This window comes from Aegilops tauschii, chromosome 4, assembly GCF_002575655.3.
Source record: "Aegilops tauschii subsp. strangulata cultivar AL8/78 chromosome 4, Aet v6.0, whole genome shotgun sequence".
In the NCBI taxonomy this organism is placed as follows: domain Eukaryota; kingdom Viridiplantae; phylum Streptophyta; class Magnoliopsida; order Poales; family Poaceae; genus Aegilops; species Aegilops tauschii.
Genome location: NC_053038.3, coordinates 91,595,151 through 91,667,239, shown reverse-complemented (window position 1 = coordinate 91,667,239; position 72,089 = coordinate 91,595,151). Strand labels below are relative to the sequence as shown.

The 72,089-nt window shown below is 47.0% G+C and overlaps 1 long non-coding RNA gene across 3 annotated transcripts; it reads left to right on the top strand.

Annotated features, from left to right (window-relative positions):
• Positions 1-34,055: 34,055 nt before the first annotated feature.
• On the top strand, positions 34,056-37,648 carry LOC120962782 (uncharacterized). Of its 3 annotated transcripts, none has more exons than XR_012181452.1 (4): positions 34,056-34,371; positions 34,555-36,009; positions 36,089-36,303; positions 37,289-37,648. It is a non-coding gene; the product is annotated as an uncharacterized lncRNA (long non-coding RNA). The 3 variants fall into 3 exon arrangements; XR_012181453.1 differs by having other exon boundaries at positions 34,056-34,880; positions 35,636-36,009; XR_012181451.1 differs by having other exon boundaries at positions 34,056-36,009.
• Positions 37,649-72,089: the final 34,441 nt, after the last annotated feature.

The window sequence follows — 72,089 nt, the reverse complement described above, 5'->3', positions numbered from 1 at the left end:
CACACAGTCCTCACCGTATTCTCCTTGAACTAAGGTCACACAGACCTCGTCCAATCACTCGTGGTAAGTCTTCAGGTGACTTCCAAACCTTCACAAACTCGGTCACTCGGCGATCCACAATTTCCTCTTGGATGCTCTAGACCATGACGCCTAACCGTCTGGAAGATGCACAGTCTTCAAAGGTAACAAGCGTTAGACCCACGCAGGATCAATCTCTTCAGTGATGCTCAATCACTTTGGGTTTTTAGGTGTTTAGGTTTGGGTTTTCCTCACTTGATGATTTTCGCTCAAAGTCCTCGGAGGATGGGATGCTTTCAAATGACAAGTGTCAGTTTCTCTCGGAGCAGCCAACCAACTAGTGGTTGTAGGGGGCGGCTATTTATAGCCTAGGGAGTAGCCCGACATGATAAGACATAAATGCCCTTCAATGATATGACCGTTAGTTGGGTAGATATTTTGGGACAGCTGGCGCATAGCACAGCAACGGTCAGAAATTTGACTATCAAGTTCCTCAGGGCTATCATGTTCCTCACTTGTAGGCAATCCGCAGTGGCGAATTCCTAACTCCTCAGTCAGAACAAATTCCTCAGAGACCAGAAGAACTTCGTCTCTGTCACTGAAGGAATTGACTGAACTGTATGAGATTTCCAATGGCTTCACTCGAAGGGATTGGTAGGTGTAGGGTTTTGAGATGAGAATCACTTGGAAATTTTTCCTTAGTATTTCCTCGACCCCCTTTAACAGTATGGTGTTTCCTATGACTCAAGAAAGAGAAAATGAAACTACGAAAACAAAAGTCTTCACGCTTCATGTTCGCATGAAATCCAAGTCTTCATGGTCACACCAATTTCTTCACTTTCAAAGTCTTCAGAAATCCAAAGTCTTCAGTCGAAGACATTCATTTTTAGGGGTCGACTTTCTCTATAAATATCAAACTCCTCATGGACTTATAGACCTGTGTACACTCACAGACGCATTAGTCCCTTAACCTATAAGTCTTCAATACACCAAAATCACTAAGGGGCACTAGATGCACTTACAATCTCCCCCTTTTTGGTGATTGATGACAATATAGGTTATGTTTTCAACGGGGATAAACATATGAAGTGTAAATATTGATATTGAGGAATTTGATTACAAGATATAGAAGAACTCCCCCTAAAGATGTGCATAGTGAGGATTTTGCTTTTGAAGCAATGCACACTTGAAGAATAAAATCATGGAGATCTCCTCCTATATCTTGTAATTCATACATGCATTTAACATATGATATGAAGAATTTGAAATGCATGATGAAATATGGTGACTGATGTAATTCCGCATGCGTGTATTAACATATATGAGGAATAAGCATGCAGAAGAACACAGCAAAAGTATCAGACCACCATCAGGTTTAAGTTTACAACTCGATCAAATAAAGTCTCCGAAGAACGAGAGGTGTAACTTTGCAAAAAAATGCCCATATAGGTAGACCCGCTTGAAGACTAACTCAAATTTCTCCCCCTTTGTCATCGAATGACCAAAAGGATTGAAAAATGAGGACTAACGCCCCTGAAGAATATCATGATGAGGAAGGAGCGCCAGCATTGTTGGGGTCGGTTGTTGTAGTAGGGCCTGCCGCAGTGTCGTCCAAGTCTTCATGCTTTCCCGTGTCGTGTGATGAAGAATATGAGCTGGCCACCAAGGAGGGAACTTTGACCTTCTTGAATTTCTTCGCTGGTGGCTAAGACCAGTCAAAGTCCTGCTTGAGACCCATTTGCTTCAGATCTTCTTCACCATACAGATGTGACAGAACAGCCCAGGTGCGACCAAAAACTTCATGGAGGTAGTAGTGGTTCTTCTTCACTGCATTATGTGTAGCAGTCATGTTCTGAAGAATTGAACCAAACTGGCGCTTAACCCATTTGTGGTTTCGATCCACCTTCTGGTGAATACTGAGGAGAAGCTCACGATCAGTCATAACTCTTGGAGCTGCTTGAGGATTTTGCTTTGAAGCATTGGCGGCAGAATCATGAGTAGCAGAGTCATCATTGGTGGAGTAAGATGCAGCTTTGCGGAACTGACCATCCAATGGACGAATGCCTTCATCAATAACTGCAGTGGCCTTGCCCTTTTCATCAAATGAGGAAAATGTCCGCTTGAGGACTTCAATGGGGCGCAAGTAACTACCATGGTTGAGTGTGTCAGCTTTGTAGTTGAGTGAAGACCTTGTTCTGAGGAATCTCATAATCCAAGGAGCGTAAGGCTTCAGCTCAAACAAAGATAGCGCAACATTTGCCAGAGTCCTCATGAAGAAATCGTGATAGTTGACAGGAATGCCATGCATGATATTGAACATCAGATTCTTCATGATGCCAACGACTTCTTCATCATTCGAGTCGTGGCCTTTGATTGGACTCAATGTCTTCGTCAGAATGCGATAGACAGTTCTAGGCACATAAAGCAATTCCTTCAAGAGGAATTTGGTCCTTGGAGCTTGTCCGGGCTTCAGTGGCTTCATCAACACTTGCATGTAGTGATATGTAAGCTTAGGTTCATGGTATAAGCAACGAGCACCTTCAAGGGGAGGACTGACAGGCAGGGCATGAAGCAATTCAGAGGCCGGTGCTTTGAAGTGAGTATTCTCTGTCATCCAGTCCAAAACCCAAGAGTTCACATCAGATGCATCTCTTGTGATGTGCAGTGTTGCATAGAACTGAAGAATTAGCTCTTCATTCCAATCACCTATGTTAGTGCAAAAGTTGAGCAGTCCTGCATCATAAAGCACACTGAGGACTGAGGCAAAGCAAGGCAGTGATTCCATGTCCACGTGAGGAATATGCTCATGGTCAAAGACTTTGTCTTTGTTGAAGAGCAGTGAAGAATAGAAGTTGGCTTGGCTGGCAGTCCAGAAACGCTTCCTTCTAAGACGAGCAGAGTCATATGGGTTATAATCGGTGAAGAACACATGCTCGCTGAAGAAGTCATCAGCCTTGAATTTTTGCTTCTTCGAGAAGGGATCCTTTGGCTTGGGCTGAGGAGTATCAGTCAATTGCATCACCACCTTAGGAATCACAATCTCAGGTTCCACAGGCTGAGGAATTTCAGTTTCTTCTTCAGTGGCAGCCTGGGTCTTCAATCCTTCAGCAGCAATTTCATCAGCACTAGTGGCTGGAATCTCTTCATGGACAGACGGGGTGGCACGAGGTTCTTCAGATCCCATTAGCACTTCAGTATTCACTGGGGACTGAGGAATTTGTTGCAGAGGTGTGAACAGAGGAGAATTGGGGTGCCGACTTTTCCAAAAGTCATCGTTCATCACTAGAGTAGTGCTTCCAATGTCCACTTCTTCTTCTTCATTTATTTCTTCAACGCCGGCCTCTTCAGCTGTGGACTGAGGCATGGGCGATGAGACAACTGGTGTTGAAGGGATTGCATCCACTTCAATTTCTTCATCCAACTGCTCTAAAGATGCAATAGAAGGAATATCTTCATTAGATCCACTTGGGATCACATATTCTTCATCAAAAGGAACGAGTGCCTTTGATGGCATGCTTGAGACTAGAACAGCATCAATCGGATTTTCAAAAGAGCTGGTCAATGTCTTCATCTTCTTTGGAGCTGAAGAATCTGATGAAGTTGATGCTTTCCTTTTCTTCATAGCTGCGCACTCCACAGCCTTGGTCTTCTTCACATCTGATGCAGAAGGAAGAATTGGACTCGGTGTAGGTGCAGGAGAAGCAGAGGAAATTGGCTCAATTACTTCAGGCACAACTGATGCAGTTGCCCTGGCATTGAGTTTCTTCAGGCACAGCCATTGAAGCTTCAGCTGTCCTGACAGTTTCTTCAGGTGCAATGCTAGTGTATGCCCTGGCAGAGTCATCAGAGGCTGGAATGCAGTCATCAGCCCTGACACTAGCAGTTTCATCAGCGGTGCTGGCATGTTCTTGTGTAGGCTGAGCAGATGCCTCAATCTGAGGAATTTCTTGTTGCGTTGGAGCTGCAACATTGGAGGTGAATTCTTCAGCTAGTTTCACAAAACAGACATTGGCTCCCAGCCAATTAGCGCGGTATGCGTCAAATTCATCACTGAGTTTCTTCATCTCATATTGAATAGTGACAAGTTCTTCAGTTGTCATAGTGACAACATTCTTCTTCAGGAAGTGCTCCTTCTTGTACTGAGCTTTCTTCAGCTGCCTGGCCTTTTCAAATTTCCACTTTTCTTCCTGGATGAAGGCAGTCAACATGTGACTTTAGCCAGGAGTCAGCTTGAAGTCAGGCAAAGAAGTGTTGGGATCCTTGTGCCAGAGATCAATGTAATCTACGATCAGCTTTGGATCAAAAAGAAGAGGTACATTTGTGCATTTGGCTCTAGCGGCCCTGAGCTGCCTGTCCATGATGATTTCAGCAAGTTCTTCATCATCAGCTTCGTCTTCATCAGACGGCACTTGAAAGGCGACCTGCTTCTTGTGAGGACTTAATCGAGAGCCTCGTCCAGCAGTGGCCTTTGTCTTCAGCAGAGTGGGGCCTATTGAGGAATTTGGTGGAGCTGAAGAACTAGCAGAGGCTCCTGAGGCAATAGAGATGCCTGTTGTCCTTTGGCACGAGGCGAGATGCACAGGTTCTGAAGATTTGGACGGAGGAGCTGAGGAATTTGGAAGAGCTGGTGCAGCTTGAGGAATTGGCCGTGAGGGCTTTGCTGAGGAGCTTGGCCTTGAGGGTATAGAAGTAGAAGCACTGGGCTTGTGAGCTGGCTTCTTTGGCATGGCCTTCTTTGCCTTGTTTGCAGAAGCCTCAGCAGTGGTAGCAGCAGCAGCAGACTCTTCATTAAATTTCCTCACTGCATCTTTTGCCACTTTGGCCAGCTTGGCTTCACGCTTAGCCCATTCCTTTGGGAATTCTTCACCTCTTCTGATGCTTGAGGGATCAGCCACTTGGCCAGGTGCCAATGGAGGTCTTGGGCATGGAGGGTGTACAGCGAATTTCTTCATGTACTTTGGAGTCACATATATGTACTCCCTCCACTCTCTGGCCCATCTCCTCTCAATCTTCTGGATGCGCACCTTGCACTCATTCTTGGTTTCCTCAGGGGGTGTACAGTACCCTGCATAGATGTCAGTAGGGATTTCAAACGCAGTGTTGACCTCAGGTCTCTTTCCTCCCTTCTAAGGTTTCTTCCCATCAGCCATTTTCTTCAGCTGAGGAATTTGAACAATAGAATTCTCTGAAGAGGTGTGCAAATTTTCTTCAACGAACGCTGCAAATGAGTTAAGTTGATGAGAACCTAGAGATTCAGCAGCGGACATGTGTACCTATGAACATAATATAGTTGCGAGGAATTTGGAGAGGTCATATGTGTTCTCAGAAGTTTTTGCAAAAAGAACAAGTTGAGGAATTTGACTAGATGAGTCTTGAAGAATTTCACTAAGCGTTATTTGTCTTAGGTTCCAGAGTTGTACAGATTGAAAATCCACACAATTGAGGAATCTTGAAGAAAAATGTTGCTTAGGGAAAGAGATCAAGAACAAATGTTATGTGAGGTGTCTAGTCTGTGAGGATATGAGGAATAAACACATTTTGAAGATTTTGTAGAAAACATCCGAATCAACGAGGGAAGTAAAAGTACCTTTTAATTACCCTTTATGAAGAACACGACGAACTGGGAAGTGTAGATTTGAAGCTCGTCGGTTCAGATCTTCCACGCCCTAACTTGGCTGAGGAAGACAGCTACGGCGGCGGCGGAGTGAAGATATCCACAGCCGGCGCAAGTACGACGGCGACGAGGTCGAGGCAGTGAACCTCTTCCTCACCGGCGACGATGGAAGTAGCGGCGGCGCTAGGGTTTGAGAAGCTCCAGCGAGGGAGTGAGATCTAGCGGAGTAAAAACGGAGTGAGGAAGGGGAGGGGGTATTTATAGCCAAAGTGAAAAACTGTTCGCCCGAAGAAATTGGACGAACGTGCCCCTGACCCTTCTCATTCATGTTACATGTGTCACCCACGTACTGAGAGGTGGCGATCGTGTGCGATCATGGGTGAATAGGATAATATATCGTGGAATGCGGACGGTTTGAGTGGCAAACGCCGAAAATTCAGATAAGATCAGTTTTTAAAGTTTCATTCGCAAATTCTTCAGCTGACAAGGACATAGTGAAGATTTTGAACGAGTTTCAAATAGAACACACATGAAGAATTTGTGAATAGATTGGGTTGAGTTTAGCATAGAGGGGGAAGGGTCCGATCACATTCACTTAGCAGAAAAGGCAACTTGAAGAAATAGCAATAAGTGAATGTTGTAGAGGACATAAACTCATATATATATATATATATATATATATATATATATATATATATATATATATATATATATATGTATATATATAGCCAATGAAGAAAAACGACGGAACAAGTGAAGATAATGCCAAGTTGAGGAAATCGAACAACTGAGGAAATTCAAAAAAAAGAAAAACTCAAATTGAAGATTTTCAACATTTGGTGGTGGCGTGACACACCGTATAAGAATGATGATTTCAGACACCACGTACAATTATCGTAGGGCTCTGAGAATCAAATTATTCGTTAATTTCTTCATACTTAGAGTGTTAGTCTTCATTGATTGAAGAAAAAAATTTCTTCGTGTGTTGCACATCTAAGTCATCAATTTTGCATAACTGTTAGGATGTGTGTCCTTTTCAAAGGACATTCGAAGATTCTAAGATATTTAGCTCACACCGCAACTTGCTAAATCTCATCTCATCCAAGGGCTTTGTGAAGATATCGGCTAGCTGTTCTTCAGTCTTCACATGCTCAATAGAGATGTCGCCCTTCAACACATGATCACGAAGAAAATGATGACGAATCTGAATGTGCTTTGTCTTCGAGTGTTGAACTGGGTTATGAGCAATCTTGATAGCAGTCTCATTGTCACAGTAGAGAGGCACATTCTTCACGTTGACGCCGTAGTCCTTGAGAGTTTGCTTCATCCATAGCAATTGAGCACAACAAGAACCAGTAGCAATGTACTCAGCTTCAGCAGTAGACAGTGATACGCAGTTCTGTTTCTTCGAGGACCAACAGACCAAGGATCGTCCAAGGAAATGGCATGTGCTAGATGTTGACTTGTGGTCCACACGATCACCAGCATAGTCAGAGTCTGAATATCCAATGAGATCAAAAGACGAGCCCTTGGGGTACCATAATCCAAGTGTTGGTGTGTGAGCTAGATATCAAAGAATATGCTTCACAGCCTTATGGTGTGATTCCTTTGGTGTAGCTTGAAATCGAGCACACATGCAAACATTAAGCATAATATCTGGCCTAGATGCACATAAATACAATAAAGAACCAATCATGGAGCGGTATACCTTTTGATTGAAGTCAATACCATTTTCATCAGTGCATAGATAGCCGTTTGTGGGCATAAGGATTTTGACACCTTTGCAATCTTGCATGCCGAATTTCCTCAATACATCCTTGAGGTATTTCTCCTGAGATATGAATATGCCATTGCACTGTTGACGAATTTGAAGACCTAAGAAGAATTTCAATTCTCCCATCATAGACATTTGATATTCTTCACTCATCATATAGGCAAATTCATCACTGTAATGTTGGTCAGTACAACCAAAAATGATATCATCAACATATATTTGGCAAACAAACAATTCACCATCATAAGATTTAGTGAAAAGAGTTGGGTCAAGTGAACCGGATGTGAAGCATTTCTTCATGAGGAATTCCTTCAAAGTATCATACCACGCCCGAGGGGCCTGCTTGAGGCCATAGAGGGTCTTATTGAGTCTGAAGACTTTGTCAGGATGCTTTGGATCTTCAAAATCTGGGGGTTGAGCAACATATACTTCTTCCTCAAGCTTACCATTGAGGAATGCACTTTTCACATCCATTTGATATAAAGTGATATCATGATGGTTAGCATAAGCAAGTAATATGCGAATAGCCTCAAGTCTAGCAACAGGTGCAAAAGTTTCATCAAAATCAATTCCTTCAACCTGTGTGTAGCCTTGAGCTACAAGCCGTGCCTTATTCCTCACCACAAGTCCATTTTCATCTTGCTTGTTGCGGTAGATCCACTTTGTGCCAATGATATTGTGCTTGCGAGGATCTGGACGTTTGGCCAGTTCCCAGACGTTGTTGAGCTTGAACTGATGTAATTCCTCTTGCATAGCTTGAATCCACTCAGGCTCCAGAAATGCTTCATCTGCCTTAGTGGGCTATGTGATAGAGACGAAAGCAAAGTGCCCACAAAAGTTAGACAAATGTGAAGCTTTTGAGCGTGTGAGAGGACCTGGAATGTTGATGTCGCTGATGATTTTCTCAATTTTCACTTCGTTTGCAACACGAGGATGAGCGGGTTGTCGTCGAGGAATTTGATCAGCATTTTCTTCAGCACCATTTTCTTCAGGTGCATCAGCATGATGTTCTTCACGTTCTGGAATGATTTCTTCAGCAGATTCTTCGGTGGGAATGACATCCTCAGTAGCCTTGAACTTGATGGTTTCCTCAGGTGACTGTTCATCTAACACAGAAGGTAGGTGCTCTCTTTGTGAGCCATTAGTTTCATCAAACTGCACATCTACTGTTTCAACAACTTTGCGGTGAACGTTGTTGAAGACTCTGTAGGTGTGCGAGTCCTTTCCGTAACCGAGCATAAAACCTTCATGTGCTTTCGGTGCAAATTTAGAATTGTGATGAGGATCTCTAATCCAACATTTAGCACCGAAGACTTTCAAATAACTCACATTGGGTTTCTTGTCAGTGAGGAGTTCATATGCAGTCTTCTTGAAGAATTTGTGAAGATATACCCTGTTGATGATGTGGCACGCAGTATCAATTGCCTCTGTCCAGAAACAACGAGGTGTCTTGTATTCATCAAGCATAGTGCGAGCCATCTCAACAAGAGTCCTGTTCTTGCGCTCCACGACGCCATTTTTCTGAGGAGTATAGGGAGCAGATAACTCATGAGTAATACCAAGTTCATCAACATAGTCATCAAGACCAGTGTTCTTGAACTCAGTTCCATTGTCACTTCTGATGTGCTTAATCTTCACACCAAAGTTGGTTGAAGCCCTCGAGGAAAATCGTTTGAAGACTTCTTGCACTTCATGTTTGTAAGTGACAATATGCACCCATGTGTAACGAGAGTAATCATCAACAATAACAAAGCCATATAGAGATGCTTCATTAGTGAATGCAGAATAATGGTTAGGACCAAAGAGATCCATGTGAACCAATTCAAATGGTTGAGTGGTAGTCATGATAGTCTTTGCTGGATGCTTGGCCTTGGTCATCTTTCCAGCTTCACAGGCTCCGCACAAGTGATCCTTGAGGAATTTGACATTCTCAATGCCAATGACATGCTTCTTCTTCGCGAGTGTGTGCAAATTCCTCATGCCAGCATGACCAAGTCGTCGATGCCATAGCCAGCCTTCTGAAGCTTTTGCAAGTAGACATATAGCTGGTTGTGGTCCTGTAGAGAAATCAACAATATACAGATCTCCTCTCCTAAAGCCTTCGAAGACTTTGGAATTGTCAGCTTCCATGATCACAACACAACGATACTTGCCAAAGATGACAACCATATTAAGATCACAAAGCATTGAGATAGACATGAGGTTGTATCCTAAGGACTCGACAAGCATGACGTTGTCCATGTGTCTATCCTTTGAGATCGCAGCCTTACCTAGACCCAATACCTTGCTTTTTCCTTTGTCAGCGAAGATGATATGCTTCAGATGCGATGGAGATAAGGGGATATCCATCAATAGATTCTTGTCACCAGTCATGTGATTTGTACATCCACTATCGAGGACCCACTCATTTGCTTTGGGTTGATCATCCTGCAGAGGAATTAGTGCAGCTTACGAACTCATATACTTCATCAGTGAAGAATATGACATCAATTTCATTAGATCAATTTCATCAAGTAATAGAACAGATAAAATAGTATGAGGACGTGAGAAATGAAAATTATTTTCTTCATGATTAGTCTGCGTCCTTTCAGGCATATACAGGTCTCCAGCAAATTCATTAGATGTTTAAGTTCGTCTGGAGACCTGTCCCTGCATAAGAGATTAGTTCCTTTTCTTCACCACCCACATCTGAAGGGGTGGCAAAGAGTTCATCATTCTACGAGCTCCATATGAGAACGGTGGCATAGAAGCCATTCCACTTTGTTTCACATATGAGGAGTTAGGATAAGCATATGAATAAGCAGAGAAAATATTCGAGGACTTATGAACATAATGGTTAGAAGAATAATGCTCATATTCATAGCCCTTAGATCTTCCCTGCGAAATACAAGTGTTAGCACGATGATGTTCATATGAAGATTTTGTTCCTTTTGAGGAATTTGATCCACGTGAGGAATTCGGTCCGTACGAGGACTTGGATCCATATGAAGAAGTTGGCCCATATGAAGAATTTGATCTGGGGTTCCTATTCTTCACAGGTGGTGTCATGATGACATTCACCTGAAGACTTTCAAGGCACCTTTTGGGAACCCAGATTTTCTTCATAGGAGATCCGTTCCTGCAGTTAGTGCCAACATATCTAGCAAATACTTCACCATTCTGATTTTTGAACAGTTTATAGTTTGAGTCAAATTACTCATCAGAAGAGTGAGGAGATTCACATGTAAAGCCATATAGAGTAGATGGATCTACTGGAGGTCCCTTTGCAGCAACCCATGAGGTTTTGGGATACTGCTCAGGTTTCCAGTATGTCCCATCAACATTGAGTTTCCTCTCAAAGGCAATACCCTCTTTCCTAGGGTTCCTGTTGAGGATCTGCTTTTTAAGCACATCACAAAGAGCCCGATGCCCTTTGAGGCTTTTGTACATGCCTGTCATATACAATTCCATCAGCCCTGCATCATCAGTGATACTAGAAATATCCTCAGATGAGGAATTAGTGATAGCAGAGACAGTTGAAGAATTTGTAACATTAGAAGCATTTGAACATTCAGGTGAAGAATTAGCGGATTCACGTTCAATGCACTTCAAACATGGAGGAATGAATTTTTCCTGAGCAGCGCTGATTTGTTGAGCAAGTAATGAATCACGCTCCTTCTGAAGATCTTCATAACTCACCCTTAGCTTCTCAAGATCTTGATTTGTTTGAAGATATTCATAGGAAAGCTTCTCATGATCAGATAAGAGACTGTTATGATGACTTTGAAGGTTGTCAAACTTAGACTGAAGTCTCTGAAGATTTTCAGTCAAGGTTTTAGTGCGATCCATTTCTTCACCCAACATATCATCACTTTTGTCTAGCATGTTTTGAACCTTTTCAAAAGCCTTTTGTTGTTTCACAGCAATCTTAGCAAGTTTAGAGTAGCTAGGCTTGAGGTTTTCATCAGATTCATCCTCACTTGATTCAGAGGAGGGATATTTGAGTACCTTGACACCCTTTGCCATGAAGCAATAGGTGGGAGCGTAGTCATCATCGCCTTCATCACCCTTGTTGGTGAATCCATTTTCTTCAGAGTTGAAGATGGACTTGCTGACGAACGCAGTAGCGAGAGCTAGGTTCGCCACACCAGACTCGGACTCCTCAGATGCCTCCTCTTCCTCGTGTTCCTGAGACTCAGCCTCAGAGTCCATTTCCTTGCCCATGAATCCCCGAGCCTTCTTAGAGCTACTCTTCTTGTGAGATGAAGACTTTGAGGATTTTGATGATGAAGACTTTGAAGATTTCTTCTTCTTCGTTGAGTCATCAGAACTGTAATCCTTGTATTTCTTCTTGTTTGATTCCTTTTCCCATTGAGGACAATCTTGAATGTAGTGACCGAGTTTCTTGCATTTGTGGCATAGCCTCTTCTTGTAGTCACTGGATGAGGAATCATTACTCCTTGAGGATTTTCCAAAACGACCACGTCTTGAGAACTTCTGAAATTTCTTCATGAGCAGTGCTAGCTCCTGGCTCGGTTCTTCAGGATCACCAAGGCTACTACCAGAATCTTCACCTTCAGATTCAGAGACTACCTTGGCCTTCAGGGCACGTGATCTGCCATAGCTCAAACCATAGAGATCTCTCTTCTCAGCAAGCTGGAACTCATGAGTGTTTAGCCTCTTGAGGATATCAGCGGGATCAAGTGACTCGTAATCTCCATGTTCTTGTATCATCAGTGCTAGTGTATCAAATGAGGAGTCAAGCGATCTCAACAATTTCTTCACCAACTCATGGTCGGTGATGTCAGTGGCACCAAGTGCTTGAAGCTCATTTGAGATGTCAGTGAGGCGATCGAAGGTTTGCTAAACATTTTCATTGTCGAGTCTTTTAAAGCGGTTGAAGAGATTGCGAAGAACGTCAACTCGAGAGTCACGTTGTGTTGAGACTCCTTCATTGACCTTGGACAGCCTATCCCAGATAAGCTTAGCAGTTTCCAAAGCACTCACTCTTCCATACTGCCCTTTGCTCAGATGGCCACATATGATGTTCTTCGCTTGGGAATCGAGTTGCTTGAATCTCTTAACAATAGTAGCATTCAGTGAAGGTGAGACCAAGGGAACACCACTTTACACAACATACCAGATATCGTTATCAATTGTCTCAAGATGCATTCGCATCTTATTCTTCCAGTAGGGGTACTCCGTCCTATCGAAGGTAGGACACCCAGCAGAGACCTTGATCATACTTGCGGTCGACATAACTAAAACTCTAGGCGGTTAAACCAAAATCACACAGAACAAGGGAGTGCCTTGCTCTGATACCAATTGAAAGTGTGTTAAGTCGATTAGAGGGGGGCTGAATAGGCAATTTTTATGAATTACTCACTTAGGAATTTCAGGGTGAGGAAATTCCTAAGCGAAGAACTACTTGCAGCGGCATAAGTACTCAGAAGCGACCATAACAGAGCATAAGCATGGTCATCATGATGAAATGAAAACAAGCATAGAGTACATAAAGCGTAAACACAGGATAAAACAGGATGAAGACAAAACAGACTAAAGAAATTGAATTGAGGAAATTGAGAAAGTCTTCAGTCAAAGTCTTCGAACAGATATGAACAAGCACACAACACAGTAATGAGGAAATGGAAGAGTTGAGGAAATAGAACTAGTAGGCTTGGTGAAGTCAATGATTTGGTAGACCAGTTCCAATTGCTGTGACAGTTGTACGTCTGGCTGGAGCGGCTAGGTATTTAAACCCGAGGACACACAGTCCTGGACACACAGTCCTCGCCGTATTCTCCTTGAACTAAGGTCACACAGACCTCGTCCAATCACTCGTGGTAAGTCTTCAGGTGACTTCCAAACCTTCACAAACTCGGTCCCTCGGCGATCCACTATTTCCTCTTGGATGCTCTAGACCATGACGCCTAACCGTCTGGAAGATGCATAGTCTTCAAAGGTAACAAGCGTCGGATCCACGCAGGATCAATCTCTTCAGTGATGCTAAATCACTTTGGGTTTTTAGGTGTTTGGGTTTGGGTTTTCCTCACTTGATGATTTTCGCTCAAAGTCCTCGGAGGATGGGATGCTCTCAAATGACAAGTGTCAGTTTCTCTCGGAGCAGCCAACCAACTAGTGATTAAGACATAAACGCCCTTCAATGATATGACCGTTAGGTGGGTAGATATTTTGGGACTGCTGGCGCATAGCACAGCAACGGTCAGAAATTTGACTATCAAATTCCTCAGGGCTATCATGTTCCTCACTTGTAGGCAATCCGCACTGGCGAATTCCTAACTCCTCAGTCAAAACAAATTCCTCAGAGACCAGAAGAACTTCGTCTCTGTCACTGAAGGAATTGACTGAACTGTATGAGATTTCCAGTGGCTTCACTCGAAGGGATTGGTAGGTGTAGGATTTTGAGATGAGCATCACTTGGAAATTTTTACTTAGTATTTCCTCGATCCCCTTTAATAGTACGGTGTTTCCTATGAATCAAGAAAGAGAAAATGAAACTACGAAAACAAAAGTCTTCACGCTTCATGTTCCTCGCATGAAATCCAAGTCTTCACGGTCACACCAATTTCTTCACTTTCAAAGTTTTCAGAAATCCAAAGTCTTCAGTCGAAGACATTCATTTTTAGGGGTCGACTTTCTCTATAAATATCAAACTCCTCATGGACTTATAGACCTGTGTACACTAACAAACGCATTAGTCCCTTAACCTATAAGTCTTCAATACACCAAAATCACTAAGGGGCACTAGATGCACTTACAGTGGTGTTTAGTTAACTGTTTGGTTCAATTCTGCAATGCGATGTTCAATAGTTGTGGGTGCATTCTGTTATTGTATACCATGTGAGGAATAAATTCAATTTGGCTGTAGTAAATACATGAGAAACAAAAACAATTGCTATATTTCCAAGTTGTTAAGCATTCTTGGTTTAGTTAACTGCTTGGTTCAATTCTGCAATGCGATGTCCAATTGTCATGGGTAGAATTTTGTATTGTTGTGCATGTGAGGAATAAATTGAATTTGGCTGCACTTAATACATGAGAAACATATACAAGTGCTATATTTCCTAGTTCTTAATCATGCTTGGTTTGGATAAATGGGTTTTCCATGTGGCTTGAATTAATATGATGAATCTGCAATGTGCTTATTTTTCATCAACATATTTTACTGATAGCATGGGAACCCTTACTTAACCTGATGAACTACCTTATATGTGTTGTAGGGAAACAATGGGAAGCACTGAGGTTTACAATCGAGGTTAGCACGTGCATGGTCCGTTGTCTAATAGCACATTATTGTGCAATTGCAGGAACCATTCTAATATTTCGGTTTTTAACAATTTGTTCTTGCACATGTAGGTCCTGCTGTCAGAGGTTTTGACCCACTGTTTGACCCTTTTTGCATATGGGGAAATGAGTTGTCCATGAATATCAGTCAAGTCAAGAAACTCAGAAAGATTGTTAGTATAAAGAAATTAGCAACAAAAAACAACAAGATCTTTGTCTGCACAATGAAGAAGACATCAGTTCACTACAGGATGGTACTAACTATTATGCCTTGCCTTTTTTATTCCATTACCCCATTTCCAATATAGAGAAGATATTTATGCACATCCTTGTTTTTAGGCCTTTCCAAAGCAGTTCGCTGATGATTACCTCTCAAACCACCTGTATGGTCAGGAGGCGAGGAAGGTATTCATACAACACCCACTGTTCAATATTGAAGTGTTCCTGAAGAGGACGAAGGATGGACGGTCAATCATCCACAGGCACTGGCCTAAAGTTACAAAGACCTTCAACATCAATGAAGGCTCAATATTCGCCTTCTGCTTCAGCAGTTTTCCAGATGAGATACATCTGTCTATGTATCGTCTATGATGCTAATTTCGAAAGGTTATAGATGTTGCATGTGAAACTTGGTGTTGGTGTAGTTGTGTAATGGGGTAGCTGAGTGCTGAAGCTATATGATGTTGTCTTCTGATGTATTTCAATTATGAAAATGAAATATATTGTGTGCTTAATATGAAATGTTAATTAGATTAATAAATGGATTATTAATAATAGGGCAATTAGCCTGCTAATGGCGAATTAGCCTGCTAATTGGGTTTTGCTATTGCAAACGTTTATTGAAAAAATACCGTGGGCGACGACCTCAGGCAACGCACACAGTTTCTAGGAATAAACTGTGTTGGAACAATGAACAATCACACACGACTTTCTCTTGAAAACTGTTTGCATTAGGCCACCTTTAGCATCAGGATACTCCTTTCCGGCCTCCTTGCGCTCCACCACAATAGCTACGTTAACAGCCCGGGCGTTAGCTGCCACATATAGCAACAATGGCTCCTTATCAACAGGAGTAGCAAGAACCGGCGGATTAGCAAGCTGCCGCTTTAAGTCCTCAAACGCTTCATTGGCGGCGTTACTCCAGACGAAGTTATCCGTTTTCTTCAGCATCTGATATAAGGGAATGACCTTCTCACCAAGACGACTGATAAACCGGCTCAATGCGGCAATCCGGCCTGCCAGGCGTTGAACATCATTGATACACTTCGGTTTAGCCAAAGAAGTTATAGCCTTGATTTTCTCCGGATTAGCTTGGATGCCTCTGTTAGATACCAGAAAGCCCAAGAGCTTGCCTGCCGGTACACCAAAGACACACTTGGCTGGATTAAGCATCATTTTATAAACCCGGAGGTTATCAAAAGTCTCCTTCAAGTCATCAATCAATGTCTCCTCATTTCTGGATTTCACCACAATATCATCCACATAGGCATGAACATTGCGGCCGATCTGATCATGAAGACAATTCTTCACACACCGTTGATAAGTCGCCTGGGCACTCTTGAGCCCAAAGGGCATAGACACATAGCAGAAGGCTCCAAAAGGAGTTATAAATATTGCCTTCTCCTGGTCCTTAACTGCCATTTTGATCTGATGGTAACCAGAGTATGCATCCAAAAAGCTCAAATGCTCACAACCCGCCGTAGCATCAATGATTTGATCAATACGAGGGAGAGCAAAAGGATCTGCCGGGCAAGCCTTGTTCAAATCTGTGTAATCCACACACATACGCCAAGTGCCGTTCTTCTTTAGTACTAGCACCGGATTAGCCAACCATTCAGGATGAAATACTTCGATGATGAACCCAGCCGCCAAGAGTCTGGCCACCTCCTCACCAATCGCCTTGCGCCTTTCTTCATTGAACCGGCGAAGGAACTGCTTGACCGGTTTATACTTGGGATCAACATTAAGAGTGTGCTCAACGAGTTCTCTCGGTACACCTAGCATGTCAGAAGGCGTCCATGCGAAGATGTCCCGATTCTAATGGATGAACTCGATGAGCGCGCTTTCCTATTTCGGATCCAAGTTAGCGCTGATGGTAAACTGCTTGGATGAATCGCCAGGAACAAAATCAACAAGCTTGGTCTCATCAGCCGATTTAAACTTCAACACCGGATCACTCTCCGTAGTTGGCTTCTTCAACGAAGTCATATCTGCCGGGTCAACATTGTCCTGATAGAACTTCAACTCTTCTGTTGCACCAACCGACTCAGCATAAGCCGCACCACCCTCTTCACATCTCAAAGAAATCTTACGGCTTCCGTGTACTGTGATGGTTCCCTTGTGACCCGGCATATTGAGCTGCAGATAAACATAACAGGGCCTTGCCATGAACTTAGCATAAGTCGGTCGTCCAAACAGGGCATGGTATGGGCTCTTGATTTTCACCACCTCAAAGGCCAGTGTTTTTGATCTTGAATCATGCTCAACACCAAAAGCCAGAGCTATCTTACCCACCGGGTATGCCGATTTACCAGGTACCACACCATGGAAGACCGTGTTGGACGGTTTAAGATTTTTATCTGTTAACCCCATGCGACAGAAAGTTTCGTAATAAAGGATATTGATACTACTCCCTCCATCCATGAGCACCTTGGTGAACTTATATCCACCAACCTGAGGCGCCACCACCAACGCCAGATGACCTGGATTATCAACCCGGGGCGGATGATCCTCCCTACTCCATACGATCGGCTGCTCAGACCAGCGTAAGTAACGGGGCAATGCCGGTTCAACAGAATTTACTGCCCTTTTATGAAGTTTCTGATCGTGCTTGTCCAGGCTAGTGGTGAAGACATGATACTTCCTGCTATTCAAATACTTCGGTTGCTCTGGTAACCCGACTGCTGCTGCTGCTGATTTCCTTGGTGATTATAACCACCTTGGTTGCCCTGATTGTTATGTCCGCTCTGATTACTGTGAAAACCTGAACCGGAACTGCCTCCACCATAACCTGGCCCATGAGATCTGGGGCCTGAACCGCCACCCGGTCCATGATCATACCGAAAAAATCGGAATTTTTTAACTCCTGCATGATATAACAATCCTTCCAAAGGTGCTTGGCCGGTTTGTCCTGTGACCCGTGCTTTGGGCAAGGCTGGTTTAACAGATAAGATAGGCGCTCCGGGTTAGGACTTGGGCCTCCACTACGCTGGGGTGGTTTACCCTTACGCCGCTGGCCCTTGTCCTGCACGTTGGTATTAGCCACAAAATCCAAACTGTTATCCGCTTTACGCTTACCGTTATTTCCATGATCCGCCGGGTTATGCTGCTGCCCCTTAGTATTGCCGCTCTTCTTTCCCTTCCCTGTCTTGTCATCGTCAGACTCGGGATCCTTGGTACTATCAGAGTCGGCATACTTCACCAGAGCAGCCATAAGACTCCCCATGTCATTACAGTGACGTTTGAGTCATCCCAATTTCACTATAGAGGGGTAAACCGGCAATTGCCTTCCAACGTCAAAACTGTTGTGTCAGCGTTGATGCGGTCTGATGAATGCAAGATTTGCGACACCCGTCACACCCAATGGGTTGTTGATTCTCCTTCCTCCTGAACACAGGCAGCCAAGTCCACAATTGACATGGGCTGCTTGCACATGTCTTTGAAATTCTGAATAAACCGGGCCCTCAATTCGGCCCATGACCCAATGGAGTTAGCTGGCAACTTTTTTCAACCAAGTGTGAGCCGTTCCTTCCAACATCATGGTAAAGTATTTAGCGCACGCCGCATCATCCACATCCAGCATCTCCATTGCCATCTCATAGCTTTCGACCCATGACTCGGGGGATAAATCGGCGGTGTAATTCGGCACTTTACGTGGGCCTTTGAAATCCTTGGGCAGGCGCACGTTGCGCAGCGCTGGGACGAGACACGGCACTCCCAAAGAGCTAGAAGTAACCCCTGGTTCCACCGACGTGGTTGGACGAACCGGAGTAAGTTGGCGGGCCTCATGCTGCGCCGCTAACCCGGCCTCTCGACGTGCCCTAGCGCGATCCACCACATCTTGAGCATCGCCACCCACCGGGTTATGGCCACGGGGCGGATCACGGTTGCGCGCACTGCTTGACATGGCCGGTTCATCAAAACGCCTGTTGTAGCTTCGGCTTGGGCGGGGAGTAGAATGGATCCTTTCGCGACTATAGTAATAAGCCTGCTGCTGAGTTAAAGCTGTCTGAAGGAGCTCCCTAGGCCGTCGTGTCTCGACCGCTACTGTGGACTTGCCTTCGATCGGGAGAGCCGCCAGTTGTGAAGCGGCAGCGACAATGTTATCCATTGGGTTAGAATAGTGACCCGGCGGTGTTGGGACATGCTGCAACGGAACCTTGTTCTGACGGGGCAGATCTGTTGGTCGTGGCTGAACCGGCGCTCCCGTTTCAGGTGCCTCTGCCCGGTTTACCGCTGGCGGATTACTGGTCCCTGCTCCTGGGGTATTAAAGAGGTTCCTGGCCTCATAAACCGGTGGCAGGTGAGACCGGTATCTTCTCCTCATGACATCTTGATGCACTCTGATCCAACATAAGTCAGTAAGCCTATGCATCCAATGCGGCTCGTTCCGCAGTCGTCCTGGTATCCTCAGCTGCCAAGTCGGCCTTGGCCTGAGTTATCTGATCTTTCACCTTTGCAATTTCCGCATCATGCTCATCCCGACTGGCCGGGTTAACCTCCGCCACCAGGGTTGCCAATGCGTCAAACAAATCAGATAAAACCTGAGCTGGCGGTCGCACGGGGCCTCCTGCCCCGGCCATTGTTGCTGCTACTGATCCGAAAATCATCGCCGCTGCTGTCGAAGAGTGGAGCGCTGGCTGTGTACCGGCCACGAAGATCGCGACCTGGTTTGGCGGATCAAAGGGGTCCAGAATTCTGTCGCCATCGGAACAGCCCCCGATCCGGCCATCTTGCAACTGGTACAATGACTCGGTCTCTCCGATCGATGACTCATCGCCGGAATAAACGACGGTTTCACCACCAGATTCCGATCTATCCTCAGATTCGACTTTGTGGATGACTCCCACGAAGGCACGCTTCATGACAGGCTTAACCCGGGCAGATCTCCCACGCTGAGCCGTTTCGATGATGTCGGTGCAGATGTCCGGCTCAGGGCCCGGTCCGCCGATCTTGCCAATGAAAACGTGTATGCCGCCGAAGGGGACCTGGTACCCGTACTCGATTGAGGCGGCCTCGGGGCCCCAGCCTGCGTCGTCGATGTAGAGCTTGCCGTGACGACTCTTGGTCATCCGGCCCACAGCGTAACCCTTGAGTCCTTCGAAGCTGCCCTCTAAGAACTCGAAACCATCATGCGATAGCCCCACGGTGGGCGCCAACTGTCTTGGTTTTGTCACGGCAGATGTCCAAGAGAAAGGACTTAGTCGTGGAGCCATCGCGACGGGTTAGCTTAAAGGGGTTAAAGCGGACAAGGGATGCAGAGAGTTTATACTTGTTCGGCCCCTTGCGGTGAAGGTAAAGGCCTAATCCAGTTGTTGTGGAATTGCTAGGGTTTCGATGACCAGGGAGCGAATACGCTTTGCCAGGGTCTCGAGTTGTTGTCTGTTGTCCTCAAACCGCCGCCGGGTCGTCCCCTTATATACATGGGTTGACGCCCGTCGGTTTACTGGGTTCCGAGGCCGGCTCATAAACGTGTCCGGCCCGGTCTCTACTTATTTCTGTCTTATAATACAAGCTTACATATCAAGGTCGGTTTATGGCTACACGCCTTAATCCGCCTTTGGGCCCTGGGCCTTCATAAAGCGTCATCATGTTTGTCTTCACTATAGGGATAACCCGGCCTTTCCTGGCCGGTTTACGCCCAGTAGTAATATCCCCAACATTAGGCCCCAGATTGATTTGAACTGGTTCATGTCAATCTCCAACACTTTGAGAAAATTTCTTCTTCGGCATCTTCACATAAGTCTTGTAAACCGTCGTGACGTCACTTTCCAGGACCATGATAACTCGCCATGATGTCATCTATTATTAAAAACTACACATAACCCACCTTTATTAATGAGCCTCCGACAATCGAGGCGACAGCTCCGCCTCATATCTAAATTTTGGGCTCCTTGATTTTCGCGTCTGTCACTTATCCCTTTGCCTTTATAAATAGGGCCAGGGGGTCCTTTCCACCCCCCCCCCTTGCCTCTTCGCATCTTCTTCTTCGTCGCGCCGACTGAACCTTCGAGCTCTGCCGCCGCCGTCGTTCTTCGCATCTGCCTCAACAATGGCCGCTGCATCAACCTGTTGGTACCAGAAAGCCGCGGCGTCTCTCTGCTGTTCCTCTGTCATTGGTAAGCCTTCTCTCCTTCCACCCTAGATCTTTCCATTAGGGTTTGTACTCATCGGAGTTCTTCGAAGTTCTCGGAGCTGTTCTTCCTCGTTCCTCTTCAATAGTACCAATGGCGAGTTAGATCTGATATCTTTCAGCGCCCTTGTAGTTTAAACTCCTTTTTCCTCATTAGGGCATCTGTTTTATACAAAACTCATCTGAACTTGCTGAACTGTTCGAGCACTTGAAATTAGGTATCTCTGGGCCCTATCTGTAATGCACATAATAAGCCTTGCAAACAATGTGATTAATGAGTTAGTTACGGGATGATGCATTACAGAACGAGTAAAGAGACTTGTCAGTAATGAGATTGAACTAGGTATGAAGATACCGATGATCGAATCTCGGGCAAGTAACATACCAATGACAAAGGGAATAACGTATGTTGTCATTACGATACGACCGATAAAGATTTTTTTAGAATATGTGGGAACCAATATGAGCATCCAGGTTCTGTTGTTGGTTATTGACCGAAGAGGTGTCTCGGTCATGTCTACATAGTTCTCGAACCCGTAGGGTCCGCACGCTTAACGTTCGATGACGATTTTCTATTATATGAGTTATGTGATTTGGTGACCGAATGTTGTTCGGAGTCCCGTATGAGATCACGGACATGACGAGGAGTCTCGAAATGGTCGAGAGGTAAAGATTCATATATAGGACGATGATATTCGGACACCGGAAGTGTTCTGGGGGTACCAGGTACATATCGGGTCACCGGAAGGGGTTCCACGCATCCCCCCGGCAACTACATGCGCCTAATGGGCCAAGAAGGGGACAGACCAGCCCCTAGGGGCTGGTGCGCCCCATGTAGGCCGAAATAGGGGGGAAGGAAAGAGGAGAAGAGAGAAAGGAAGGGCAGGGATTCGGCCTCCCCCTTCCTTCTCTCCTCCCTCCTCCTTCCTTCCCCCTCCGGATGAATATGGAAGGGGGGAGGCCGAATTGGGAGGCGCCCAAGTAGGATTCCTCCTACTTGGGGCGCCCCTTTGGCTGCCTCTCCTCCCCTCCAACCTATATATATGAGGGGGGCACCGCTAGAACACAGACCAACAATTGTTAGCCGTGTGCGGCGCCCCCCTCCACAGTTTACGCCTCCGGTCATATTCTTGTAGTGGTTAGGCGAAGCCCTGCGCGGATCACTTTACCATCACCGGCACCACGCCGTCGTGCTGACGGAACTCTCCCTCGACACTTTGCTGGATCAAGAGTTCGAGGGACGTCATCGAGCTGAACATGTGCAGAACTCGGAGGTGCCGTACGTTCGGTGCTTGATCGGTGGGAACAAGAAGAAGTTCGACTACATCAACCACGTTGTCAAAACGCTTCCGCTTTCGGTCTACGAGGGTATGTAGACACACGCTCCCCCTCTGTTGCTATGCATCTCCTATATAGATCTTGCATGAGCGTAGGATTTTTTTTGAAATTTCATGCTATGTTTCCCAACAAAAGGTAGCGCACAAGAGCAGTATATTGGTTTCAGAACATGTACTGTTATGACGCCACTAAGGGTAAGCCTGAGGGCGATCTTAATCCTGCACAGCAGGAAGCTTTTGAGAACATGGATACCCTCTTCAAAGCCGCCCTGCTGAGTGTTCCTTGCGATTCCATTGTGGATTCATATATGTCGTTTGACAGCGGCAAAGACATGTGGGTTGCGCTCGAGGCCACGTTTGGGGCCTTGGGCGCTGGCAACGAGTTATACGTCATGGAGCAATTTTGTGACTACAAGATGACTGATGAACGCTCTGTTATTCAGTAGGCTCAGGAGATATAGTCACTCGCTAAGGAACTTGAGTACTTTAAGTGTGTGTTGCCGGACAAATTTGTTGCTGGGACCATCATTGCCAAGTTCCACCTTCGTGGAACAATTTTGCTACTTCTCTGAAAAACAAGAGACATGAGTTTTCCGTTTTGGATCTCATTAGCACTCTTGATTTTGAAGTGAAGGCGAGAGCAAAAGACACACGTGCTCGAGTCGCTGAGGGAGCTTCTAGTGCCCACATGGTACACGAGAAGAACTTCCAGCCCAACAAGCCCCAAAACAACACGAACAAATCTCAGGGGAAAGGCAAGTTTGATGCAAAGAACAAGCCGCCACATTCTACCAACTTCAAGAAGAATTCTCATAAGAAGAGGAAGGGACACAAACCTCAATTTTGGTAGCACCGCACAAAATTATATGGATGCATCTACCTGCTGTTAGCTAACCTCGTGGTGCTCCAGATATTCCTACATTCGTAACTAGGTACAATGACCACCGCAAGATGAAATAAGCTTATTCGTACGTTGACTTGCTGATTGCAGTGCGGAACAATCCTGTCATGTGTGGAGGAGCAAACAAGCGGTGCAGCTGAAGGTGGAAATCAACTAATGACTTATGAAATTATATATAATCTTCCTCAGGCAGGTCAGTATCCCCTTCGTCCAGATGATCGTGTATTGTCATGCCGAGCTATTGATATGTGCTAGTGTTTTGCAACACCGTTTAAGTATAACTATTGTTTTCCTATCTTTTCAGATTTAGGACAATGAAGATGATTTCAGCGGAACTGCACAATATGGGCTGATGTTGAGTCATCTCTATTTCCTCATGTGCTTGCTGCAAATGTGTCAGCATCAATTACAAGATGAGGCAGCCAACTAGCTGTGGAGTTGCCAACATGCTCAAAGTGCTCGCAACATTGAGAAGAAACAAGCATGCCCAGGAAATTAATGCGTGCGCAAGGAGGCCCTTTGCTCAGAGAAGCATCGACCGATTTTCTTTATTTCCACACCTTCTCACAGCTTTGTATTGGTTATAGTATGGTGAATCATTGAGATGCATAAACATGCTGAACTTTTGTTCTTCTGAATGTTAGTATGCATACCGTATCTTCTGAAGCTTAGTTTAATGTGAATGTTGATTAGCCTGTGAACCTTTACAATCTAGTAAGTATATTGTAGGCCTGTTATTTGACACCTCACTTTCCCGCACTACGCGACCAGTGTGAGTGTCTGCATTCAGTACCGCATCCTCTAATTTGGTGGATGCCAAGTTGAAAAAGGTTACCGATGAGTAGCCATAAGCTGGAGGCGTCTCTTTTTTTCTTTCGAATGGGCAATAAGCCGGAGAGTGTCTCGGGCTGCCTCTAGCACAAGGCCGTCCAGTACGAAACACGAGCATCCGACTAGGTCGATACAAAAGCCTATCCATCTTAAAGCCCATTTGTTTTTGTTTTTTGCGAGGAAAAGCCCATATTTCTTGTCGAGTATTGCAGCTCGCTGGACTCTCCCGCTTCCGTCTCCCCCCAATTACCCCCGCTCCCCATCTTCCTCACTCGTCCAGAAAACCCCTGCTGACCTTCTTCCTCACTCGTACAGAAAACGCCTGCTCCTCTTCTTCCTCGCTCCTACAGAAAACCCCAGCCATCCTTCTTCCCCACTCGCACTGCCACTAGGCTAGTCTCTCGCTACTCTACTCAAACCCGTGAGCTCGGCATGATGCCCGCAAGGAAAATGGAGTTGGCTGGCCCCAACGCCAAGAAAATGAGGCTCCCGCCAGCGGCGATGCCGGTTGTAGATCCCGCACCCGGTAGCGTGGGGAGAAGCGGCGAACCCCCCCCCCCCCCCCCACCCGGATCTGAGGAACCCGTAGAATCTCCAGGGGATCGCATCAGCGATCTCCCGGATGACATCCTTGGGGAGATCATCTTGCTTCTCCCCACCAAGGATTGCTGCCGCACACAAGTCCTCTCAACTCGGTGACGCCCGCTATGGCGCACCTCGCCCCTCAATCTGGACTGTCGTCAGATTTCTGTCCTTCCTGAATTTGATCTCCTCAGAGCCATCGTCTCCTCTCACCAGCAGGGCCCGTTCAACGCCTCTGCATCCCGACACGCTACCTGCTGTCCATACCCGGCACGATGGACGCTTGGCTGACATCCCCTGAATTCGAAAAACTCCAGCAATTTGAGTTATACCATTACCATGAAAGTTTCATACCACGAACCGAACACCAAGAATTTGTGCCCACACCACCATTGTCCATCTCGTGGTTTTCCTCCTCTCTCCACACCGCCACCTTCGCCTAGTGCCATCTACCAAACAATCTGGTACAAATGCTTCGACTCCCATAATAAAAAACTTTCGCTTGTGCTGGTTTATCTGTCGGAGGCCTCACTGCACAGCATCATCCACTCCAGTTGCCCTGCCCTGGAGCGATTGCTGATTGTTTTGGGAGTAGAAATCCCTATCAGTTGTCTCCAAATAAAGTCGCCTCACCTTAAAAGCATTGGAATTTGTTTTGAAGGACAGCAGCTCATCATCGAAGATGCCCCTTCACTTCAAAGGTTGCTCCTTCATTATTGTTATAAACCTTCGCAAATAATTGTCGGCTCTGTGCCCAAACTGGAGACCTTGGGTGTAATTCATGATTCGTTTAATGATCACAAGAAGTTGGTGTTTGGCTCCTCACTTTTTCAGGTACCGTATATTATCATCTACACATTTGTAATCATAAGCTGCATTTTTCATTTGTGGGCATAAGTTTTATATCATCTTGGAGTACACTTTGGGTACTAATATTATGTTATATGCTCAATGAAGAGTTCGTCCATGGATAGCCTATCAATGTTGCTGGATTCTGTCAAGATCTTATATATTGGAATGTTTAGTTATGATCCGAACATAATTATTGGCTTGCTGCGATGCTTTCGATCTCTGGAGAATTTATATATAAAGGTGATGATTTCATGCACATTGAAAGACCGTATATATTGTACTAGAATTAACCATTCAGCTGTTGCTCTTTCGACATACTCTTTTTTTAGACCTTAACTGCTTTCAATCCTCATGTCTACTTAGGCACTAACACATGGAGAAAAACGTATAACCAATTGGTTGCGTAATAAGCAGCGGGATTTTCTCAGTTCTCATGACATTCGTTTGAGGACAATAACGATGGAAGGATATGCATCCAACCAGGCAAACAGAAGCTTTGTCACATTCTGCCTGTTGAATGCGAGGTTACTATTGTCCATGAAGCATAAGTTTTTCAGCAAGAGATTTCACACGGACGGACATGTTGAACAGCAAAAAAAGAAGTTTCAGGTGGACAAATGGGCCTCTGAACGTGCTCGGCTTCTATTTACAACAACTTGTAGTCATCCTCCAATTATTATTTTTGCACAGGATGTTGATTTTATGGATCAGACCGATCCATTTGTTTGTGACTGCGAAAAAGAGTGGTTGGGTTAGATGTTATTGCCATGTTCAATCTGGTTTTTTTTCTAAATTTGATGAACAAATAATCCTTGGGCTTTTTGTACTATTTGTAAGCTTGAGTTACATGTTGCTGGCCTTGTACTCCCCTCCGCCCGCCACTACACTGCCGCACCTTCCACGGATCCTGTTCGTTCCCGTCTGAGGCCTCGCCGTCATTCTCCGCCTAGGTTCGCTCGCTATGCCCGCTGCCGTCTGGCGTTGTCAACATGGTCAACAACCAAGAGGAATCAGGAGATGACTGTACGTGGAGAGGCTGGCAGTAGGGACCCACCAGGGTCATTGCATTACGCAAGCAGGTGCCTCGTTATTACAAGCCAAAAAATACTTCCCCCTAATTGTTTGACAACTAGATCCCACGCCATTGTCAATGTAGTCAATAAAAGAGAAAATTACACAACGAGCGGATAACACCAGGGACCCAGCAGCTCGCCCAGTTGTTTTTTTGTTTTAGAGACGGAGCTCATATGTGTGTTGTGCGGGGGCTGTGGCCCGTCTAGCCCACGCTTACGCTTTTATTTAAGCACATGACGAGCCTAGCTGATATCCTTTTTCTTTATGAAAATGGCTAGCCCAGTTCTTTTTTTTAAGAATACCCAACCGAGGCCTACTTGCTTTTCCCAGCCCTGGGCTGCAAATCTTTCAAGATGAGGAGGGATGTAAGTAGTAAGAAATGGGCTTCCCCAAATAATGGGCTATAAGTTGTAAGAAATGGGTTGTAAATTTTTAAACCAAAGCCAACCGGCAATTACATTAAAATATCATCTTTTCTCGATTTCTCTACTCTTATAAAAAGCAGAGTTGGTGATGATGGTGTGCCTGCCATCATGCAATATAGGCCGTCCGAGCTATATCTAATGGATAGGAAGGAAACTATGATAATTTACCCGCACTCCTCTCCACATTTGCAGATACGGCCTTCCCTCGTTCATCCTTTTCTCCCACAAGATAAACTACTCATACAAATGCATCTTCATGTTCCATGCAATGCACGGGCATCTTACTAGTTAAGATTTTAAATTTCATTCATTTTTTGTGAAGAATTTGTTTTGAATTTTATTTTGATATGATTTTTCAAAAATTATTTTTAACGTGACTCAAAATTTCATGATTAAAAGAGTTTGGACCCCACCGAAATATGCAAAATTTTGTTGAATTTTTTAGCAGTGCCCAGAATATATGGTCTGTAATGCTAATAAAAAGAATATGGGTTCAAAATATTCTTAAGAATTAGCAAATGGGCTGTAAATTATTGAAAATAATGGCTAATGGGTTGTATGCTATTTTCCACAGATTTGGAGGCTGACTTCTGGGCCTACTAGGTTGATGATGATGTTGTGCTAAAAACAATTTGACGCGTACGCAAGGCTTTGTCAACTTAGTCAACACAGAGCAGTGACTGTTAGATGTCCATCCAACCGCCGACGTGCTTCTTCAATCTCTGATCTTCCTGCTCCGGCCGCCCAAACCAGTGCCGGTAGGACTACCTGCTCCCTCTCCCGTGGCCGGCTGTGCTGGCCATCCCTCTAACCACCCGCACATCCTGTTATTTTCCAGCGACGTCGGCCTCACCCCTCAGCCGACCAATCAGCGCTCGTACTCCCCTCAGCATGGGCATCCGCTGTTGTGGCTTCGCCGGCTCCATGTTGTTCCCTTCCTAGGCCTCGCCGTCGTCGACAGCCCTGGTGCTCTCGGCGCGGCGTGGTCAACGTGGTCAACGAACCACATCCATCGGAAGTGTGGGCTGTACGTGGAGAGACTGACAGCTAGGTCCACGACCGCACACAAGCAAATGCCTCCTTATAACGCGCAAAATAGTGATTCCTCCACCTGACAGCTGGGACCCTCCGGAAGGGCCTCTGTATTTCGCGAAAAAAACGTCGTCCCCCCCCCCCTTTGACAGCTTAGACCCACCAGCTATATCTTCACACACAAGGAAGTACCTCCTTATTACGCACAAAAAATGAATACCCCCCTACTAGCTGGGACCCACCATAGTGGGAGGCTGACTTGTGGGCCTACTAAGTTGACGCGGATGGAGGGCTTTGTCAACTTAGTCAATATGAACGATTCTAGCTCCAGTGACCGTACGATGTCCATCCAACGGCCGTTGTGCTTGTTCAACCTCTGGTCTTCTTGCTCCAGCTTCCCAAACTAGTGCCGGTCGTGCCGCCTGCTCTTGCCTCCCGTGGCCAGCTGTGCTGCCGCGGAGGCCTCACCGCCCCCTACTACTCCCACAGCTGGCCAGACCAGCCCTCTACTCACCCACACCCCCTGTTATTCTGCGGCGACGGCAGCCTCATACCACAACCGAACCAGTGAACCCTCGTACTCCTCTCCGCGTGGGCATCCACTGCCGCATCTTCCCCGGCTCCGCGTCATCCCGTTCCTAGACCTCGCCGTCGTCCACCGCCTTGGTGCTCTCGGCGCGGCGTGATCAATGTAGTCAAGGAACAACTTCCATCGGAAGAGTACTGTACATGGAGAGGCTGACAGCTGGGTCCACGGCCACAGCAAGTGCAACCTTATTACGCGCAAAATAATGATTCCGCCACCTGACAGCAGGCACCCACCGGACGGGCCATCGTATTTCGCAAAAAAATGTTTCCCCCTGATTGCTGGGACCCACCAGGTACATCTTCGCACGCAAGGAAGTGCCTCCTTATCCTCCCTGATAGTCAGGACTCACCAGGTCGAAGCGTACGTAGCGTTGTCATTCTGGTCGTGAACATGTACGTACATACTGGTTGATCAGTCTGTCTGCAGGCTGCAGCAATGAACTGTGGCCGAGTAAGGAAGGGCACGTGTCATAGTAGAGGCACGGACGTAGCATGTACACATACGTACAGCCAGGGTGCAAGAAAGTAAATACGGCCATGTACGTACATACGGGCGGGGTCTTGAACGCCTACTCGCGCATACGTACGGCTAGGGCTCGTGTACATGGAGAGGCAGCGACGGTGTCCTGTTCATCGGCAGCCAACCGGCTGGGTCAGAACGGAGAAACTGCATCGTCGTGTTCATCAAGAGGCAACGGAATGTGTCGTGTTCATCGGGAGCCAACCGGCTTGGATGGAACAACCGAAACGAGGCCTGGCGTACCGCAAAACGGAGGAAACGGCCTTGTGTTTGACCGCCTACGGTCGAAACGGGATCATGTTCACCGGGAGGGGTGTGGCGTACCACAAAACGGAGGAAAGGGACTTCTCTTCGACCTCCTACGATCGAAACGGGGTCCTATTGATCGGGAAGGGTGTGGCATACCGCAAAATGGAGGAAACGGGCTTGTGTTGGAGCGCTAAGGTCGAAACGGGGGTACTGTTCATCGGGAGGGGTGTGGCGTACCGCAAAACGGGACTCCACGGGCTACTGTTCATCCATCATCTACTGTCTCGCTCCAACCTCCACGGGCTACGGTTCATCTCCACCGTCGACCTCCTCCAGCCTCCACCTGCGACTGTTCATCCACGGCGTCTCCCTCCTGCCTCCACCAGCTACTGTTCATCCATGGGCTCCTGTTCATCCAGCCTCCACCGCTCCTCCACCAGCTACTGTTCAACCAGCCCTCTCCACGGGGTCCTGTTCAACCACCCCTCCACGGGCTATTGTTCATCTAGCCACCCACCAGGTACTATTCAACCAGCCCTCCACGGGGTCCTGTTCATCCAGCCCTCCACGGGGTCCTGTTCATCCACCCCCAACCGGCTCGATCGGGGTCATGTTCATCCAGCGTACCATGGGGTCATGTTCATCCAACCCCCACCAGGAACTTTTCATCCACCCACCCCCCAACAACGCTTACTATTCATCAAGATGCAGCAGGTTCGATCGGCTTCAGTTAGCAACAGTAGTGAAGGAATCGCTCGATCGGGTTCAGTTAACAGCCAGATCGATCGATCGCTCGGGTTCAGTGACACGTAGCCTGCAGTGCAATCGCTTGGGTTCTGGGTTCAGTAGGCGAACGCCTCGCTCGGGTTCAGTTAGAGCCCAACGCCTCGCACCCACGCGCGTACGTGTACGAGAGAAATGCGCATCGCTCGGCTCCGACCACCCACCGTAACCGGGAACTCCCCGATATTTTCCTCGCCCTCGCTTCTACCATGGTTTTTCCGTCATGGACGGCCCAAAGAATGTCATGCAACTGCGTCTCCGGCCCGCCCAGGATGAAAAGCCCATTTTCTTTCATAATTTTTTGTCATAGAAGTAGGAGCCCACCACGTCTATGATGATACCGGGTTTTGTCACAATTATCGTCATAGAAGTGTCATAAGCTTCACAGAAAAAAATCGTTCGGCCCAAAATGTCACGGATGTGTATTTTTTTTGTAGTGCTCGTCGGCGGGATCGGCACCATATTCTCGAGCGGCACCGCGGCCGGGACTGGGCGCACGAGCGGCACCGGCACATCGAGCGGGAGCGGTGCAGGTACAGCCAGCGGGAACGGCGCCGGCAATAGAGTGGCTTAACATTGTTCCTACTCCGTAGTATATTTTGGACTTGTTCTCGATAGCTAGTTGGAGTATGAAATGTGTGCAATTGTTTCGAACATCAAGTTTTAGTACTTTAATTCATGTAATATTTGGACTTTGCCTGAAAATATTTGGAGTTTTGCCTGCCGCGGTAGGGTTTTGCCACTCTGTGTGAGTGAAAAAGAGCTGAGTGACTCCCCCTTCCCCTCCCCCGTGTCGCCCCTCCTGTGGCGGCCCGGGGGCTGAAACCCTAGCGGGTCGCCGGCCATCTATGCGACACTCTCGCTGCCGCCGGCCTCGGCCGCTGTGGTGGCGGGCCCCGCTCCCAAAGGGACGGGGGTCCTCTGGCCGTTTCCAGCGCGTATGGCGGAGATTGGGAAGCTGGGTGGCAGCCCTGGTGCGATCTGCGGTAGCGGCGGCCGGCCGTGGCGACAAGGGTGGCACGGCGGTCAGATGTGGTGACGGGAGGCCCTGTATCCCCGCGTCTCCTTCCCATGGCGGCCAGATCTGGAGCCCCGACGACGCTCATCCTCGACGCTCCTGGCGGCACTCCGGCCCCGCGGTCACGCCGATGTGGAGGCTGGTGAGGAAGGGAAGGACGGCGCGTTGCAGCTCGGTGTGGTTATGGCAGTGGTGTTGGTGTGGGCGTTCCCAGGTGGCATGCGGAGGGACGCGGTGTACTGCTGCTGCCGGCGTGGTGCTGGGAGGAGTTGTGGGTGCTGCTCTGGATGCATATCTGCGTGGTGCAGGGCGCGTCGAGGGCGCGTTGGCGGGTTACTGCTGATCCAAATCCTGGTGGCCGGGTGGTGCTGGGTGTGGTGTTGCAGACGGGCCAGCCGAAATCCAGGGTTGGGGAAGGTGAAGCTGCTGGCGAAAGCTTGCTTCGACTTCGGTCTGTGCTGTCAACGGCGACGCCCTCGGGCGCCGCTACCTTGTTGAAGGCGTTGTGAGGTGCAACTTCACCTCCCCTTTCCAGAGGCTCGGGGGAAGCCCTTGATCCGGGTCTTCCCGGATCGGACGATGGCGACACTTTGTGTCGTGTGCCCTCTTAAGGTCATTGTCTTATAGCAGAATCCGGTTGTGGGGAGCAGTGGTTGTGATGGTGGTGCTGGTTGCTTCCTTCTCCTTTGGTGTTCTCCTGTTGTGGGTGTTGTCTTCCGGCGAGGTTGGTGATGTGGTCTCAGTGTATGAGCTTCTAAGGAGGGGTGGAGATCCCTTTCCGAGGCAGGTTAATGGCGAGTATGCGTGCCTACGAAGCTATCCGGTTGTGGACTCGGCTCCATGATGCCCTTCGATATCGCCGGTGGCACCGCTGCTGTGTTGTAGCCTCGGCGGCGTGCGGCTCTTCGTCCGGGTGTGGACTCGGCAACGCGTTGCCCCTCGGCTGCCCTGGTAGCCTTCAGGTGTCATGGTTTGGTCTCGGCGGATTGAAGCTTTTCGTCAACAACGGTGATGCTTCTCGTGCATTGTTCCTCTTGTTGGCTGGTTGACGAAGGAAGCTGAAGGCCCTTCCCAAGGAGATTGTATCATTGAGTCTTAGATTGCTAATCTTTGTCTCTCCTTTTCTGTTGTTTCTTCTGTAATCCTCTTGTCCGTCGTCTCTGTAATCTTTGTAATTTCCTGGCTCTGCCAGTTCCTCTTAATGAATGAAACGTAGCGCTGGCTACTTTTCGTAAAAAAAAAAGGTTTTGCCATTCTATTTGTGTCCGCATGGAAGAGGCAAACGAACGCAACGATGCTGATTAGTTTTCACATCTGCATGCATGTGAAGGAGCCGAGCTTGCCTCGGTTAGTTTTTTTTTAAAATCGCCATGCAGCCCTGTTCAAATCTGTATGTGCGTGAAGGAGCTGAGGGAACGCATATATTTTTAATCGCCATGCAGCCACACAGCCGTGTTCACACATGCATGCGTGTGAAACCAACACTACCTAAGAAAAAGTAAATGTGGCGTCCAGGAGTTAATTCACTTAGGAGAGCGAGGGCAATTAAGAGTTTGTTTGGTACTGCTCTGTTCCTTAAAATCCAGCTCCGCTTCAGAAAACAGAAGCCAAACGGGGTAACTCTACGACATGCCGCTCCAAAAAATTAGAATCTGAGGTACAACTTCCAGTTTTTTATGAAGCTCTTAAGGAGGTGCTTCAGAAAACTCTAGAAGCTAGAGTTGAGAGGAAATTACCCATCACTGTCATCAGTAAATGGATACCTCTTTGTTTCTCCCCCCTCATCCAATCAAATAGATCATTTTCACCACATTTCTCATTCTTGAAGCTAGAGCTACATGGAAGCCAAACATTCTCTTTGGTAGTGCTACAACTTCTGTAAAAACTGCTCCAGAGTGGATTTGGTGGAGTGAAACTGATTTTGATGAAGCGGAGTAGTCCCAAACAAACCCTAAGTAGGCTAATTAATTCTAGCGGGCCTTATTCTTGAGGTGTTTTGGAACAAATAGAAATTGGTAGTGAGCCCTATACACCGGGCCGGAGGGAGTACTACCCACTATGAGGCCTCATTTGGTTGCGAGGGATCCCCCGTCCTTTCCCTGGGCAAGACTCCCGCCTGCAATCTCCACCCCGGTTTTTCAGACGACCAGTTTGGTAACATCGTGGAAAGATTTTTCTCGCCCCGATCCTCCCGAAATCCTTGGGTTGTTCACCCCGACCTCCACACACCAGGAGAATTCGTCCGGGCTCTCTCACGACGCGATGACTCAGCCGCCTCGCCCTCTCTCGCTTTGTTCCTCTTCCTCCGCCCTCCGTCCTCCTCCTTGCCCCCCCTCCCCCTCCCCCCCAATTTCTTTCTTGCAACCTTCTTGGCCCTCAACACCTGCTCCACGTCCCGATCTCCTCGATCTGTCCAAGCGACGACTAACGTATTTCACCAATCCGACTCCCTCTGGCGTCCACCCTCCAAAAGCTATAATGTTGGTTGCTTCTGTTCCAATTTGTGAGAATCCCCTACTCGATTTCATCTATCTCCTGCTCTTCTCCCTCAGTTTTCTTCCCTTCCCATTGGTGCCCAAATGGCAACGGCGGCATTTTCACATAATGGGAGGGGGATCCTATATGATGAGGGAAATCCCCCTCAGGGGGTTTACTGCTCAGCGTTTTCCATCCCAACAACCAAATGAGCGCTGAAGATAGTAATATAGTCTAAGGATACGTGTATATTACTAGTGTATGTTACTCTACATTGTGACTAGTCTAATCTGGTTAACGCTACCGACCCCGACACCTCTAATCCTCCCCATCAGTTCGTCCTAAACAAAACGGCCGCACGAACGCACCACGACCTTCTCTCCTCCTCCTCTGCTACCCACTCCACCCGACGATCCTCCACTCGGCCGCCCCCTGTAGATCCTCCGCTTGGCCGCCCGCCGTAGATCCTTCGCTCGGCCGCCCCCAGCCGATCATCCTCTGCTGCCCCGCGGACTGCCGCCGCCGATGAGCCCATCTGATGGCGGTGCCGACCCATCTTCTGGTGCTGGATGCGGCAACCAGGGCGAAGGAGAAGAAATTAATGTAGACTACCACCATCGCCAGGTTGCACGTGAACAACCGACCGTTGTGGTGGCCTTCAGGTTGGCCACGGAGAAGTCCTGGAGCGGCGGCGTGTCCAAGAGGATGCAGCTCGCCAGCCCGCTGCCCGCTGCCCGCCGCTCCTCCCCTGCCTTCTCCTTCTCTCCCTTTCCTTCTCCTTCCTTCTTTCCTTTCTCCATGTTTTTTCACCTCCGGCTCCCTCTCTGTCGACTGTCTCTATGCAGCTCCGCCTCTATGGAGATCGCCGCCCCGCGTGTGCCGTCACCTGTAAGACTCCGTTCGACGCCCGTCGTCCTCGCCTCCCATGTCTCCTGCCGCTTGCCCCACATCGTGGTGCACCATGGATGCCAGCCAGATCGAGCATGGGCACGAGAGGCGCCGCGCTCCCCTCCTTGCACGGCTGCTTTGCTGTCGTCGTCTCACCCATCGCCGACTAGCAGAGTGGTCCACTTCCGGCACCGCAATCCCAGCCATCACCTGCGCCTCCCTCCGTCGCTGATCCGCGGCCCGGCCCCGCCTCTGCCGTGCGTCGGCGGGATACGCTGCCCAGGTACTGTCCGGCAGCAGCATGCAGATTTCTGAAACAAAATTGAATTTTCAGTGTCACTGGTTCAGAGTACGTTCAACTTCGTGCATGTTGAATACATATGGCCTATGGGTGCTATTTTACTCTCACTTCTAAGCTATCCAATGCAATGGATATTTCCTGATCATCGTTCATAAAAAAGACTCTACTGACATATACTTACAAAGCTTACATCAGCATGTTTTTTTTTCTTACATCAGCAAGTTATTGTTTAAACTGGCGAGCAAACGAATGTAATCGAACACATATTTTTGGGGAATAAATTGTTATACTATATTCAGTAACACACTATTTCGTAGATGAAAATCAATATTCAACTTAAGGTATTCTCGCAGAACCATGCATAGGAGCTACATATATCGGTTTCGGCCAAATAAATTCTGAAGGTGGAATACCAGTGAGAGCAGGCTCGAGACATTGTGCTTTTTCAGTTGCTTTCTTCACCAAATTGGGCAGCCTTTCTGTGTTCCCACATGATTTATCGTTTGTAATTTTAATATTGCAGATGGAGAATAATTATCCATCTAGATATCTATTGTATGCTAGAGAGCGTCCCCGTTTAAAGGTCTAACAAACACAACTATTGACGTATAATGTGCTGCCTAGTCTCTTCCATCAGATCGGTCTTTTGGTTGCATTGGCTAGAACATGCACTTCTATATGGTATCAGAGCCAAGAGTTCTTGAGTTCAAGACCCGGCTGACGCAATTATATTGCAGCCCACTTTCGGTCCACGTTTAGGCCTGAGGGAGCCACATGAGGGGGAGTGTTGACGTATAATATGCTGCCTAGTCTCTTCCATCAGATCGGTTTTTTGGTTGCATTGGCTAGAGCATGCACTTCTATAACAACGATTGAGGGGAATGGAGCTTCCCATCTCCAACAAAAAAAATGCCACTGGTCAGGTGTGGTATGCCCAAATGTCAGTCGAGAAGAAAGCAGAATTTCTCCAGAAGCATCATTTAGCCCCAGGAAAAGAAGGTTGCAGCTCTGGAAAGTGTTGCCACGGACCAAGTAGCAAACACGCCTGCTTCTGCGTCAAGGTCTATGCAATGTACTCATCTGAGTGACAAAACATACAGACGTATAAATGGTTTGTTCATAACCTTTCGGTCCTACTATATTGATTGACCATTTGTCATCGTGACTAATGAGGTTATGTCCTTTTGTAGCCTGTGTAACTACAGACCCGTGACTGCTGATCTTCAACTTGATAAAAAATTAGTCGGACAAAGAAAACAAACATGTCAAGGTTGGTATGCTGAGCTATCAAATGAGAAAGCAGAATACCTAAAGAAGTAACGAACGGCTCGGCTACAAAAGAAAGATGCAGCCGTTGATGTGAATGTCGAAGTACCTCAATTATCTGACCCACATGTTTCACTGGGTAAGAACACTTCATGTCCTATAATACATATAATATACTGATGGATATGTAATAATATTGTAGAGACTTTACTATAGATTATTATAAAGCTATAGATACAACTCAAGAGTTAATTTGTTGAGATAATATTACTGTCAATACAACTTCAAAGTTCTAAAAGGAGCGCATACTTGTTCTATGATATAGTAGACAAAATAGATGTTACAAATTTCTGGTAAAATTGACACAAATGGTCAATAAGGTTCATATTGGCTGTTCTAAGAATGCCAAGTGAATTTTTTGAATCTAACAACTTTCTGTTTTCAAATTTATCTCTCTTGTTATTTCCATCCAAATTAGTTGATATCTATACTTATAGGGAGGTTTACATGCCTGATAGAGCCGGTGCGAAGCCACCATCGAAGGCAGCGACACTGAGACAAAATTCAAAAAATATCCGTTAATGTAACCTTTTGACTGTTACAAATATTTTCTTAGTTATTCAACATTGTCAACCTACATACTAGAGCCGTAGAGCATGTTCTTGGTCCGTTGGAGGTTCAGATTCAGCTGGGCTTCCCTTTGGACCGTGCTTTGTTCAAATTTGAGCAGAACAAGTATATGTTTTCTCATTTCTACTATGTGTAAAGGTCCATTTTCTCTTCAGTACCTTTGGGGCAATTGTGTTACAAAAATAATATGAACATTTCACATTTGCATTAACTTGCAGATTAATGACGTTATATTTTTGGAAGAAAAAATATGTATGAGTGGGAAAATAATACTCCCTCCGATCGGATATAAATGGCTAATTTGAACTAAACCCATGACACTTATTTCCGATCGGACGGAATATTTTTTCATTAGTAAAATGAAGCTAATTTTTGGGTATAGAAAGTTTCAAAGAGCAAGCCAGTGTGTATACGATGTAAAATCCAAACTGAAAGGAAAAAAGAAAATGTATTTCATCACTGAGATAACAACAAAGTGTTTATTTTACTTTCAGGGGATATGCTCCGGTCTGACATGGCGCTTGGCGATATTCCGCCGCTCTATGATGATGACTGTGGCATTGCGGAGTCGAACATGGCATTCCCGATCCACCTTCGATGAGTCGCCAGACAAGAAGTCACAAAGTTGCTGAACTATGACATGTACTATTTTAGAGATGTTCAAGATTCGGCTTTGGGGTTAGGCTTGTTTTCTCAATGGTTTGATCAGAGTAGCTGCTGTTGCGAAAACCTATTTGCTTGATGAGGACAATAAGATTACATCAGGCACTTGGGCATCATTCACCCTAAAGTAATGTGTTCGGTTTGTCTGGAGCTGTTTTTTTTCTGCTCCGCAACGTTCCAACATTCAATCACTGGACTTCCCACAAAATTTCGAACAAAATTTATAATTCAAATTTGAATTCATTTTTTTCGAAATAGATATAGATAGCACTTGAACTTATATCTACTACCCCTATACAAGAAAGAGAGGGGGTGGATCCAAACAATCAGACCCATTTATTAGCAAGACCTAATGACCCTTAGTCTTTCTATGGTTAATGCTACCAACCACGCATCTATCTACGCCCCGCACCACTAATAAGGCATCTATCTACGCCTTGCACCACTAATAAGGCATGTAAGCCTGATCAAGAGGGTAAGCATAGCTATGTTCATTGAGCATGAAGTCCCCAAGTGACCTATAATGTGATAAGCCAATAAGGCAGGATACCCATGTTTGAACTGCGCACTGCAGCAAGTTCTCTTTGGCAACCTTTAATTTTTCTGAGAACTCGAACTTGCGAGAGATGGATTCTTCTTGAACCGGATGTTAAACCGGATATTGAGAGCTCAAAACTTTATGAGAGACGGATTTCCCTTGAGCCGGATTTTGAACCGGAATATTTTCTGATAACCCGGAAACTTTCTTTTGAGTCGGAACTTTCTGATTGCTCGGCAATTTTTTTAAACCGGAAATTTTCTGACGGTCTTTAAATTTGCATCAGTGTGGCAATAACCCCCAAGATTGGGTTATTTCCCTCCAATGACCCGAGGTTCTTGAATAATATTTGTTATATACTTCCGGTATGAGTCATTCAACAACTTAGTGACATAAATGTCCTTTTTGTAGTAGACAACTTGTCATGCAGTAAAGAATTTGCGAGCCAGAGTAATCGCTCTTTTAAAGAAATTAACATGTAATATAAAAGTATACTGCATGGATTTCACATGATATGTTAGGCCGGAAATTAACCGCCGAGAAGTTGATGATCACTATGGTGAAGCTGAAGTTAATCATGGGCGAGTCGGCCACAGGAGCAGACATATGAGTCGGTCGCAGCGTTGTAAGCCGGTGCGGACAGGAGAGTCAGCCGCGGCGTTGTAAGCCGGTGCGGAGGAGAGAGTCGGCCACAGTGTTGGAAACGGCACGGCCGCGGGCGAGACGGCCGCGGGCGCAGACAACAAGTCAGTCGCGTGTGTTGATGTAGCAGGGGCGGCGACTTGCGTACATATCCATCGAGTAGCTTGGCACGGACAAATGTCAGTGCTGTCGCATGTTCTGTGTCCGTGGTATAACGCCATTTTTTAAGTAAATAATTGCTCAGATGCATTTGGACAATAGATAATCTTGTCGTGCCTGCCATGGGCATGGAATAATTGTCTTGTGGATAAAAATATCAAAGACAGTATAGTTGCTCTCAGAGGAAAAAAGTGTATTGATAAAATAAATGGGAAGATAGCAGGCTGGTCATAGTGGGAGTAACTTATCAAATAACATAACACATCCCAAAAAAAGTTTGCTTACATTATATGTATTTAATGAGGAGAAATGGTTGGAGTAATATAATATGTCACTGTAACATAATACATTCCAAGGTAAAATGACTCTACATCTTAATAAAGATAGCTTGCATGATATTATATCCATGTTACTCCCCACTATAAAGATAGTAACATAGACTAGTAATATATACATGTTACTAGTCTAAGTTACTCCCCACTATAACTAGCCTTATCAGATGGTTGCAAACCAAGCAAACAAGCTTCTACCCGCAGATCGAACCATTCTTCGTTTACTCAGTCAAACTCCTTGGTCCTTTGTTCTTGTTGAGTATAAGGATTATTAGAAAGTATAGGATAGACTAGGATTTGATCTTGCCTTGTCTTGTACTTCAAATTGGTCTTTGTATTTTTATTTATATGCCTACGAGGCTCAAGCAATACAACGAACTATTTCACCAAATCTCTCTCTCCCTTCTAACATGGTATCAGTTTAATCACGATCCAAACCCTAGCCGCCGCCGCTTCCGCACCCGCGCGCCGCCCCGGGGCGGTCGGCTTCCATGACAGCCGTCGGGGGCCGTGCCGCCCGTACCTAGGGTTCGTCAGCCGGCCGTGTTGGCCGGCTGCCCTAGAGAGTCTTTTTCCCGAGCCCTTGCTCCGGGTTTTTTTCGCTCTCTCGCTGGTCGTTTTGATCGGCGTTTTTCTTTTTGGTTTTCCTATCTAATCTTGATCGGTTTGCGTCGCCCGCTGCCGTTGTCAACCCCGTGCGCCTCTACTCCAACCCCGGTGCGATCGGCTGGCCTCTCCTCCGACCCGGCGGCCACGCGCGCGGAGGCGGCCCGTCAGGGCCAGCCGCCGTTCGCGTGTCGGTCCACCTGTCGCCCTGCACCGACCGTCACTGCCCTGCTCCGATCGGGACACCTGCATCGCCCCGACCCGGCGGCCTCGCGCCATGCGACGGCCAATTATAGCCGTCGCTCGCGCGCCGGCCCGCCCCATCGATCCACTTCACCCACGTCTGCACGCGGCCCGGCGGTCTACCTCGCCGGCCTCGTCCTCGGCTGTGTCGGGACGGCTGCGTCAGGCTCGTCGGCCTCGCTGCCCGGGCGCCGGAGTTGCTTTGGCAGCCTGGGTGTCGGTGTTGACAAGCTTGTCCGCACGATGTCCCACGCCGTCCGTCGTCGCCGGCTTCATCTCGGACTCCGCCGCCACCATGCCTCCACCGAGCGGCGTCCCCGACATCGCGCGCGATCGGCTTGATCACCCGCTCGCCGCCGCGATGCGCCTCATCTACGCTGTGCGACCGACCTGGCCCGTCAGTTATGCGCGCCTCCGCAGGTCCTGTGAAGATCGTCCCGAGTACCGCGCGCCTCTCCGCCGATCGAGCATCGGGCTGCCGCTGCGTCGCCCCGTCGGGCCGCAGCGCCGCCGCCCCAAGGCCGTCCCCGCGGCTGCACCGACTCGCGAACCGCCGTTGCGTCGCCCCTTCGGGCCGCATCGTCGCGGCCCGCGGTCCCTGCCGTCGCCCCGACCCGCCTGCCGCCCCTGCGTCGCCCCTTCGGGCCGTAGCGCCGCGGCCCGCGGTCTACTCCGCCGTCACCGCGCATCGACTTCTCGTGGTATGCGCCGCGCCGTCTCCCTTGGCGCGGGAACGCCACCGTCCGTGTCGGTCTTTGTCATGCTGTCAGGGTTCTTCGCCTACTTCGAGTACCACCGCACTCCTAACCTAGCCGCCGCCATCAGGCCGCCGCCGCCGCTCTTCTTTGGCCGCCGCTGATGCTACTTTCGTATCCGCCGCCGCCGCCCGTCCACCTCCTTCGTCTTCGTCCAAGCACCAGCCCGTTGCCAGCGTCGCCGTCATCTACCCCGACCACTTCGTCTACTCCGACCACCGTTGGTGACATCGCCCATGCGCTGATGGACGCCGCAATCGTCATCGAGTTCTTCTCTGCTGGCCCCTCCGACTTCTCTGACATGGCGTACAGCTCGTGCAGGTCCCTCGTCTACGCATGCCCGGTGCTGGCAACACTGATGCGTGCCTTCATCCACTACGTGTCCCCGGGCCGGGAAACCTGGTCGGCGCTTTGTCAACTTCGTCTTCGACCGTCTACGCATGCCCGGTGCTGGCAACACTGACGTGTGCCTTCGTCTACGACGTGTCCCCGGGTTTGGCAACCCCGCCACGACGCCTCGTCAACACCGTCTTCTCCCCGGCGCACTACTACTTCGACACCACTGTGCCCATGCTAACTCGGCGCCCCCTTACGCCCGTGGCTCCATGGTGACTTCCTCGACACCGGCAACCCCGACTCGGCATCGACCACGACATTCTTCGCACGGCTACCTCGACCATGGCTCCACCACCCTACGCTCTCGGCTACCTCGACAAACGACACAAAGGGCTACCGCCTTGCTTGAGAAACCTTGTCGGCTTCCACTCCAGCCACGACTTCCGCGATGCATCGACTGTTGCGACTATGGGGGGGGGGGGGTGTCCGTCGGCTTGCCTTCGGATTCTTCTCCAGTCTCAGCGTCTGCGTCGCTACTATTGTGACTACGGGGGGGATGTTGAGTATAAGGATTATTAGGAAGTATAGGATAGACTAGGATTTGGTCCTTCCTTGTCTTGTACTCCAAGTTGGTCTTTGTACTCCTATTTATATGCCCACGAGGCTCAAGCAATACAACAAACTATTCCACCAAATCTCTCTCTCCCTTCTAACAGTTCTCTTCCGGCGTCCATATCCGTATAGTATCTCTGGTGGACATAATAGTTGTACTGACACATTATTACCAATAGCAATTCGACCAAGTGATGCCATCTGGGCAGCATCAAGTGCTACTTTAGACCCGGTAAAATCAGTGGAATTTCTTTGCCGCAATTCGCCAAGCAAGTGCAACTTTCACATCCGATAGCATTGGAGAGCTGGGCATGTCAAAATTTTGTCATATATCTTTTGTCGAAGACCCCCCTGACTCTGAACTCCCCACGATAGCTACTCGAGCTCAAACCCTAGAGATAAGAAGGAAACAACTCCAGTGACGGTTGAAGCAAGTCCGTGGGAACGACGGCTCAACAGCGGCGGGACAACAGGGTGGCAACCCTGTGACAGAGGTAGGGCGGCTCATGGCCAGCGGCGAGTCACGGCGAGTCAACGGAGCAGGGGGCGGCTCACCCGCAGCGGAGGTGGAGTGGCGGCTCAAGGGAGCAACGCGGCAGCTTAGCAAGGACAGCCGTGGGGCGGTGGCTGTAAAGGCCGCGTGTGTAGCAGAAAACGGTGTATCAACTAGATGCGGCTCGGTAGTGCCTCGGTGCGCCTGCAGTTTTGAGGGACACCGGCGAGGGCGGCTCGGATTCGGGCGCAAGACGGGGCAGCGACTCAGGGCCAAACGAGAGGCGGGTCGCGCAGGGCAGTTGAAAGAACATGCGGTGCCCCCATGTTTGGTTTTGGTAATTGATGACAATCTCTATGGACTAATGGTTGCCTTGAGTTATATTTGAAGGATTTGTCCATAGGCTTTTCTTGAAGTCCATGTGTTGGTTTCAAGGAGTTTATGTGGTGACCAAGGTGTTATTAAGGAATTATCCAAAGATTGGTCATGAGTTTATGTGGTGACCAAGGTGTTATTAAGGAATTATCCAAAGATTGGTCATGTGAGAGTAGAACTTATTGCAAGCATGTCTTGAAGAAGAAGATTGTGTGATCATTCATGTTTACCTTCAAGACATCATCCAAATGAAGAGAGTTGGAAAGAGTCAAGGTTGATCAAGACTAAGTCAAGAGTGAATCAAGTTGATCAACACACAAAGCGCACAAGATGTACCGAGAGGGATCAAGCGATCCCATGGTGTGGTAAGCATTGTCGATTACGCTTTGTGTACTAACCCATGATCTTTGTGAGAGTTCTTTGTGGGGTTAGGTTGCGGTGTGCAAGTTCAAGTGAAGCATCATGAAGAGATCAAATGCTTGAAGCTTGCCGTCCATTGTGGCGACAATGGACTTATGAAGATGTTGCGGTGCGCAAGTTCAAGTGAAGCATCATGAAGAGATCAAATGCTTGAAGCTTGCCGTCCATCATGGTGACAATGGACTAGTGAAGATGTGCGGAAGAGTGGCTCACCCATAGTGGAGTATGGGGGAGCAATCAACTAGTCTTCATCGAGCCAACACAACCAAGAAAGGTGGTCCAACTTGAGGGAGTCAAGATCGTCATCATCTAGCTCAAGTGGACCATGTGCAAGGCAAAGGTTTGCTCTTGATAGGTTTTCTATTTTACCGGTCTCATGATGGTAGTTGGGAGACCGGGTTATAGGATCGATTGCCGTACTATCAAGGGGGGCTCTCGATGAGTAGCTTGATCGTATCATTCATAGAGAGCTCAAACCATTGCATCCTTGCATCATCTTTGTTGGTTCTTGTTTGGTTCTTCTCCTTGTGAGTTTTGGAGCTTATGGTCATCTTGATGACAAGCTCGAGTTCATCGAAAACGGAGTTCACTCGCATCTTCTATGATGTTTTCGATGTTGGAAGTTATGCCGGTTCTTCTCGGTTGGAGGTTTCACTCCTCTATTTTTTTGGCATACCTCCCCTGCCTCTTCTTACTACAACCAGTCGCTGTTTTGATGCTACTCGTCTTTCTCAATCCAACAAGCTTGAGTTTGCTCAATTCGGAGCTCATATGCAGAAGTTATGGCAGTATTGGTTTCCTAGCGGTAGTACCGCGGCCAGAGCGGCAGTACCGCTTATCACCCCAAGAGGTAGTACCGCTGTCCAAAGCGGTAGTACCGCCTATGGCCATAAGCGGTAGTACGGCTACGGTTCCGCGCTGGTACCGCCTCGATTTTGGGTCTTGCATTTTTCGTGTCGAGTTTTGCAGTAGTTGCACGGCAGTAAGGCACGGCAGTTCCACCTATAAGCGGTAGTACCGCCCTGATGGGCGGTAGTACCGCCTATAAGCGGTAGTACCGCTCCGGTCGGGCGGTAGTACCGCTGCTGCATTTTTGGTCCCGTGTTCTGCTCCTCCAGCGGTAGTACCGCTGGGGTGCGCGGTAGTACCGCTTATAAGCGGTACTACCGCCCCAGGGTTCATGTTTGGTTGCTCCTTTTCCCTGCTTCTTCCGCCAGAGCGGTAGTACCGCTCGTGGAGCGGTAGTACCACTCGTGTGCGGGCTGAGCACATAACGGTTGGATTTTCCCCCTTCTATAAAAGGGGGTCTTCTTCCCCATTGAACCTTATCCTTTGAGCTCATGTTCTTCCCCCATTGTTGACCTTCTTCGAGCTTGCTAACTCTCAATCCCTCCATGGATTCTTGCTAGTTTTTGAGGGAAAAGAGAGAGGAGATCTAGATCCACATTTCCACCAATCTCTTTCTCCTCTATGTGAGGGGAACCCATTGGATCTAGATCTTGGAGTTCTTGGTGTTCTCCTTCTTGTTCTTCCTCTCATTTTCCTCCCTAGCATTAGTTGCTTCAGTGGGATTTGAGAGAGAAGGACTTGGGCACTCCGTGTGCCCTTGCCATTGCATTTGGTGCATAGGTTTGAGTTCTCCACGGTGATACGTGGAAGTTACAAGTTGAGAAGCTTATTACTCTTGGGTGCTTGGTGCCCTTGAGCTTGTTCCTCTTGGGTGCTTGGGCGCCCTAGACGGTTGGTGGTGTTCGGAGCTCAATCATTGTGGTGTAAAGCTCCGGGCAAGCGTCGGGGTCTCCAATTAGGTTGTGGAGATCGCCTTGAGCAATTTGACGGGTACCGGTGACCGCCCCCAAGGGTTGCCAAAGTGTACGGGTTCGGTGACCGCCCCCAAGGGTTGCCATTTGTACGGGTTCGGTGACCGCCCTCAAGGGTCCCTTAGTGGAATCACGGCATCTTGCATTGTGCGAGGGCGTGAGGAGATTACGGTGGCCCTAGTGGCTTCTTGGGGAGCATTGTGCCTCCACACCGCTCCAAACGGAGATTAGCATCCGCAAGGGTGTGAACTTCGGGATACATCGCCGTCTCCGCGTGCCTCGGTTATCTCTTACCCGAACCCTTTACTTATGCACTTTACTTTGTGATAGCCATATTGTTTCTTGTCATATATCTTGCTATCACTTAGTTGTTTATCTTGCTTAGCATAAGTTGTTGGTGCACATAGGTGAGCCTAGTTGTTGTAGGTTTTGTGCTTGTCAAATTAACCGCTAGGTTTATTCCGCATTTGTTCAAGCCTAAACCGTAATTATTTTAAAGCGCCTATTCACCCCCCCTCTAGGCGACATCCACGATCTTTCAATTGGTATCAGAGCCTCGTCTCTGTTTGTTAGGCTTAACCGCCTAGAGAGTAAGGATGTCGACTAGGGGATTAGGATTCTCTGACACTCTTAGTTTCGATGGCACAAATTTTGATGTTTGGGTAATTCGCACGCTTAATCTCTTTAGGGTCATGGACCCAAATTTAGAGCGAATTGTAGATATGGGTTTTTCTCCTCCAAAGGATCCCCAAAGATTATCTTTAGAGGATGAGAAAAACTCTTATCTCAATGCTCAAGCTTCTAATGTGCTTTTCGATGCTTTGAGCAATGTAGTTATATTTCAACTCATGCCGTTCCGGGATGCTCATGAGTTATGGACAAAGCTTCAAGATAAATATGGTGTGTCCAAGATTTGTGGGGATGATTGTTCTCCCTCCACCTCCGGCCGTATTGCCTTCTCAACTTCTTCTACTTCACCTATATGTGGATTGCCACAAGGTAATGTTAGGGTGAGTAGTGGTGGTCATTGCAATGATGATAGTGTGCTTGTTCTTGGTGATTCTTCATCACTATCTTATTGCAATGGTCCTCCTTTGTACTTTAACACTTCGAGCACTCTAAATGTTTCACATGCTTGTGTTAAAAGTTCTTGCATATCATGTAGAAATTGCTTGCTCAAATCTCATGATGATATGCTTGCTATGTCTTGTTGCCATGATACAAATGTATCTATTTCCTCGAGTTGTTGTGCTAACAATGTAGAGGAAACCCAACACTCCATGGAACAATATGTGGTCTTGAACGGTGCTTCAAGGGATCCTACATCATCATCGATTGCTTTTTGCCTTATGGCCAAGGCTTCAAAGGTATCTCCCACTTTAAATCCCAATATATCTTGTGATAATATTGATGATGGCAAGAGTGATGATGATGTCGATTTTGATGAAGAGAATGATGATGTTGCCTCCTTAAAAGTTAAGGGGGAAATAATTTTTAAAGCTCTTCTTAAGAATAAAATTGCTCGTTCCAACTTCATGGAAATCATGTCTATTGCTATCGAGGGCAAGAAATATATTGATGAGTTGGAATCTCGTCTTGAGGAGCATGAGGTCACCATTGATAAAATGGTAGGTCATGAGCATGATTACGCTAATGAGATTGCGGACCTCTCTCAAGCTCTTGAACTTGAACAAACCACCAAGGAATCTCTTGAGGAGACTTTTGCTCTAGAATTATCTAGAGTGAGGGAATCTCGTGATAGAGCTCTTGAGGTGGCCAATGATTTTGAAACTAAAAATGAGGAGCTTGAAGTTGCGCATGCTAAACTCCTTAAGGACTTTGAGCACCTCGAAAATGGCTCAAGGGTCATTGAGAGTGAGCTCATCAAACTCACCGAGTCTTATGCTCAACTTAAAGCTTCATATTCAAAAGAGCTTGTAAAGTTGCCTTCTCCTCTTGCTATTATTGATGATGCTTGTGCTACTAACTCTATTACTTGTGAAGCATCCATTTTGAAGGAGAACGTTGAGCTACGGGCTCAACTTGAGTTGCTATCTAGCAATTATGGGAAATTGGAAGAAAGCCATGAAAAGCTCTCAAGCTCTCATGATGATCTTCTAGTATCCCATAATGTGCTAAAGATAGCTCATGGGGCCATGATTGCTAAGGTAACATCTAGTGAGCCTCATGTGGATACTAGCACTACTTCTAGTCAAAATGCTATATTGCCATGTGCTAGTCCTTGTAATTCATCTACTCACAATATTGGTACATCTTGTGATGAATTGCTTTCCTTGCCTTGTTGCTCTAACGATGAAGCTTATACTTCCTCTAGTACTTGTGTTGAGACTAACCATGTAGAGGAAATCAAAGAGCTCAAGGCCCAAGTCACTTCTTTGAAGAAAGACTTGGAAAAGAGTCATGAAGGGAAATTTACACTCAACAACATCTTGAGAGTGCAAAAATCCCCCAATGACAAAGGTGGACTTGGATTCAACTCCAACAACAAGAAGAAGTCCAAGATGAACAAAAAGAAGGGCCAAGAACAAGTCAAGAATTCGGCCAAGATTGTTTGCTTCAAGTGCAAAGTAGAAGGGCATCATGTAAAATCTTGCCCATTGAAGAAGAAGGCCATTAGTAATAAGCAACAAGGGAAGCGGCCACAAGTTCACTCTCACTCTCAACCTCAAGTTGAAGAAAGGCCTCTTCCCAAGAAAACTCAAGCTAATGCTTCTCAAGTTGAGAAATCAAGTGAGAAGAAAGTAAAGAGTAGGCGTTGCTACCTATGTCGTGAAAAAGGTCACGTCGCTTCTTCATGCACTAGTGGTAACTTATCCAACCCAATTATTATTGATGATGTCTATTCTCTTGGGAAGGATAAGGTTGGCAATGTGTTTGCCAAATTTGTTGGTACTCAAAGTGGTGTCAAGAAAAGAACCATTTGGGTAGCCAAGCCTATTGTGACTAACCTCTTAGGACCCAACTTGGTTGGGGACCAACTAGCTCATACTTGATCAATAGGCGATGTTGGAGGGCATTGGAGACTTGGCTACATTATGAAGAATTAAGGGGACTTCATCATTCTTATTGTCTCAAGCCAAGTCAATTGAATCATCAAGTTTATATCTTATATCCCATGTGCCTCCTTGCGGTAACTTGTACTTAAATTGCTTACATTGAAAGTTACTTGCCCCCGTTGCATGTTTTGGTTTTGTTCCTTGCATGTGGTTGTATATGATTGTGTCTCCAAATTGCTTATCTTGAGTAATAAAGTATAGGTATGTTGGTTTGCACTTCATGTACATGTGTGTCGCTCGTTGAGCCTTTGTGCATCTTGTTTGTATCTTAGTTGGCTCTTGTGAGAGATTAATGGAATATCCCATTATGGGGGAGTGATGTGCTTTGTGCACCTCACAATCCTATACATGAGTGTACATGAGTAATACCATCTAGTATTGATATTTCAAGATTATCTAGTTGCTATGTGGTATGCCTTCTCATGAGAAATTCAAATTCTAAATAGTCCATTAATTATCTCTTGTTGGATCCGTTTATTTGCCTCTTGTTTATCCTTAATTGGTATCACATTATGGGGGAGTAATATGCTATGTGTATATTACTAGCCTAGAAAATGTGTACATTTGAGATATTGTCACCTAGAGTTGATATTGTAAATTATCTTGTTCCTAGGTGGCATGTTAGCTCTACAAGTTGCAATTTGCTTGTGTTTGGTGTGAAGATGATGTTGGATATCATTGTTATCTACCAACGGAAATTATTTCCAAGTACTTCTTGTCTTTTGACAATTGGTACTCACTTATGTGTGGTAGAGATTATTGATCATCTTCACGTTGGCGTTTGCTTTTGTTTTCCTTATCTCTTGCCAAGTTTGTGTCAACTCCGATTGCCTTCTGTGCCACTTGAGGATCTTGTTGTTTTCTTGATCATGTCTAGTGTTTTCCTTGATATAGTGAACGTGGTGATCCTACCTTGTGCATTTTGTATTCAAATACAAATTCTCTATAATGCACAACTCGTGGGGGAGCTATCCTATTTTCTATAAAACACTAAACTTGTGATCCATTTTAAGTGTGTGTTGGTGGACGGCAAGCCGTTTCTTTTTGGTACTTGTGCCATCATGAAACTTTGTAGAGAGCTTGGTTTGTTTGGAACCATCCTCTCTTTTGGGAGTTTGATATCATTTTGTGGGTTCCAATGGATATCTCATTCCTTGATGTATCTTTTAATGATATCTTTCAAGTGATGATTTCTCCATTTGGTATTCTTTTCACTTGGTATTTCCTTGTATTTTGGTATCGGTTCTTGAAAGTCTTGAGCATGCATATTAACTTCATGTAGTTTCCTTGGCATGCTTTCTCTCTTGACCCAATATATAGGGGAAACTCCACCAAGTCTCAAATTGGATGAGATGTGCATGAATTTCATTTCCATTTCTATATACACATATTTATGTGGAGTTTGTCCTATGTATTGTTGGTGTTTCTAACTCTTTGGTCCCAATGAGTTTGGGTACCATTTTGTTTGTGTTGTTGTTCTAGGAACAATTGGAGATGCATTGGATGCTCGGCTCACTCACAAGGAAGGTGTTGTCACCATGTGATCTTTGGAGTCAAGCTAGGATGATCAATGAACTACTTTGTACCTTCAATTGGTATCTACTACATCCTTCCAATGTCAACTCGGTAACAAGTATCTTCATATACTTCATGCACACATTTCTTGTATCAACCTTGTGTAGGTTGCATCATGGCATGTTATTCATTCTCTCTTGTGATACTTGTTTCCTTTCTCAAAGCATCCCGACAATGATCTCTTGTTGCTAGTTGTGATGTCTTTGATGATTGTGTGGTAGGAATTCATTTATGTACAATAAGACCATATCTAGCCATGTGCTATGCTTCCAAGCATATATCTTATTGGTATATCTATGACTTCCTTTTGGATATCTTGTTCCTTCGTGTTGTAACTATTTCGGGTGTACATCCTTCTTTGTAGATATATATCATCATGATCTCGTCTACCTAGAACCTTATACACTTGAGGGAAATTACATCTCTAGATGATATCCTTTCTTTCACGTCCACCTTGTCTTTCTTGTTATTTCTTTGGTGGCTCCGTGAAAGCTTTTGCCTTGAGTGCATGTCTTATCTCGTTGCATCTTGATGCACTCCTGTGTGGTGAAGATTATTTTCCTCATGCTTATCTCTATGAGGCTTTTGCCATCTTAATTGGTATCCCTCGTCTTGATGAGGCATTCATTTTCTATCTTCACCATGGGTTATCACAAGTGTTGGTTATTCATTTTGCATTTTTAGTATGCTTGTGAACCCTTTTGCTAGTTTGGTGTGTGTGGGGAGGACATGTCATGCACCTTGTATCTCCACTATCCAAGACTATGTTGATACTTAATGTTCATTTGTACATTAGTCTTCTCAAGTGCTTTGCCATGACTCACACACATCATTTTGGTTGAGCCTACTCTTAAGTTGCCTCTTTTATATGTTGCTCAACCATTTGTTTGTTGCAAGTGCTAGGCTTTGTTTCCTACATGCTCACTTGCACTTGTTGTGATTTTCTATTGATTTTCGGGGAGTGATGATCCGATTTTGTGCACTTGGTATCCTAATGCAAATATTGTAAGGAGTGCACAAATCATGGAGAGCTTCACTAGTGTCTTTAGAACACTATGTTGCTATCTTGCACTTGTCGTGAGGTTCTATTGATCTTGGGGGAGCTATGATCCTATTTTGTGCACTTTGTATCCAAATACGAATATTCTTGTGTGCACAAATCATGGGGAGCTTCTCTAGTTTCTTTAGAACACTCTTTTGCTCATATCATAATATCTTTTATTCATGTGGCATGTAGGATCATTGGTCTAGTTGGCTCAATTGATATCCGTTGATTGCTTGCTTCAATTTGCTTGCTTCAATTGGTATCTTTTGATTGGTTGATTGCGTGTTTCTCTCTTTGTTATGTCTTTGTGGCATATCTATCTTGTGCAATCTTTGGGCCTCAATATAGTTTGTCTTCCTCCATGTATTTACCGTTGGACATGTGTATTGCATTCCACTCTCTTGTTGAGAAATACACAATTTATGTAGGAACACCTTTTATATTGGCCTTCTAAGCTTTTCGCCCATTTTGGCAATCGATGCCAATGGGGGAGAAGTTTCAGAGAGTTTTGTGGAGAAGTCTTCAGAGTTTTCTCTTTGCTTTGGTTTTGTTCCTAAGCATTTGCATCTCATACGCATGCATTATTGGTTGTTGCATTACATGGTGATGCATAATTCCTTATATAAACTCTCTTGAAAATGATTGTCATCAATTACCAAAATGGGGGAGATTGAAAGAACATGCGGTGCCCCCATGTTTGGTTTTGGTAATTGATGACAATCTCTATGGACTAATGGTTGCCTTGAGTTATATTTGAAGGATTTGTCCATAGGCTTTTCTTGAAGTCCATGTGTTGGTTTCAAGGAGTTTATGTGGTGACCAAGGTGTTATTAAGGAATTATCCAAAGATTGGTCATGAGTTTATGTGATGACCAAGGTGTTATTAAGGAATTATCCAAAGATTGGTCATGTGAGAGTAGAACTTATTGCAAGCATGTCTTGAAGAAGAAGATTGTGTGATCATTCATGTTTACCTTCAAGACATCATCCAAATGAAGAGAGTTGGAAAGAGTCAAGGTTGATCAAGACTAAGTCAAGAGTGAATCAAGTTGATCAACACACAAAGCGCACAAGATGTACCGAGAGGGATCAAGCGATCCCATGGTGTGGTAAGCATTGTCGATTACGCTTTGTGTACTAACCCATGATCTTTGTGAGAGTTCTTTGTGGGGTTAGGTTGCGGTGTGCAAGTTCAAGTGAAGCATCATGAAGAGATCAAATGCTTGAAGCTTGCCGTCCATTGTGGCGACAATGGACTTATGAAGATGTTGCGGTGCGCAAGTTCAAGTGAAGCATCATGAAGAGATCAAATGCTTGAAGCTTGCCGTCCATCATGGTGACAATGGACTAGTGAAGATGTGCGGAAGAGTGGCTCACCCATAGTGGAGTATGGGGGAGCAATCAACTAGTCTTCATCGAGCCAACACAACCAAGAAAGGTGGTCCAACTTGAGGGAGTCAAGATCGTCATCATCTAGCTCAAGTGGACCATGTGCAAGGCAAAGGTTTGCTCTTGATAGGTTTTCTATTTTACCGGTCTCATGATGGTAGTTGGGAGACCGGGTTATAGGATCGATTGCCGTACTATCAAGGGGGGCTCTCGATGAGTAGCTTGATCGTATCGTTCATAGAGAGCTCAAACCATTGCATCCTTGCATCATCTTTGTTGGTTCTTGTTTGGTTCTTCTCCTTGTGAGTTTTGGAGCTTATGGTCATCTTGATGACAAGCTCGAGTTCATCGAAAACGGAGTTCACTCGCATCTTCTATGATGTTTTCGATGTTGGAAGTTATGCCGGTTCTTCTCGGTTGGAGGTTTCACTCCTCTATTTTTTTGGCATACCTCCCCTGCCTCTTCTTACTACAACCAGTCGCTGTTTTGATGCTACTCGTCTTTCTCAATCCAACAAGCTTGAGTTTGCTCAATTCGGAGCTCATATGCAGAAGTTATGGCAGTATTGGTTTCCTAGCGGTAGTACCGCGGCCAGAGCGGCAGTACCGCTTATCACCCCAAGAGGTAGTACCGCTGTCCAAAGCGGTAGTACCGCCTATGGCCATAAGCGGTAGTACGGCTACGGTTCCGCGCTGGTACCGCCTCGATTTTGGGTCTTGCATTTTTCGTGTCGAGTTTTGCAGTAGTTGCACGGCAGTAAGGCACGGCAGTTCCACCTATAAGCGGTAGTACCGCCCTGATGGGCGGTAGTACCGCCTATAAGCGGTAGTACCGCTCCGGTCGGGCGGTAGTACCGCTGCTGCATTTTTGGTCCCGTGTTCTGCTCCTCCAGCGGTAGTACCGCTGGGGTGCGCGGTAGTACCGCTTATAAGCGGTACTACCGCCCCAGGGTTCATGTTTGGTTGCTCCTTTTCCCTGCTTCTTCCGCCAGAGCGGTAGTACCGCTCGTGGAGCGGTAGTACCACTCGTGTGCGGGCTGAGCACATAACGGTTGGATTTTCCCCCTTCTATAAAAGGGGGTCTTCTTCCCCATTGAACCTTATCCTTTGAGCTCATGTTCTTCCCCCATTGTTGACCTTCTTCGAGCTTGCTAACTCTCAATCCCTCCATGGATTCTTGCTAGTTTTTGAGGGAAAAGAGAGAGGAGATCTAGATCCACATTTCCACCAATCTCTTTCTCCTCTATGTGAGGGGAACCCATTGGATCTAGATCTTGGAGTTCTTGGTGTTCTCCTTCTTGTTCTTCCTCTCATTTTCCTCCCTAGCATTAGTTGCTTCGGTGGGATTTGAGAGAGAAGGACTTGGGCACTCCGTGTGCCCTTGCCATTGCATTTGGTGCATAGGTTTGAGTTCTCCACGGTGATACGTGGAAGTTACAAGTTGAGAAGCTTATTACTCTTGGGTGCTTGGTGCCCTTGAGCTTGTTCCTCTTGGGTGCTTGGGCGCCCTAGACGGTTGGTGGTGTTCGGAGCTCAATCATTGTGGTGTAAAGCTCCGGGCAAGCGTCGGGGTCTCCAATTAGGTTGTGGAGATCGCCCCGAGCAATTTGACGGGTACCGGTGACCGCCCCCAAGGGTTGCCAAAGTGTACGGGTTCGGTGACCGCCCCCAAGGGTTGCCATTTGTACGGGTTCGGTGACCGCCCTCAAGGGTCCCTTAGTGGAATCACGGCATCTTGCATTGTGCGAGGGCGTGAGGAGATTACGGTGGCCCTAGTGGCTTCTTGGGGAGCATTGTGCCTCCACACCGCTCCAAACGGAGATTAGCATCCGCAAGGGTGTGAACTTCGGGATACATCGCCGTCTCCGCGTGCCTCGGTTATCTCTTACCCGAACCCTTTACTTATGCACTTTACTTTGTGATAGCCATATTGTTTCTTGTCATATATCTTGCTATCACTTAGTTGTTTATCTTGCTTAGCATAAGTTGTTGGTGCACATAGGTGAGCCTAGTTGTTGTAGGTTTTGTGCTTGTCAAATTAACCGCTAGGTTTATTCCGCATTTGTTCAAGCCTAAACCGTAATTATTTTAAAGCGCCTATTCACCCCCCCTCTAGGCGACATCCACGATCTTTCAGCAGTTGAGGGGAACGAGCGGCTTGGATCTTGGTGATCTGGAGATTGCGGGGCGGCTTCTCCGTGGCAGCTCAACGCGGGAAGACCCAAAGGCGCGGGGCGGCTCTCCGATGGCTGCTTAGGGCAGGCCATGACAGGGTGAACCACGGCGACGACAGCTGCCCGCAGCAGGGACAAGGCGGAGGCTGCGGCGACTTGGAATAGCGGAAGCATGGATGATGCAGGCGGCTTAGAAGCAGCACCGCAGGCTTCGGACGGTGGGTCAGCGCGAGGGCAGCTCGACACCCGACGGCGGAGCGATGCGCTGGCGACTTAGCGATGACGGCATGAGGTAGTGGCAGATGTAGCTTCATGACGGCGACGGTCTGGTGCAGCGGCGATGGTGACCCGGCGGAGGCCAGAGCCACCCGTCCGTGGAGACTGAACCCGTGACTTAAACCGCTTCCGGGTCGTGGGGGTTTCTGGACCCATTTTTTTCTTGGGATCCACGTGTCAGTAGTAACTTTTCCTTCCCTTGAATCCTGAATTAGCTTCCTGTAACTTCCTCACGTGTCTGTAGCAATCGGAGTTAAAAAATCTTATCTTGTAGACTCGTTCACGGGACAGAGTACCAATTAAATTTTGGGACGGAGGGAGTACTTGTTTTATTGACATGGGCTTGCTCATACGTACAGAAGTAAGGACACGTCTAGTGGGCGGCCGGCTGCCCACTAGTGCGATCGAGCGGCCGGCCTGAAAAGGTAAGTCCCTGCCCGCCGCGGTCCCATGCTCCAGAAAAGGAAAGCGACCACCGAACCCACACGATCAAGCGGCTAGTCCCGATAGGCCCAAACAGAAGGAGAGAAAAGTCTCCCCACGCTCCCACGTAGCCAGCTGTACCTATCCAGCCCCTCCCACGCCCGCTCGCCCCCGCGCCACCACGGTGCCTTCTTCTTCTCCACGAAAGAAGGGGATCCAAAACCCTTCTTCCTCCTATTACACAACCGCCATGGCAGCCCCAAAGTAGAAGAAGAAGTTGTTTCAATAAAGATCTAAGGGCAAGGTGGTAACATCAGGGCAGGTAATTTCCCTTTACCCCTCTTCACTTCCCCCTTTCTTCTACTGCATATGTGAACCCCCTTCTCCATGGATCTAGCAGAAATCCATGGAGAAGCTGCTTCAAAAGAGAGGTGGATCTGGCACATAACCCCACCCCCCTCCCATGAGTGTCATATCTGCAACTGAAAACAAGTACCATGAATTATTGTGCAACTAACAATGGAGAAGCCTACTATTTCCTGGTTTGTGCAACTAAACACAAGTCATTTATGTTTAGCTACATAGCTTCCTAGTTGCACACTAAACATGGTTTGAGACCAACTTTACTGAACATTTTTCTAACATGCATGCCAACCAAGTTTCCCCCACCTAGATGTGTTAAACAAGCCAACTAATACAAGTTCTCTGGCCAACTGAAACATGATTCTAGCCAACTCAACATGCATTGTAGCCAAAACCTAAACATGCATTGTAGCCAACGGAAAATGCATAAGTGTGCAACTGAACATGCATCCCAGCCAACTGAACCTGTATTCTGGCAACTCAGCATGCATGCTAGGCAAACTGAACATGTATTCTGAGTGAACACTATAGAAAACCTGAAGTATATGTGCAATAAAAACATGTATCCTGGCCAACTGAACATGCATGCTGGCCAACTGAACATGCATGCTGGCCAACTGAATATGCATCCTGGCCAACTGAAACATCTATTCTAGCCAACTGAACACATTGACGGTCCAACTGAACATGCATGCTGGCCAACTGAAAATATGCATCTTGGCCAATGAGACATCTATTCTAGCCAAAACCAAAAATCTGTAGTACGACAGCGAAAACACAAGAAACTTTTGTACATAGCTAATGAAACCACAAACCATATTAAAATAGTCACGCATATATTCTTGTCCCACACATATATTCTGGTCCCACACCTATTGCAAAGCTATAGTGTAAAAAATATGTTCAATATACTAGAAGTAAAAACAGAAACGGCGATAAAAAACATATATCTATAATCTGTCATCCAATTCTTCTTTCTTGTTTCACCTGGATTTCCCCGTCTCAATTGTGGCATCAAATTATGTGCAGAAAAATCTTAATCAGCTCCTTGCCAAACAGAAAACCCGTGGGTCATTGCAACAAACAGAGGAAAAAGTCAAAAAAACTCTGTAGTAAAAAAAGTCATGTTCTTGCCAGCTATTTACTGCAAACTGTGCAACTAAGATAACAACTCTGTGAAAAAAAACCATACCTGTTATAATAAAGATTCTGCTATAGACATGTTGCTTTTGGAACTAAGATTGTCATAATGGTGTGCAACTGGCTATTTACTAAACTTTTAGGTTGTTTGAAAACACTCTTTCTTGATTAAACTGACGACATCACTTCCTTCTTTTTTATGTGCAGGGGATGTGTGGCAGCAGCCAAAAAAAGGAAAAAAAGATGCGTGATCTCAATGAGTTGCCTCCTGATCTCAATGAGCTTCCTCATGATATGGATCAGTAGCAACCCAACATACCACAAGGAAATTGGACAAAAAATGGGCGATCTATTTACTACACGCAGACAAGTCGTGGGCCTAACCCTATGGGCCATGACAATGTGGCAGGACAGTCATCAACCCATGGTGCCCCTGTAGTGGTGTCTTTGCAGTCAGAGAGCCATACTCTTGATGACACGGGCACCGCGGCAAATGTTCCTGGTCCAACCAGGACTGAGCTCGGAGCAGGTGCTGCTGACGGTGTTGTGCAAGGAGAAGGAGAAGATGAGGCTGCTCTCAGCCGATGGAACCCTATGTTGGCATGAGGTTTGACAGCCTTCAAATTGCTAAGGATCACTACAACAGCTACGCTCTACGGATGGGTTTCTCTGTCAAAATGAACACCTCTAGGCGAACACCCCACACCAATATATTGGTAAAACAACAGTTTTGCTGCAACAAGTTCAAGAAGCCCAAAGCTGGTGATGGAGGAGCTGAGGCTCCTCCTATCCTGGACCCTACACCAGATCCAAAACCTATCGACAATGATGAGGAGATGGAAGATGAACCTCCAATATTTGCTGAAGAGGAGGCTGATACTAGTAAGAAAAATAAGAACCGTAAACGCGAGACAATAAAGCAGACTCAATGCAAGGAAAAAATGTTGGTGAAGCTGATAGATGGGCGATGGCAAGTGACACACTTTGTTCGTGACCACAATCATCCGCTGGTGAACAAACCTTTGTTGTCCAAATACTTGAGATCCCACCAAGGCATCTCTCCTGATGAAAGGAGTTTTTGCGCATCTTGTATAACTGCAACTTGACTACAGGTGTGTTTCTATATCCCTTACAGAATAAAGCTTCCCTCTAGGCAGTACAGTGTGCAACTGTTATGGTACTAGTGTGCAACTAAAATGCCTTAAGTGTGCAACTAGTGTCCAAGTTCCCATCCAGTTTTCTATATCACTTTGCTGCTTTGTTGTGCAACTAGATTACCTTCACTGTGCAACTACATAATGTCCTGTGTACAAAGTGCAAGTGTTTTTAAAGGTGCAGCTGGTTGTCCATTTCCTGCAACTATCCTTTGTGCCAACACATGTCATATTGCTGTGCAGCTGGATATGTGCATTCGTGCGACTAAAAAAAGATATTTGTTTCTCTTTGTATTATGCAGGACATATGATGCATGTAATGGCATAGTTCTATGGATCTGAGATGATGGTGCCGTTCGGACCAAAGGCAATAACAAACCTGTGTACAAGTTTCTGTAGAGATGACACAAAGGAGGGTGACATGATTGAGACAATTGCGCACTTCAAGGATATACAAAAACCGATCCAGGCTTCTTCTATAAGGTAAAATATGATGAAGAGGACAGAGTTGTCAATATATTTTGTTTTGAAGGAAATATGCCCTAGAGGCAATAATAAAGTTATTATTTATTTCCTTATTTCATGATAAATGTTTATTATTCATGCTAGAATTGTATTAACCAGAAACTTAGTACATGTGTGAATACATAGACAAAACAGAGTGTCCCTAGTGTGCCTCTACTTGACTAGCTCGTTAATAAAAGATGGTTAAGTTTCCTAGCCATAGACATGAGTTGTCATTTGATGAACGGGATCAAATCATTAGAGAATGATGTGATGGACAAGACCCATCCGTTAACTTAGCACTATGATCGTTTAGTTTATTGCTATTGCTTTCTTCATGACTTATACATGTTCATATGACTATGAGATTATGCAACTCCCGAACACCGGAGGAACACTTAGTGTGCTATCTGTTGGAAATATGCCCTAGAGGCAATAATAAAATGGTTATTATTATATTTCCTTGTTCATGATAATTTTCTATTGTTCATGCTATAATTGTATTAATTGGAGACCGTAATACATGTGTGAATACGTAGACCACAACATGTCCCTAGTAAGCCTCTAGTTGACTAGCTCATTGATCAATAGATGGTTATGGTTTCCTGACCATGGACATTGGATGTCGTTGATAATGGGATCACATCATTAGGAGAATGATGTGATGGACAAGACCCAATCCTAAGCATAGCACAAGATCGTGTAGTTCGTTCGCTAGAGCTTTTCTAATGTCAAGTATCATTTCCTTAGACCATGAGATTGTGCAACTCCCGGATATCGTAGGAATTCTTTGGGTGTATCAAACGTCACGACGTAACTGGGTGACTATAAAGGTGCACTACAGGTATCTCCGAAAGTGTTTGTTGGGTTGGCACGAATCGAGACTGGGATTTGTCACTCCGTATGATGGAGAGGTATCTCTGGGCCCACTCGGTAATGCATCATCATAATGAGCTCAATGTGACTAAGGAGTTATCCACGGGATCATGCATTACGGAATGAGTAAAGAGACTTGCCAGTAATGAGATTGAACAAGAATCTCCCGCTATACACCGAGGGATGGCTCTCCTCTCCCCCTCCACCACCTCCCACCTCTACCCCTTCCACCTCACCACCACCAACAATGGCGACCTCTAGTTCTAGGAATCATGGATGGTCTTCTGCATTGGGACATTGCTCCGGGCCTTGCCCTTGCAGATCATGTGAGGCACAGGTTTGGATCGACAGTTCATTTTTCTGCTTCTCGAGATTCCAAGGAATTCTTTCTGGTGGTCACGTTCTCTTCAGCCTCCTTTCCTCTCTCGATGGAATCTGTTGGTATTGCTTTGCAATGCTGCCTTGGGGGTTTAAGTTCTGGTTTCAACGTTGCTAAAATCAAGGATCATTCATTCCGATTTTCTGTTGCCAGCAATAAGGTTGGACATTTCATCTATGGTTTGAAAGATCGAGTTTGGCCGGATTTTGTTTGTCACTTCCATCTCTTTAATGGCCGGTATGCTAGAGCACCTGCCTCTGCCTCTTTCTGGCATGCAGATCAAGAAATATTGGACATTTCCTCTAGGTCTCCTGTTGCGATCAAGACACATCTACGCTCAACAACTCTGATCGCTGCCTCGAGATCCATGTCCGCTCATGTGCTTAGGAAATTTCATATTGCTCCAATTGATAAGATGGATTTTTCGAACAAGAATTCTAACGAAGCTTCATCTTCTCATACGTTGGTTCATCATTCGAATATTGTTGTGGATCCCGTGATTCAGCCTAGTCCGAATTCTGCTACATTACAGTGTCGGTGCGAACGACACCTATGGGATCACAAGAATCCCTACTACGGTTGCCGGGGCGCGGGGTTGTGAGAAGAGCAAGATTAACAATTAGCACAAGGATCGTTTACCCAGGTTCGGGCCGCGAGGGTGCATAAAACCCTAGTCCTGCTTTGGTGGATGTATTGAGTGTTCTTGAGCTCTCGAACTAGCTACGGTGGCTATGCCGTTCAAAAGAGCCGAATCCCCCTCCAGTATGCCATGGGCCTCCTTTTATAGTCGAAAGGGGGTGCCACAGTGGCACACAGGAGGTGGAAAGACCTACAGTACTGCGAGCTTATCGCCCGTATTACAGGACAAGACGCATTTAATGCATCGCTTAGGTGTCCCTTAGCTTTATCGACGACGGGAACGAGGCCCGTCCCGTCCGTTGCCGCTCCTCCTTGCTTTGACACGCGCCCTGGCCAGCGATGCATGTGGCACCATGTAGGCAGGCAGGCAGCTGTGGTGGCGCAGTGGTAGGGTCTTCACGAAGATTTGCATGCCGCCACGCAGGCACTTGCCGAGTTGGCCTGGGAGCCACATGTTGCCATGCAGGTGCCTGCCCAGCTGGCCGAGATGGCGGCTGCATGCTATTGGCGGTGGAAACTAGGCTGGCGTGGGCCTGGCTGTGGCCCCTCTGACGCCCTCTGCAAGGGCCTTGCCGGGGGCCCGGCAAGGGTCTTGCCGTTGTGTTGTAGTCGTCCCCGGCAAGGCGCTTGCCGGGGGTCTTGTGGATCTCCTCGGCAAGGATCCCGCCGAGGGTCGCCGTCTTCTGGTTCTCATCTGATCTTACATATCTATGGTCTTGACAAAGATCTGCATGCCACCACGGAGGTGCCTCCCGAGCCGTAGTTCCAATGTAGTTGGTTGTGTTGGAACCCGTGGGCTCAAGGGTGGCTCACTCTGCGGGCGTCGGGCGTGCCACCCCGGAAGGGTCTTGCCGGGGGAGCCTGCTTCGCCCTTCTGTCCTTTGTGTTCTAGGCCTTGGCGTTGTCTTGGGCTTCGGCTTCTCTCCGGCTCCCTTCTCTGCCCTGCTTAGTGTGGCCGCGGCGCGTGGCTCCAACTGCCCGTGCACAAGTAAAGGGGTAAAAAGGAGTGCCCCTACTTTTGTACACCGACAGGAGCCCCCGGGCCTGGGCCACACATAAGCGCGACACATTGTTGGGCCAGGCCCAGAACGGTGCGCAGGCAGGTGGGGCGGATTTTTACCGCAGTAACTCTTCATCCGCTACGCTTCCCCACAACCCGTGTTGAACGCGCGATGTGGGGGGGGGGGTCGTGTCTGACGTGGGGGGCATGCGTGGGGCGGTTCCCGCACGCATGCGTCACATCGCAGTTAATGAGAAAGGAGGCGGCCCGCGCCTTCCCCGTAAAAAGGAATAACCGCGGGTGCGCTGCTCACTTTACCCCCCTCCCTGCGTCTTCTCCAATCTCAGAGCCGCCACCCCCTTTCTTCCTCCTTCTCGAGCTCTCGCCTTCGCTTGCCGCCGCTGCGTCTTCGTCGTCTTCTATTTCTTGCTCCCCCCAGCCGCCATGGTGCCCAAATCCACCAAGGGCAAGGGAGTGGCCAAGGACGCCGGAGCTACGGAGCCGCCGGAGAGTGCGTTGGTGGCGTAGGGGACGCAGCTCGCCTACTTCCCCTCGACGGTCGACGTGTTCGAGCTTTGGGAGGCCTTCAAACCCCTGTGGGGGGGGGGAAGACGGGGGGAGAGACGACGGGGCTAAAGGAAATATGCCCTAGAGGCAATAATAAAGTTATTATTTATTTCCTTTTATCATGATAAATTTTTATTATTCATGCTAGAATTGTATTAACCGGAAACATAATACTTATGTGAATACATAGACAAATAGAGTGTCACTAGTATGCCTCTACTTGACTAGCTCGTTGATCAAAGATGGTTATGTTTCCTAGTCATTGACATGAGTTGTCATTTGATTAACGGGATCACATCATTAGGAGAATGATGTGATTGACTTGACCCATTCCGTTAGCTTAGCACACGATCGTTTAGTATTCTGCTATTGCTTTCTTCATGACTTATACATGTTCCCATGACTATGAGATTATGCAACTCCCGTTTATCGGAGGAACACTTTGTGTGCTACCAAACGTTACAACATAACTGGGTGATTATAAAGGTGCTCTACAGGTGTCTCCGAAGGTACTTGTTGGGTTGGCGTATTTCGAGATTAGGATTTGTCACTCCGATTGTCGGAGAGGTATCTCTGGGCCCACTCGGTAATGCACATCACTTAAGCCTTGCAAGCATTGCAACTAATGAGTTAGTTGCGGGATGATGTATTACGGAACGAGTAAAGAGACTTGCCGGTAACGAGATTGAACTAGGTATTGAGATACCGACGATCGAATCTCGGGCAAGTAACATACCGATGACAAAGGGAACAACGTATGTTGTTATGCGGTCTAACCAATAAAGATCTTCGTAGAATATGTGGGAGCCAATATGAGCATCCAGGTTCCGCTATTGGTTATTGACCAGAGACGTGTCTCGGTCATGTCTACATAGTTCTCGAACCCGTAGGGTCCGCACGCTTAAAGTTTCGATGATAGTTATATTATGAGTTTATATGTTTTGATGTACCGAAGGTTGTTCGGAGTCCCGGATGTGATCACGAACATAACGAGGAGTCTCGAAATGGTTGAGACATGAAGATTGATATATTGGACGACTATATTTGGACACCGGAATGGTTCCGGGGGTTATTGGATATATACCGGAGTACCGGGGGGTTACCGGAACCCCCCGGAGGTTATTGGGCCTCATGGTCCCAATTGGTGGAAGAGGAGCGGTGGCCAAGGGGCAGCCGCGCGCCCCTCCCCCCAAGTCCGAATTGGACAAGGAGGGGGGGCGGCGCCCCCCTTTCCTTTCCCCCTCTCTCTCCTTCCCTCTCCTCTCCTAATCCAACAAGGAAAAGGGAGGGAGTCCTACTCCCGGTGGGAGTAGGACTCCTCCTGGCGCGCCCCTCCTGGCCGGCCGCCTCTCCCCCCTTGCTCCTTTATATATGGGGGCAGGGGGGCACCCTAGAGACAACAATTGATCATTGATCTTTTAGTCGTGTGCGGTGCCCCCCTCCACCATTGTCCACCTCGATAATATCGTAGCGGTGCTTAGGCGAAGCCCTGCGTCGGTAGAACATCATCATCGTCACCACGCCGTCGTGCTGACGAAACTCTCCCTCAACACTCGGCTGGATTGGAGTTCGAGGGACGTCATCGGGCTGAACGTGTGCTGAACTCGGAGGTGCCGTGCGTTCGGTACTTGATCGGTCGGATCGTGAAGACGTACGACTACATCAACCGTGTTGTGCTAACGCTTCCGCTTTCGGTCTACGAGGGTACGTGGACAACACTCTCCCCTCTCGTTGCTATGCATCACCATGATCTTGCGTGTGCGTAGGAAATTTTTGAAATTACTACGTTCCCCAACAGTGGCATCCGAGCCTGGTTTTATGCGTAGATGTCATATGCATGAGTAGAACACAAGTGAGTTGTGGGCGATATAAGTCATACTGCTTACCAGCATGTCATACTTTGGTTCGGCGGTATTGTTGGATGAAGCGGCCCGGACCGACATTACGCGTACGCTTACGCGAGACTGGTTCTACCGACGTGCTTTGCACACAGGTGGCTGGCGGGTGTCAGTTTCTCCAACTTTAATTGAACCGAGTGTGGCTACACCCGGTCCTTGCGAAGGTTAAAACAACACCAACTTGACAAACTATCATTGTGGTTTTGATGCGTAGGTAAGAACGGTTCTTGCTAAGCCCGTAGCAGCCACGCAAAATTTGCAACAACAAAGTAGAGGATGTCTAACTTGTTTTTGCAGGGCATGTTGTGATGTGATATGGTCAAGACATGATGCTAAATTTTATTGTATGAGATGATCATGTTTTGTAACCGAGTTATCGGCAACTGGCAGGAGCCATATGGTTGTCGCTTTATTGTATGCAATGCAATCGCCCTGTAATGCTTTACTTTATCACTAAGCGGTAGCGATAGTCGTAGAAGCATAAGATTGGCGAGACGACAACGATGCTACGATGGAGATCAAGGTGTCGCGCCGGTCACGATGGTGATCATGACGGTGCTTCAAAGAAGGAGATCACAAGCACAAGATGATGATGGCCATATCATATCACTTATATTGATTGCATGTGATGTTTATCTTTTATGCATCCTATCTTGCTTTGATTGACGGTAGCATTATAAGATGATCCCTCACTAAATTATCAAAGTATAAGTGTTCTCCCTGAGTATGCACCGTTGCGAAACTTCTTCGTGCTGAGACACCACGTGATGATCGGGTGTGATAGGCTCTACGTTCAAATACAACGGGTGCAAAACAATTGCACACACGGAATACTCAGGTTAAACTTGACGAGCCTAGCATATAACAGATATGGCCTCGGAACACGGAGACCGAAAGGTCGAGCGTGAATCATATAGTAGATATGATCAACATAGTGATGTTCACCATTGAAACTACTCCATCTCACATGATGATCGGACATGGTTTAGTTGATTTGGATCACGTGATCACTTAGAGGATTAGAGGGATGTCTATCTAAGTGGGAGTTCTTTAATAATATGATTAATTGAACTTAAATTTATCATGAACTTAGTACCTGATAGTATTTTGCTTGTCTATGTTGATTGTAGATAGATGGCCCGTGCTGTTGTTCCGTTGAATTTTAATGCGTTCCTTGAGGAAGCAAAGTTGAAAGATGATGGTAGAAATTACACGGACTGGGTCCATAACTTGAGGATTATCCTCATTGCTGCACAGAAGAATTACGTCCTGGAAGCACCGCTGGGTGCCAGACCTGCTGCAGGAGCAACACCAGATGTTATGAACGTCTGGCAGAGCAAAGCTGATGACTACTCGATAGTTCAGTGTGCCTTGCTTTACGGCTTAGAACCAGGTCTTCAACGACGTTTTGAACGTCATGGAGCATATGAGATGTTCTAGGAGTTGAAGTTAATATTTCAAGCAAATGCCCGGATTGAGAGATATGAAGTCTCCAATAAGTTCTACAGCTGCAAGATGGAGGAGAATAGTTCTGTCAGTGAGCATATACTCAAAATGTCTGGGTATAACAATCACTTGATTCAACTGGGAGTTAATCTTCCGGATGATTGCATCATTGACAGAATTCTTCAATCACTGCCACCAAGCTACAAGGGCTTCGTGATGAACTATAACATGCAAGGGATGGATAAGACGATTCCCGAGCTCTTCGCGATGCTAAAAGCTGCGGAGGTAGAAATCAAGAAGGAGCATCAAGTGTTGATGGTCAATAAGACCACCAGTTTCAAGAAAAAGGGCAAAGGGAAGAAGAAGGGGAACTTCAAGAAGAACAGCAAGCAAGATTCTGCTCAGGAGAAGAAACCCAAGTCTGGACCTAACCCTGAGACTGAGTTCTTCTACTGCAAGCAGACTGGTCACTCGAAGCGGAACTGCCCCTAGTATTTGGCGGATAAGAAGGATGGCAAGGTGAACAAAGGTATATGTGATATACATGTTATTGATGTGTACCTTACTAATGCTCGCAGTAGCACCTGGGTATTTGATACTGGTTCTGTTGCTAATATTTGCAACTCAAAACAGTGACTACGGATTAAGCGAAGATTGGCTAAGGACGAGGTGACGATGCGCGTGGGAAATGGTTCCAAAGTCGATGTGATCGCGGTCGGCACGCTACCTCTACATCTACCTTCGGGATTAGTTTTAGACCTGAATAATTGTTAGTTGGTGCCAGCGTTGAGCATGAACATTATATCTGGATCTTGTTTGATGCGAGACGGTTATTCATTTAAATCATATAATAATGGTTGTTCTATTTATATGAGTAATATCTTTTATGGTCATGCACCCTTGAAGAGTGGTCTATTTTTGTTGAATCTCGATAGTAGTGATACACATATTCATAATATTGAAGCCAAAAGATGCAAAGTTGATAGTGATAGTGCAACTTATTTGTGGCACTGCAGTTTAGGTCATATCGGTGTAAAGCGCATGAAGAAACTCCATACTGATGGACTTTTGGAACCACTTGATTATGAATCACTTGGTACTTGCGAACCGTGCCTCATGGGCAAGATGACTAAAACACCGTTCTCCGGAACTATGGAGCAAGCAACAGATTTGTTGGAAATCATACATACAGATGTATGTGGTCCGATGAATATTGAGGCTCGTGGCGGATATCGTTATTTTCTCACCTTCACATATGATTTGAGCAGATATGGGTATATCTACTTAATGAAACATAAGTTTGAAACATTTGAAAAGTTCAAAGTATTTCAGAGTGAAGTTGAAAGTCATCGTAATAAGAAAATAAAGTTTCTACGATCTGATCGTGGAGGAGAATATTTGAGTTACGAGTTTGGTCTTCATCTGAAACAATGCGGAATAGTTTCGCTACTCACGCCACCCGGAACACCACAACGTAATGGTGTGTCCGAACATCGTAACCGTACTTTACTAGATATGGTGCGATCTATGGTGTCTCTTACTGATTTACCGCTATCGTTTTGGGGATATGCTTTAGAGACGACTGCATTCACGTTAAATATGACACCATCGAAATCCGTTGAGACGACGCCTTATGAACTGTGGTTTGGCAAGAAACCAAAGTTGTCGTTTCTTAAAGTTTGGGGCTGCGATGCTTATGTGAAAAAGCTTCAACCTGATAAGCTCGAACCCAAATCAGAAAAATGTGTCTTCATAGGATACCCAAAAGAGACTGTTGGGTACACCTTCTATCACAAATCTGAAGGCAAGACTTTTGTTGCTAAATTTGGAATCTTTCTAGAGAAGGAATTTCTCTCGAAAGAAATGAGTGGGAGGAAAGAAGAACTTGATGAGGTAACTGTACCTGCTCTCTTATTGGAAAGTAGTTCATCACAGAAATCGGTTTCTGCGACACTTGCATCAATTAGCGAGGAAGTTAATGATGATGATCATGAAACTTCAGATCAAGTTGTTACTGAACCTCATAGGTCAACCATAGTAAGATCCGCACCAGAGTGGTACGGTAATCCTGTTCTGGAAGTTATGTTGCTAGACCATGACGAACCTACGAACTATGAAGAAGCGATGGTGAGCCCAGATTCCGCAAAATGGCTTGAGGCCATGAAATCTGAGATGGGATCCATGTATGAGAACAAAGTGTGGACTTTGGTTGACTTGCCCGATGATCAGCAAGCCATTGAGAATAAATGGATCTTCAAGAAGAACACTGACGCTGACGGTAATGTTACTGTCTATAAAGCTCGACTTGTTGCAAAAGGTTTTCGACAAGTTCAAGGGGTTGACTACGATGAGACCTTCTCACCCGTAGCGATGCTTAAGTCTGTCCGAATCATGTTAGCAATTGCCGCATTTTATGATTATGAAATTTGGCAAATGGATGTCAAAACTGCATTCCTGAATGGATTTCTGGAAGAAGAGTTGTATATGATGCAACCGGAAGGTTTTGTCGATCCAAAAGGAGCTAACAAAGTGTGCAAGCTCCAGCGATCCATTTATGGACTGGTGCAAGCATCTCGGAGTTGGAATAAGCGCTTTGATAGTGTGATCAAAGCATTTGGTTTTATACAGACTTTTGGAGAAGCTTGTATTTACAAGAAAGTGAGTGGGAGCTCTGTAGCATTTCTAATATTATATGTGGATGACATATTGCTGATTGGAAATGATATATAATTTCTGGATAGCATAAAGGGATACTTCAATAAGAGTTTTTCAATGAAAGACCTCGGTGAAGCTGCTTATATATTGGGCATCAAGATCTATAGAGATAGATCAAGACGCTTAATTGGACTTTCACAAAGCACATACCTTGACAAAGTTTTGAAGAAGTTCAAGATGGATCATACAAAGAAAGGGTTCTTGCCTATGTTACAAGGTGTGAAGTTGAGTAAGACTCAATGCCCGACCACTGCAGAAGATAGAGAGAAGATGAAAGATGTTCCCTATGCTTCAGCCATAGGCTCTATCATGTATGCAATGCTATGTACCAGACCTGATGTGTGCCTTGCTATAAGTTTAGCAGGGAGGTACCAAAGTAATCCAGGAGTGGATCACTGGATAGCGGTCAAGAACATCCTGAAATACCTGAAAAGGACTAAGGATATGTTTCTCGTTTATGGAGGTGACAAAGAGCTCATCGTAAATGGTTACGTTGATGCAAGCTTTGACACTGATCCGGACGATGCTAAATCGCAAAACGGATACGTGTTTACATTGAACGGTGGAGCTGTCAGTTGGTGCAGTTCTAAACAAAGCGTCGTGGTGGGATCTATGTGTGAAGCGGAGTACATAGCTACTTCGGAAGAGGCAAATGAAGGAGTCTAGATGAAGGAGTTCATATCCAATCTAGATGTCATACCTAGTGCATCGGGTCCAATGAAAATCTTTTGTGACAATACTGGTGCAATTGCCTTGGCAAAGGAATCCAGATTTCACAAAAGAACCAAGCACATCAAGAGACGCTTCAATTCCATTCGGGATCTAGTCCAGGTGGGAGACATAGATATTTGCAAGATACATACGGATCTGAATGTTGTAGACCCGTTGACTAAGCCTCTTCCACGAGCAAAACATGATCAGCACCAAGGCTCCATGGGTGTTAGAATCATTACTGTGTAATCTAGATTATTGACTCTAGTGCAAGTGGGAGACTGAAGGAAATATGCCCTAGAGGCAATAATAAAGTTATTATCTATTTCCTTATATCATGATAAACGTTTATTATTCATGCTAGAATTGTATTAACCGGAAACATAATACTTATGTGAATACATAGACAAACAGAGTGTCTCTAGTATGCCTCTACTTGACTAGCTCATTGATCAAAGATGGTTATGTTTCCTAGCCATTGACATGAGTTGTAATTTGATTAACGGGATCACATCATTAGGAGAATGATGTGATTGACTTGACCCATTCCGTTAGCTTAGCACACGATCGTTTAGTATTCTGCTATTGCTTTCTTCATGACTTATACATGTTCCTATGACTATGAGATTATGCAACTCCCGTTTACCGGAGGAACACTTTGTGTGCTACCAAACGTCACAACATAACTGGGTGATTATAAAGGTGCTCTACAGGTGTCTCCGAAGGTACTTGTTGGGTTGGCGTAATTCGAGATTAGGATTTGTCACTCCGATTGTCGGAGAGGTATCTCTGGGCCCACTCGGTAATGCACATCACTTAAGCCTTGCAAGCATTGCAACTAATGAGTTAGTTGCGGGATGATGTATTACGGAACGAGTAAAGAGACTTGCCGGTAACGAGATTGAACTAGGTATTGAGATACCGACGATCGAATCTCGGGCAAGTAACATACCGATGACAAAGGGAACAACGTATGTTGTTATGCGGTCTGACCGATAAAGATCTTCGTAGAATATGTGGGAGCCAATATGAGCATCCAGGTTCCGCTATTGGTTATTGACTAGAGACGTGTCTCGGTCATGTCTACATAGTTCTCAAACCCGTGGGGTCCGCACGCTTAAAGTTTCGATGACAGTTATATTATGAGTTTATATGTTGTGATGTACCGAAGGTTGTTCGGAGTCCCGGATGTGATCACAGACATAACGAGGAGTCTTGAAGTGGTCGAGACATGAAGATTGATATATTGGACGACTATATTCGGACACCGGAATGGTTCCGGGGGTTATCGGATATATACCGGAGTACCGGGGGGTTACCGGAACCCCCCGGAGGTTATTGGGCCTCATGGGCCCAATTGGTGGAAGAGGAGAGGAGGCCAACGGGCAGCCGCGCGCCCCTCCCCCCAAGTCCGAATTGGACAAGGAGGGGGGCGGCGCCCCCCTTTCCTTTCCCCCTCTCTCTGCTTCCCTCTCCTATCCTAATCCAACAAGGAAAAGGGAGGGAGTCCTACTCCCGGTGGGAGTAGGACTTCTCCTGGCATGCCCCTCCTGGCCGGCCGCCTCTCCCCCCTTGCTCCTTTATATACGGGGGCAGGAGGGCACCCTAGAGATAACAATTGATCATTGATCATTTAGCCGTGTGCGGTGCCCCCTCCACCATAGTCCACCTCGATAATATCGTAGCGGTGCTTAGGCGAAGCCCTGCGTCGGTAGAACATCATCATCGTCACCACGCCGTCGTGCTGACGAAACTCTTCCTCAACACTTGGCTGGATCGGAGTTCGAAGGACGTCATCGGGCTGAATGTGTGCTGAACTCGGAGGTGCCGTCCGTTCGGTACTTGACCGGTCGGATCGTGAAGACATACGACTACATCAACCACGTTGTGCTAACGCTTCCACTTTCGGTCTACGAGGGTACGTGGACAACACTCTCCCCTCTCGTTGCTATGCATCACCATGATCTTGCGTGTGCGTAGGAAATTTTTGAAATTACTACGTTCCCCAACAGGGGCATCCAGCCACGCGCGTCATCCCCGCCAACTGCACCGAGGCCGCCCCAAATCGATACCCTTTCTTTGTCGACTACTTCTCATGCGGGCTCTGTCTCCCCTTCTCCGATTTCTTCAACGACGTTATGCACACCTACGGCTTCCACCTTTTGGATTTTACTCCAAATTCGTGGCATGCATGGCTCTTTTCGCGCACCTCTGCGAGGGTTTTGCCGGGGTGCAACCCAACACGACGCTCTTCCACCACTATTTCTTCCCTCGGATCCAACCGGGGGGCGCCATCTCCGGTTGCGTTGCCTGGATCCCAAGGGCCAAGGGGGTGTACCCGGAGGGCGCCATGAAGGAGAGGTGGGAAGAATGGCGGGGTCGGTGGTGCTGGATTGAAGAGTAGGATCCGCCAGCATTCTGTGAGGTTCGCCAGGCGCCGCCAGTCCGCAGAAGCGATTGGAGCGATGTCGACGTCAACGAAGAGAAGCTCATGATCGCCACCACCAGGATCCTTCGGCTCACCGAGGCCGGGCTCACCCTTGAGATGATCGGGGCAGACTTCATCTGCCGCCGGATTGCTCCACTGCACAACAAGGGGAGGCCGGCCTGGCTTTTCACGAACGTCGCCGACACCATGAGGCTTCTCCCCGGCCTTGACCACAACCTCACGGTGATGGGGCATGCCCACTTCAGCCAGCGGCTCTTCCAGCTCGACATGAACCACGATAGCGAGGTTGAGCGGACCGGCAAGGCCGCGAGGGCCGCCGCGAAGGCCGGGCAAGGTCGCCAAGGGGCCCTTGTTCAAGTTGCCGGTGGGAGTGGTCCCGTTGAGCAACAACTCGCACCGGACCGACATCATCGCCATGATGCCGTACTTCAATGCGCATGGCCTTGACCCGAGCTGGGTCGAGCCGGAGGAAATTCAAGTGCAGGAGTTCTTCGTCACCTTGCATGAGGGGTACGTCACCGTCGAGCCGCGGCTCGTCCAGGACACCACCCAGGCGGAGCTGGACTACATCGCCGCCAGGGCGGCGGAGGGCGAAGCTCTCCGAGGAGGCCGACAGCACCGGTGGCATGGAGGACAGGCCGCTACAGAAGCGGAGGAGAAGGAGCTCGCCTAGTGGGCGGAGGCCACTGGGGAGGCCAGCAGCGCCAGCAACGGGGCTCCCCTCGTCGAAGACGCAGCCAACGAGTCGTCGGAGGTCGAGGCTGTCGACCCTCCAGCCACGGGGAGAGGGCGGGTTCTGCGGTGGGCCACCTCCGGCGAGCCGGTCCGGCCCGGCAGGGCCACGCAACTGCGGCAGGCCCAGGAGATGTCCGCGCGCCAGACGAGGGCCGCGGCGGCGAAGAAACTGGTGAAGGCCGCGGTGGCAAGGAAGAAAGCATCCGCTTCTTCTTCGTCCAGACGCGCCAAGACCCCACCTCCTTCCCCTCCTTCGGCAAATGTTGGCGTGGGGGTCGTCTTCGACTTCGGGTCCCTCAGCCCGCGGAGGAAGAGGAAGGCAACAGAGGAGGAGGAGGAGTAAGCTTTGCTTCCCCCTTTTTGTCATCTCTATTTCCTCAAACAGTGCCGCTTATCTTGAGTTATTTTCATTTGGCAGGGACGTGGGGATGCTGTCCTAGAGGGTGAAGAGGGCCAGGACCTCGACGAGCGGCCAGCCCCCGGCAGGCGCCACCGACACACCACTGGTGGTGTTGAGCAGTCCAGACAGCAGCCCCCGGCCCAGCCCCCAGCGTGAGTCCACCACTTGTCCTCCGCCAATGTGTGTTGGGGGTACGATCAGTTGGCGCTGACCTTGCCGTGGTTGCAGGAGGAGAACAGCAGCAGGAGGAGCCACAGAGGGTTACCCCCAACGCGCCGCCCCCATCGACCATGCCGCCCCGAGGGGCGTCCCCGGCAAGGGCGCCAAGCCCCGTGCCCATGCACACGGAGGAGGAGGAGAACTTGC